We start from the raw sequence: 71,912 nt of genomic DNA on the forward strand, positions 1-71,912 counted from the left end.
GCTGTCTATGGGGTCGCACAGAGTCGGACATGACTGAAGCAACTTAGCAGCAGCAGCAGCATTTGGTCAAGGAAATGGAGACTCAGAGACGTTAAGAAATGTGTCAAAAGTCACACAGCTAAAGCTCAGCAGGGCAGGGTCCAGTTGGACCATCTGCCATTGGAACCAATATTCTCAATCACTGTATCACACTGTCTTGAGGGAGAGGGCAAGGCCACTGGTGTTATGAGGAGAACTGAACACACCTGCAGCACTTTGAGAGCGCCAGCTTGTTATTGTTTAGTTGCTCAGCCAAGTTCGAGTCTTTCTCGATCCCATGGACTGTAACCCGCCAGGGTCCTCTGTCCATGTGATTTCCCAGGCAAGAATACTGGAGCGGGTTGCCATTTCCTTCTCCAGGGCATCTTCCCGACCAAGGGATGGAACCTGCAGAGACACTCCTAAACGGAGAGCTAAAGGTGGTGGTAAGACTCCGGGAGTGCAGGTACTGTTGAGAAAGAAAGGGCCTGATCAAGGAGATGGGAAACCAAGGGAAGGAGCTTGTTGAGGACAGTGGCAGGAGGCCAGCATGTGACTGCAACTGACTCCAACAGCATCTTCTCAAAATTGCTCTGGGGCTGAGATGGTATTCTGAACATAGCAGTCCTTGGCGTGTCTCTTCCCTCCTCGGTCTCTTCTCTTCTAGGTAGTTCTTAATCAGTGCTTCTGAACTGGGGGTGGCTTTGCCCTCCAGGAGACACTTGGCAGTACCTGACTAATGGCATCTAGTGGGCAGAGGCCAGGGATATTGCTACAGAAGCTAGAGTGCACAGGACAGCCCCCCAAACAAGAACGTGCTGTCGACAGTGCCAAGGTTGGGAAACTCTGCTCTGAACTTATCACTCACTCAATCTGTGAGAAAGTTTTGACCGTTCATCCCCTCTGCTTCTTACAGCCCCTCGTCTCTCAAGCCTCCAGAAGCTCTAAATACAAGGACTTGGCCAAGACAGAGTTTGTCCAGAGAAGTCTGAGGGCTGGCTGGGTCTAGGGAGCCTCACACATTGGTGGCATTTCTTTTGATGCTTCATTACCGCTCAGGAGGGGTGCACCATGCTGCTGTCTCACCCTGATACTTGGTCCTAACAATGTGCTGGTTAATGTTTAACAGCTGGCTCTCTGGGAAAACAAGCCATGGTTTGCAGCATTTGACATTTTCCAAGGTGTAAATATTCTAGTCTCCTTTTCCTCCAGCGTCAAGCTACTGATGTGAAGTCGCCTGGCTTGAAAAATTTCCAAAGATGGATCAATGAAGTGAGCTGATAGGAGCCAGCTCTCACACACCACTGCTTAGTCCCACCTTCAACTCTTCCCTGTTCTCTTTTAAGCTCTGCAAACATTGACCTACCGGACCAGTGGCTTAACAAAATAAAAGTTTATTTCTCACTCATACTCCAACATGGGTATTCCTGATACAGCAGCTTGGGACCCAGGTTCCTGCTGTCTCGTGGCTTCCTTTCTTGAGGACAGTGGCTCTAAAACTTCAGTGTTCAGCAGAACCAGATGTAGAGCTGAAAACATGATTCCCCAGAGTTCTGACTCAGCAGGTCTAGGGTGAGGCTGGAGGATGTGCATTTTCTTACACATTTCCAGGTGATGCTGATGCTGTTGGACATGTACATATACTGAGAACCACCCCTCTAGGGCAACACTTCTTCACCTTGGCTGCAAGGAGGAATCAGCAGGAGAACATTGACAACTCCCACTGGCTGGGTTCCACTTCCTGTGCTCCTGATTTAACTGGCCTAGGAAGTAGCCTGGCCATGGAGATCATTAAAGCTCTCCAGCTGATTTCGTTTTGCAACAAAGGATGAGAACCACTGCTTTAGGGCCTTACTATCTCTTCCTATGGCTTCCTAGGTGGCTCAGTGGTAAAGAAATCTGCCTGCCAATACAGGAGACGCAGGTTTAGATCCCTGGGTTGGGAAGATCCCCTGGGGGAGGAAATGGCAATCCACTCCAGTATTCTGGCCTGGAGAAACTCATGAAGCCCAGTGGGCTCCAGTCTGGGGGTTCACGAAGAGTTGAACGTGACTGAGCAAATGAGCATGCACACACCTTTTCCTGTGCTTCCCAGGGGGCCTGGCGGTGAAGAATCTGCCTGCCAGTGTGGGAGATGCGAATTTGACCCTCGGTCAGCAAGATCCATGGAGAAGGAAATGGCAACTCACTCCAGTATTCTTGCCTGGGAAATCGCATGGACAGAGGAGCCTGGAGGCTACAACATCAGTCTCTTCCTGCATTCCACAGGTGGATGTGGAAAGAGAGTGAGGACTCTCTCCGTTGAAGGGTTTATGGGCCAGGCCTGGAGGTGACCTGTAGGAGTGTAGCTGCAGCTTTCAGGGCAGACTGGGAAGTGTGGTCTCACTGGGAGCTCAGGAGGAAAGGGGGCATCGTTTGCTGAAAAACTAGTGAGTTGCTGCCATAACTCCTTGCTTCTTTGGAACAAGCATACCTGGAGGGATGCCCACAAGTGTGGATTCAGGAGTCTCTGTGAGCCAGTGTGAGGGTGCAGGAGTTCAAGGCTTTAGAGTGAGTAAGTCCGGGTAAAAGCTACCAGAGGTAACCTGGGGTGCTTTTATGTCCCTGGAGGAAGGCATCTTGATATAGTTGAAAGATTCACGGCTTATAGACCAGTTCTCCTTCTTCAACCACCTTTTATGAGCTACTAATCTCTCCAGCCCTCAGTTTTCCTTCTCTGTAAAGTGGGAACAATATCTACCTATTTGTTTCATAGGTAGCCCACATTTCCCAGGCAAGAATACTGGAGTGGGTTGCCCTTTCCTTCTCCCAGGGATTGAACCTGTGATTCCTGTAACTGGCAAGCACTGCCAGGCAGATTCTTTACCACTGAGCCACCTGGGAAGCCCCTAATCTCTCCAAACCTCAGTTTCCCTCCTCTGTAAAGTGGGAACAATGTCTACCTATCTGTATCTGCTTCGGAGGATTAAGTGAAATAAACCTAAAGCTCAGAGAGTGCTGAAGGCATGTAGTACATGTTCAGGGAATGTTAGTTCCCTTTCCTTTAGAAAACGCTGCCCGGCTGGCATAAGACATACTTCCTTAGTCGCTCAGTCGTGTCCGACTCTTTGCAACCCCATGGACTGTAGCCCACCTGGGTCCTCTGTCCTGGGATTCTCCAGGCACCAGAGATAAAGGAACTGAAACAGGTGACCTGCCAAGACTCTGGGCTTCTCCCCCCAGCTCACGCATATGCGATGAAACTCTGGCTGGGAGTGATTTGCTCTCTAGTCTTTGGGAGAAAATACCCCACAGAACTCAAGGCTGAAACTCGATTTCTGGGACAATTTCTTTGGCAAGATGTCCTTGTGCGTCTGTAATTTTGGGAAGAAATTAAAAACTTGCAACTAGTTTTGTGTGTGTCAGTCACCCAGCCATGTCCAACTCTTTTCGACCCCATGGACTGTAGCCCACCAGGCTCCTCTGTCCATGGAATTCTCCAGGCAGGAATACTAGAGTGGATTGCCATTCCCTTCTCCAGGGGATCTTCCTGACCCAAGGATCAAACCTGGGTCTCCCAAGTTGCAGGCAGATTCTCTATCATCTGAGCCATCAGGGAAGCCCCTTGCAACTAGTTTTAAAGGGAGTAGTTATTTATACTACAAAATATTCTTTGAGTTAATGAGCAACCTCTTTAAGCAACTTTGCTTTCCTGTGCACAAATTAACTACACTGGGGCAGCCTGGAATGCTAGAAGGGAAGGGATGGATCACTGCTTTCTACAGAAGACAGAGCTGGGAAGGGCAATATGAGCTCCTGATCACTGACAAGCAATCATTAACACAGAACCTGAGAATGTAAGGGACCTGCCATCCTTCCACTCACAGTTCTGCAACATTCTGGGAAGCAGATCCAGCACCAGCCTAACAGGAGAGGCAGCACAGAGCTGGCCTGAGGTTACAACCACCCGCCTTTACGCTCACTGCCCAGTTATGCAAACTGCAGGCTTAGTCACCCAGCAGCTCCTGAGGGCAAATCCATTTGAGTAACTGTTGAACACCATGTGCTTAACTTCCAAGAAACTTTCCATGATCTTATGTTTTAACACCAACTCTAACCTTTGTTTTTCATAAAAACTGCCCTTCTGCAGTTCTTGGCCCCAGCACTAGCTTTCTGCCATGATGCCGACATGTTCTTGCTGCTGCTGCTGCTGCTGCTGCTAAGTCGCTTCAGTCATGTCCGACTCTGTGCGACCTCATAGATGGCAGCCCACCAGGCTCGCCCATCCCTGGGATTCTCCAGGCAAGAACACTGGAGTGGGTTGCCATTCCCTTCTCCAATGCATGAAAGTGAAAAGTGAAAGGGAAGTCGCTCAGTCGTGTCCGACTCTTTGCGACCCCATGGACTGCAGACATGTTCTTAGTGCTAGCTAAATATGGGCCAGGTACAAAGTCTTAGGAGTCTGGGCTTCAAGACAGACTTGCCCATCTCTGTTACTCCTTAGCTGTGTGACTTCAGGCAACTTACTCCCCTTCTCTGAGCCTGTTTCCTCATTTGTAAAATAGTTGTAGTATAGGCCATTGCCTGGCCCAAGTAGCTATTTCTCTTCTGGGAACATCACGTCTGCTCTCCTAGGTTTGTCTTCAGCGGGTACTTGAAGCCCAGTTACTGTGCAGATGTGCTGGAGGGCGAGTGTGGGAAGTGAGCTTCCCTTTAATGAACCCTGATGAAGAGTTGGGGACTCCTCATGTAATCTTCAGTTGCCTCCGTTTTGCAGACAGAAGGAGGTTTGTTTATTTAATCATTTATGGTTTGGGGCTATACTGAGCCATCGTTGCTACGGGGGCTCTTCTCTGGGTATGTGAGGCGGGGCTGCTCTCTTGTTGCGGCGCCCAGGCTTCTTGCAGTCTCCTCTCTTGTTGCAGAGCGCAGGCTCTAGGGTGCTCAGGCTTTAGTAGCTGTGGCCCATGGGCTCAGGAGTTGCACTTCCTGGGCTCTAGAACACAAGCTCAATAGTGTGGCACGTGGGCTTAGTTGCTCTGTGGCACGTGGGGCCTTCTGGTCCCAGGGATTGAATGCGTGTCTCCTGCATTGGCAGGCAGATTCTTCACTGCTAAGCCACCCGGGGAGCCCAGGAGGAGGTTTAGAGAAAGTCCAGATCTTCGTCCAGACCTCCCACACCACTGCTGAGACTGCTTCTCTCTAGGCACACAGGCTGAGAGGGACAAGGAATAAAAAGGAAACCCAGCACCTGAAGCCATCTGAGCCCAGCCAGGAGGCTCTTTGTAGCTCTGCACGCCTGGGTCTGCCTCCAGGAGGACAGACAGTGGGAGACCCACCAGCGAGGCCTTGCCTTTGCTTTCAGCTACATGATGTTATGGACAAGTCTCTGCCTCTTTTAATTATAACGTGTCTTGGTATGAGTCACTTTGGTTCCATCTTATTTGAAACTCTCCGGGCTTCCAGCATCAAGAAGATGTGTTTTTTCTTTTTGGTCTGATTGGGTAGGGTCCACTGTCCCGTTCCTTGCGTTCACAGATCCTTTTTTTCCTCCGTCTAGTCTGCTGTTGAGCTCTTCTAGTGCTTTGCTGTTGTTGTTAGTTCAGTTATCATATTCTTCAGCTCTGTGACTTCTATTTGGTCCTTTCATGTATCTCTTACATCTTATTGACGTTCTCAGTGTGCTCATCCATTTTTCTCCCAATTAGGGTGTTATGATCGTTATTTTTAGTTCTTCAGATAAATCATTTATCTTTATTTCCTTAAGGACCTTTTCTGGGATTTTGTCTTGTTCTTTCATTTGGAACATATTCCCCTATTTCATTTCCCTCGACTCTCTTTTGATTTTTATGCATTAGATAAAACAGCCACCTCTCCAAGTCATGAAACAGTGACATTATGTAAGAGATGAACTTTATTGTTCAACCTTGCCCTAGCTCTTGGTTGCCTCTCAAACCTTTGTGATTGTCTTAGCAGTCTATTTTTAGTGGTTAGGGCAATGCCAAAGAACGTTCAAATTACTGTACAGTTGTGCTCATTTCACATGCTAGCAAAGTAATGCTCAAAATCCTTCAAGCTAGGTTTCAGCAGTACATGAACCAAGAACTTCCAGATGTACAAGCTGGATTTAGAAAAGGTAGGGGAGCCAGAGATCAAATACCAACATCTGTTGGATCATAGAGAAAGCAAAGGAATTCAAGAAAAACATCTGCTTCTGTTTCATTGACTACACTAAAGCCTTTTAGTGTGTGGATCACAACAAATGGTGGAAAATTCTTAAAGAGATGGGAATACCAGACCACCTTACCTGTCTCCTGAGAAAACCTGTATGCAGGTCAAGAAGTAACCATTAGAAATGGACATGGAACAACAGACTGGTTCCAAATTGGGAAAGGAGTACACTGAAGCTGTATATTGTCACCCTGCCTATTTAACTTATATACAGAGTACATCATGCAAAATGCTGGCCTGGATGAATCACATGCTGGAATAAAGGTTGCCAGGAGCAATATCAATAACCTCAGATATGCGACAATAGCATTCTAATGGCAGAAAGTTAAGATGAACTAAAGAGCCACTTGATAAGGGTGAAAGAAGAGACTGAAAAATCTGGCTAAAACTCAGCATTCAACAAAGATCATGGCATCTGGTCCCATCACTTCATGGCAAATAGATGGGGAAAAAGTGGAAACAGTGACAGGCTTTATTTTCTTGGGCTCCAAGATCACTAAAGATGGTGACTGTAGCCATGAAATTAAAAGACGCTTGCTCCTTGGAAGAAAAGCTATGACAAACCTAGACAGTGTATTAAAAAGCGGAGACATCACTTTGTCGACATAAGTCCATATAGTTAAAGCAATGGTTTTTCCAGCAGTCATATACAGATGTAAGAGTTGGACCATAAAGGTGGCTGAGCACTGAAGAATTGATGTTTTTGAACTGTGGTGCCAGAGAAGACCCTTGAGTCCCTTGAACGCAAGGAGATCAAGCCAGTCAATCTTAAAGGAAATTAACCCTGAATATTCACTGAAAGGACTGATGCTGAAGCTGAAGCTCCAATCCTCTGGCCACTTGATGCAAAGAGCCAACTCATTTGAAAAAATCCTGATGCTGGGTAAGACCAAAGATAGAAGAAAAGGGAAACAGAGGATAAGATGGTTGGATGGCATCACCGACTCAATGGATGTGAATTTGAGTAAACTCTGGGAGATGGTGAAGGACAGGGAAGCCTGGCGTGCTGCAGTCCATGGGATGGCAAGGAGTCGGACACAACTGAGCAACTGAACAACAACCACCACCACCCCATAGTTAAGGGTGTGCCAAGACCTGTCAGTGTCTCAGAGGAAAAGACCTCAGCACCTAGATTCAGAGTGACTAGGACCCAGACCCTCAGGCAATAGATTTTAAAGTATGAAAATAATATACAGTCCAATGGGACTGCAAGCATAAGTCCTACAGGCCATTAGAGCCAGATGGTGGCATCTGGTCCCATCACTTCATGGGAAATAGATGGGGAAACAGTGGAAACAGTGTCAGACTATTTTGGGGGGCTCCAAAATCACTGCAGATGGTGACTGCAGCCATGAAGTTAAAAGACGCTTACTCCTTGGAAGGAAAGTTATGACCAACCTAGACAGCATATTAAAAAGCAGAGACATTGCTTTGCCAACAAAGGTCTGTCTAGTCAAGCCTATGGTTTTTCCTGTGGTCATGTATGGATGTGAGGGTTGGACTGTGAAAAAAGCTGAGTGCCGAAGAATTGATGCTTTTGAACTGTGGTGTTGGAGAAGACTCTTGAGAGTCCCTTGGATAGCAAGGAGGTCCAACTAGTCCATCCTAAAGGAGATCAGTCCTGAGTGTTCATTGGAAGGACTGATGCTGAAGCTGAAACTCCAATACTCTGGCCACCTGATGTGAAGAACTCTTTGTTAAAGACTCCAATGCTGGGAAAGATTGAAGGCGGGAGGAGAAGGGGACGACAGAGGATGAGATGGCTAGATGGCATCACTGACTCGATGGACATGAGTTTGAGTAGAGTCCGGGAGTTGGTGATGGACAGGGAGGCTTGGCGTGCTGTGATTCATGGGGTCACAGAGTTGGACATGACTGAGCGACTGAACTGAACTGAACTGAATGTGACTATGTCCTCTGGGTAGCTGCTGAAAAAAAATGGGGTTGCTAGATGATGAAAGTTCCTTTTTGGAAACTTCAAGTTCTGGTTGCAGTTACCTGGAATGAGGGAGAAGGAGCGCACAGAGATGGCTTCCATAATCCCTCAAGTGCACCTTAGTAGAGGCCTAGATGTGTACCAAACCAGTAGGCTGCCCCTCAGCCTAGAGCTTCAGGACAAGAAAGTAGGCCTCTTGCTCAGGAAGACTAGGAGTGTATTTCAGTCTGCTATTTGTGCTTTTCCCTGGGGTGGGATGGTCTATCTGTCACAGGCCTGTGGGACTCAGGGATGCAAGGCCCCCTGGCCAGGAGAGCCAGGCAATCAGTGTCTCCTGGGTGCCAGACTGAAAACCTGAAGCACCAGGCATATGCAAAAACTCCTCTCCAGGAGATGCTGATGCTCTCGAGTACAGAGAGAGAGTACAAAGACAGTACCCATATTCTGAGTCTCTGGAAAGGTTTCCGTAGAACCTTAAATGTGTGTCTGGTTGGAACCCTCAGGTCTCACCTATGAAGATAGCCTATAGGCCTCTTTCATAGAAAGACCGGGCTCCTTGGAAACCATTGCCTTATGTTGTATGCCTTGCGGGTGTGGGGGTTGGCTGTTTAAAAACTCTTTCTCCTTTGGTCACAGTTTTGTGGGACCCTTGAGCATAAAAGCCTTGCTGGGCACCAGAGCCGGATGATCTCAAGGTGTCCCTTGAGTGGCAGCCACAAAAATCAGGATGTCAGAAGGGGGTAGAAGCTCCTTCCTGGGAGGTCCTGACAAGCTGGGGGCAAGGCAGAGGGGGTGGCGCTTGATGGTGTCTGACAGTAGGCTTCATCCCAGGAAAGAACCCTGCAGGCCCTAGATGTGTGTTGAATCAGGTGTCTGCCCCCCGGACTGATGCTATAAGATACGCAAGTAAGCCTGTTTCATGTAAGGTCCGGGCGCCTTTCAACTGGCTCCGTTTGCGCTGGTCTCTGGGATGAGCCCAAACACGGGAGCCCTTTAACAGCTGTTCCTCCATTCACTACAGCCTATGAGCCTTGTGGCCATGAGGCCCATTGGTTTTCAAAGCTAGAAGTCTGCAGGGGAGTGGTGGGGGGTGGTGGGGTAGAGGGGGGTGATAGTGGGGGGGTGTCTCTCAAGTGCAGGTCTTAAAGTAGGGGTGCCCTTGCTCCCCAGGAAGAAACTCTGGTTTTAGATTTCCCCCTGATTGTGGGTCATTGCACAGTGGGTAAAGTCTTCCAAGTGCTTTGCCTGATGTGGAGGAGTTGCTCAGCTAGTTTTTCAGAGGTTTTCGTTTTCAGAGGAAAATGTTCCATGTGTCACTGCAGGTTCGGCACATCCGTGGGAGGAGGTGAATTCAGGATCTTCCTACGTAGTCATCTTGTGCCGGAACCCGCCCTTCTCTTTAAATAGAGAGTGTTGGCCACTGTGCTAAGTGCCAACTTCTCTTTTTAAGGGGCTGAACTGAGCACCAGGGATAAAACAGAAAAGAACAGACCAGCTCCCAGACCTCATGGGGCTTATAGGTTCCCAGGCAAAAATAGATGTTAGATTCATTATTACATAATTGAGTAATACATAGTGAGAACAGTGAGTTCTATGAAGAAGCAGAGTACTAATCAACTACCTAAAAGGAGACTCTAACCTAATCAGGAGTGGGAAGGGTTTCTCGTGAGATTATTTGAGGCCCAGGGATTTGAAAGCTCTGGAACTGAGGCAGGCCGGTCTTGGTGGCTCTGTGTACATCTCCTCCTCTTCTCTATTTTCTTGTGTCACTTGCCATGGTCTGCCAGTCCATTTCTTGCCATCCTAATTCCATCCATGATTCATTTTTAATAATCCCTAATTTCCAGCCTCAGAGTCTTGAGAGATGGGGAGAGGCCCTAACTCATAGATTTCTGGCAAGCCTGGGCATGGATTTCCTTTGGGGACTGTCAGTTCTGATCCAAAAACAGACCCAAGATGAAGGTGAAATGTTAAAAATATGGCTCTTTTGGGCAGCAGGAAAAACATCTGCTAACAAGCATGTGTTCATTCATTCAACAAGCACCGATCCTGTCCAATGTTACGGAGGGTGTGGCCTGGTTCACTGCTCTAGGGAACTCTAATTCCCTGGTGAGGGAATAAACCAATAAACAAAGGTCTGGAGGCTGCAGCAAGGTGTGCACGAGGGAGGGGCCACTGAACCTTTCCGAGGGAGCAAAGGCCTGAAAGGCACCTGGAAAGGTGAGTCGATTAGCCAGGAGGACTGGCTAGGTTAGCAGGTTGATCCAAGGTGGATGATTGGAAGGAAGATGCCAAGGGAACTGCAGACTGACAGAAGCAGTGTAGAGCCCATTAGGACTGCCCAGGAATTTGGATGGCTGAGCAGAGATGGGTTTATGTGCTGAGGTCAAGGGTGAAGACAGGCGTCAGAGGAAATGGAGTAGCTATCATGGTCAACAAGAGTCCGAAATGCAGTACTTGGATGCAATCTCAAAAACAACAGAATGATCCCTGTTCGTTTCCAAGGCAAACCACTCAATATCACAGTTATCCAAGTCTATGCCCCAACCAGTAATGCTGAAGAAGCTGAAGTTGAACGGTTCTATGAAGACCTACAAGACCTTTTAGAACTAACACCCAAAAAAGATGTCCTTTTCATTATAGAGGACTGGAATGCAAAAGTAGGAAGTCAAGAAACACCTGGAGTAACAGGCAAATTTGGCCTTGGAATACGGAATGAAGAAGGGCAAAAGCTAATAGAGTTTTGCCAAGAAAATGCACTGGTCATAGCAAACACCCTCTTCCAACAACACAAGAGAAGACTCTACACATGGACATCACCAGATGGTCAACACCAAAATCAGATTGATTATATTCTTTGCAGCCAAAGATGGAGAAGCTCTATACAGTCAACAAAAACAAGACCAGGAGCTGACTGTGGCTCAGATCATGAACTCCTTATTACCAAATTCAGACTCAAATTGAAGAAAGTAGGGAAAACCGCTAGACCATTCAGGTATGACCTAAATCAAATCCCTTATGATTATACAGTGGAAGTGAGAAATAGATTTAAGGGCCTAGATCTGAGAGATAGAGTGCCTGATGAACGATGGAATGAGGTTCGTGACATTGTACAGGAGACAGGGATCAAGACCATCCCCATGGAAAAGAAATACAAAAAAGCAAAATGGCTGTCTGAGGAGGCCTTACAAATAGCTGTGAAAAGAAGAGAGGCAAAAACCAAAGGAGAAAAGGAAAGATATAAGTATCTGAATGCAGAGTTCCAAAGAATAGCAAGAAGAGATAAGAAAGCCTTCTTTAGCGATCAATGCAAAGAAATAGAGGAAAAGAACAGAATGGGAAAGACTAGAGATCTCTTCAAGAAAATTAGAGATACCAAAGGAATATTTCATGCAAAGATGGGCTCGATAAAGGACAGAAATGGTCTGGACCTAACAGAAGCAGAAGATATTAAGAAGAGGTGGCAAGATTACACAGAACTGTACAAAAAAGATCTACATGACCCAGATAATCACGACGGTGTGATCACTCATCTAGAGCCAGACATCTTGGAATGTGAAGTCAAGTGAGCCTTAGAAAGCATCACTACGAACAAAGCTAGTGGAGGTGATGGCATTCCAGTTGAGCTATTTCAAATCCTGAAAGATGATGCTGTGAAAGTGCAGCACTCAATATGCCAGCAAATTTGGAAAACTCAGCAGTGGCCACAGGACTGGAAAAGGTCACTTTTCATCCCAATCCCAAAGAAAGGCAATGCCAAAGAATGCTCAAACTACCGCACAATTGCACTCATCTCACATGCTAGTAAAGTAATGGTCAAAATTCTCCAAGCCAGGCTTCAGCAATACATGAACCGTGAACTTCCTGATGTTCAAGCTGGTTTTAGAAAAGGCAGAGGGACCAGAGATCAAATTGCCAATATCCGTTATGTCATTGAAAAAGCAAGAGAGTTCCAGAAAAACATCTATTTCTGCTTTATTGATTATGCCAAAGCCTTTGACTATGTGGATCACAATAAACTGTGGAAAATTCTGAAAGAGATGGGCATACCAGACCACCTGACCTGCCTCTTGAGACATCTGTATGCAGGTCAGGAAGCAACAGTTAGAACCGGACATGGAACAGACTGGTTTCAAATAGGAAAAGGAGTACATCAAGGCTGTATATTGTCACCCTGCTTATTTAAGTTATATGCAGAGTACATCATGAGAAACACTGGACTGGAAGAAACACAAGCTGGAATCAAGATTGCTGGGAGAAATATCAATAACCTCAGATATGCAGATGACACCACTCTTATGGCAGAAAGTGAAGAGGAACTAAAAAGCCTCTTGATGAAAGTGAAAGTGGAGAGTGAAAAAGTTGGCTTAAAGCTCAACATTCAGAAAACAAAGATCATGGCATCCGGTCCCATCACTTCATGGGAAATAGATGGGGAAACAGTGGAAACAGTGTCAGGCTTTATTTTGGGGGGCTCCAAAATCACTGCAGATGGTGATTGCAGCCATGGAATCAAAAGACACTTATTCCTTGGAAGGAACGTTATGACCAACCTAGATAGCATATTCAAAAGTAGAGACATTACTTTGCTGACTAAGGTCCGTCTAGTCAAGGCTATGGTTTTTCCTGTGGTCATGTATGGATGTGAGTTGGACTGTGAAGAAGGCTGAGTGCTGAAGAATTGATGCTTTTGAACTGTGGTGTTGGAGAAGACTCTTGAGAGTCCCTTGGACTGCAAGGAGATCCAACCAGTCCATTCTGAAGGAGATCAGCCCTGGGATTTCTTTGGAAGGAATGATGCTAAAGCTGAAACTCCAGTATTTTGGCCACCTCATGTGAAGAGTTAACTCATTGGAAAAGACTCTGATGCTGGGAGGGATTGGGGGCAGGAGGAGAAGGGGACGACCGAGGATGAGATGGCTGGATGGCATCACTGACTCGATGGACGTGAGTCTGAGTGAACTCCGGGAGTTGGTGATGGACAGGGAGCCCTGGCGTGCTGCGATTCATGGGGTCACAAAGAGTCGGACACGACTGAGCGACTGAACTGAACTGAGCAGAGATGGGTTCATGTGCTGAGGTCAAGGGTGAAGACAGGCCTGGTGAGAGGCAGCCAAGTAGAGCTTAGAAGATGGTGTAGAGCAATAGTTCTCAGATTTTGACATGCATCAGAATCACCTGCTTATAAAAGAGACTGCGGTTCTCTTCCCTCTCTCTCCCCACCAGTTTCTGATTCAATAGTTTGAATTAGAATGCACTCTTCTAACAAGCTCCCAGGTGATGCTGGTCTAGAGATGACCCTTTTTGAGAGCCACTGAAATAGAGGCAGAAAGTGGAGACCAGCCAGGACATCCAGATGTCAAGGGCGGTGACAGCAGAGAAAAGGATTTACCGCACTAGCCACTGCGCTAATCTCTTTATGTGTAATCTCACATAATCCTTTTAACAACTCTGAAACGCCACCCTTATTCTAGAGTAAATGAAGCACAAAGACTAAATGCCATGCCCGTGGTCAGTTAGTGACAGGACCACTGTACCCAGGCTGTAGAGACACAGAGCCCCTGCTCTCAGCCACCACACAGGAACCAGCAGTGGGTGGTGACGGGTGGGGTGGTGGGGCCACAGCAAGATCAGGGAGAGAAGCCTCAGGTGACTTCTAGGGTTCTGATGTGGCCACAGGGTGACAGATGTCTTTGCCCAGAGCACGTTCATTGTGAGGGACCTCACTCAGATTCAGTTTTGTCACTGGGGTTAAGACTCCACAGTGTGCTGTGCTCTTTCTGAATAAACGTCAAGAAAGATGGATTTATGGGTCTGGGGCTCAGGCTTCCCTGGTGGCTCAGACGGTAAAGAATCTGCCTGTGATGGAGGATACCTGAGTACAATCCCTGGGTCGCGAAGATCCCCTGGAGAAGGAGATGGCAACCCACTGCAGTATTCTTTTTTTTATTTTTTTTTAAATTTTAAAATCTTTAATTCTTACATGCGTTCCCAAACATGAACCCCCCTCCCACCTCCCTCCCCATAACGTCTCTCTGGGTCATCCCCATGCACCAGCCCCAAGCATGCTGTATCCTGCGTCAGATATAGACTGGCGATTCAATTCTTACATGATAGTATACATGATAGAGTGCCATTCTCCCAAATCATCCCACCCTCTCCCTCTCCCTCTGAGTTCAAAAGTCCGTTATACACATCTGTGTCTTTTTTGCTGTCTTGCATAAAGGGTCGTCACTGCCATCTTTCTAAATTCCATATATATGTGTTAGTATACTGTATTGGTGTTTTTCTTTCTGGCTTACTTCACTCTGTATAATCGGCTCCAGTTTCATCCATCTCATTAGAACTGATTCAAATGAATTCTTTTTAACGGCTGAGTAATACTCCATTGTGTAAATGTACCACAGCTTTCTTATCCATTCATCTGCTGATGGACATCTAGGTTGTTTCCATGTCCTGGCTATTATAAACAGTGCTGCGATGAACATTGGGGTACATGTGTCTCTTTCAATTTTGGTTTCCTCGGTGTGTATGCCCAGCAGTGGGATTGCTGGGTCATAAGTTAGTTCTATTTGCAATTTTTTAAGGAATCTCCACACTGTTCTCCATAGTGGCTGTACTAGTTTGCATTCCCACCAACAGTGTAGGAGGGTTCCCTTTTCTCCACACCCTCTCCAGCATTTATTGCTTGCAGATTTTAGGATCGCAGCCATTCTGACTGGTGTGAAGTGGTACCTCACTCCAGTATTCTTGCCTGGAGGATTCCATGGACAGAGGAGCCTGGCAGGCTAGAGTCCATGGGATTGCAGAGTCTGACACGACTAAGCAACTAACACACACAGGAAGAATATAGGTGGGAAAGGGGGTGGGGACCTCCCCGAGGAACCTAGCAACAGAGGGGCAGGTGGAGATTGGGGTGGAAAGGTAAGGAGAGGGCAGAGGTGATGTCAGAGAGACAAGGCAGCTGGTTCCAGGAGACGTGTGATGGCGTCACAGATGCTGCAGAGATCAAGGGGAGTACCCAGTGGATTTGACACTCAGGTCAGCGGCAGCCTCAACCGGAACAATTCTGGTGGGCCAGAGTTAACGGGAGGAAGTGGGAGGAGGCAGGCGGGATGATGGCAGATGAGCCAGTAGAGGGAAGAAGTGATGGGTACTCTCCTTAGAAGCCTGCCCATGAAAGGAAGGAGGGTGAGAGCTAAAGAGAGGAATCAGTAATGACACCAAAAAATGACTGGCCAGAGCTTGGATATTGATGTGGCCAAAGGGGCACGTGGTCAGAAGTGTCAAGAGGGCATTACCCCAGGGATGTTTGGGAGGCACTGCGGGGGAATATGGCTGGGGGTCAGGAGGGCTCAGTTGCAGATTTGTAGGGGTAGACAGTAGCTGACGTCGGTGTTCAGGAGCCGTTTGTTTTTCTGGAGCAAATCGTAGCTCTTACTAACAGGGCTAAAGTTAATGGGTGAGTGTTGGGTAGGAGTGTTGGTTGGTAGGAGGCCTAGGCTGCCTATAGGAGGCTTGGGAAGATCTGGCCCTTTAGGAGGCCTGGCTTTGATGCCAGCTTTGCCTACCCCCATATCTTAGGTCTCTAGATGAAATGTTTGGCTATAAAACTTTTTATGCAAGGGACTGTCAAACAGAACAAGGGCAGAGAGATTCTGGTGGAAAGAGGGCAGGAGGTTCTGGCCAGCCTTTGTGTTGCTCTGGCCTGGCTCCCCATGCTCCTGGAAGTCCAGGCCTGCATAGAGCGTAAGGAGCCCCGGCAGAAAGCTATCCGTGGTCACCTACAAGTCTACAGTGTCAGGCTGCTTCAAATGCCTCTAAGTCAGGGAATATCCATGACCTTCATCAGGGTTATGTTCACCGGTCAGCTGTCCAGGGGTGCCAGAAAACAGATGGGGATTAGAGACAGCAAGCCTCTGGAAGTCCCTGCCCATGTAAGCACGTGGGCAGCCTCATTCCTGCCCTCAGAGCTGTATATTCTCAGGGAGGACACAGCAATCACTTGCCCTGAGCCTGAGATCTGTTAGTTCTTAGCTTTATCCTAAGTTTCCTTATGTTGGGCTGAACAAGCGGCTCTTTAGCAATGACTTGCCCACAGGCATAGAGATGATCCTGGAGAAAGAAGGGAAGAACTGATGTGTTGGATGAGGGAGGCATAGGTCACCCTGCCCTCCCAGTTCCCCAGTGGGAGAGGCTGCGGACAATGCCCGGTTGTATGTGCGAGTCACTGATTCCCCTCCCTTCTGCGTAGCTTGGAAGTGAGTAGCGCAAGAGGCAGGAGCAATGAATCAAGCTTTTCCGAGAAAAAGCACAAACTTGAACCCAAACTATCATCACCTGGCAGATAATGATCACTAGTGCCAGAGAGAAGGACTCCCCCCTTATAGCGTCTACTTGAAGCAAGGACGGCCTTGAAGTACAGCTAGTAAACAGCACTCAGGATGGATTACTGAGTGATGGGACTTGAAGGGGCCTTTTACACTAACTTGATGAAAGCGGAAGAAATACTTGATCTCGACCCTGCAGTAAACAAATCTTTCCACCTTCTTTCTTAAGTACCTTCTGGCACATAACCCCTCTCTGAAATGGAGCTACTCGATGCTAAATTAGGAACGAGTTATGCGGAAGGGAAGCACTTGGTGATGCGCACATGTATTCCAACCAGCTGTGTAGAGGCAGCTTCCTACTTCTCAGATCTTGGTACAGAGACACTTGAGGCTAGAGTGGTCCTGTGATTAGAGACCACAGCTGCGGCTGCACCCAGGATGGGAAGTGGGGGTGGAGGTGGGCCTTCTCTGAGGGTCTGAAAATCTTTCTCCTGACAGGTGTGTTCATCAAGAAACAGGTGTGGAGGCAGCAGTGGGGGGTTTCAGCCATACCCCTTGCAGTATAGCCCATGGGGAAACCCGTTCGGGTGAGCTTGTCTCCTCAGACTCCAAAAGGGCAGGAAGTTTCCCTCAGCCTGTGGTTCTGAAACTTGAATGTGAATCAGCATCACCTGGAGACTTATTGAACAGATTGCCGGCTAGCGTCTCGTTCCATGGCCGTGGCTTGGCTGTGGTAACCAGTCCCCAGGTGATGCTGATGAGGCTGCCAGCCAGGGATGCATGCGCCGGGAAGCACCGCTCCAGATCAATCTTGCACGGACACCTGGACCACAGAACTGATGAGGGCTGTGAGGCGGACTCCATTATAATAGCCATCTTTATTTGTAAAAATCCAAATATAAAATGTATTCTTTCATACATTCCGAGTTTTCCATTTTACAAAAACAAAAAGGCACATAAAAACCTTCCCCACGGTTGTTTCCACAGACGGATGTTTCTCGGGCAACCCTCCCCCCACCCCCACCCCCCCCACAGAGCTACATGCTTCATTCCGGGACGTCTCGCTTCCCCACATGCTTCGGTGCTTTCCTACCAGGGTGGAATTCTGAATTCCAAGACTGAAGTACACAGAGAGGGGGTGGGTGGTGGGTGCAGAGCTTGTGGCGCGATGCTCCGCGGCGTGCAGGAGGGGCTAGTAGTAGGTCTCCTTCTCCACCCAGCCTGCGGGTAGCAGAGAGACAGAGGGGAGGGACTGTGAGCCTCAGGGAACAGCCGACGGGGCCCTCAACTGCATGTGTTTCTAAGAGTAATGTCTTAGTTAGAGAGACGCTTTAGACTTCGGGCCAAGTTTCTACCACATCCTATTCAGGTTGCATTTGGTCAATTTTGAAACCTCAGTTGAGATCTCCATTCTGAGGATGGGCTGTGACTGGAGTTAGCATCCCGTGGACTTAACCAATCAGGCTGATTGTGGAGGAGCCCAGACACTTCGAAAGAAACAGAGCAAAAGCCAGAACTAGGCAGCCCTCCCCAGCCCCACTCCTAACTGAAAATGCCTGTACTCACCGCCAGGGCGTCGCCTGATGATGAGCTTCCGGACTTCATCATACACGAAGATGAGAAGCGAGTAGGGGAAGGCACAGAACCACCAGGTAGGCCTGCAAGCAGAACCAGGCGGCAATTTACATGTGGACACCACTCAAAGGCAGGCACAGATGGCACGTCAGCAAAGGGACAGCGAAACACATCGGCCCCAAGGGAGAAGCCAGGCACAGTGCCGGGTAACTGCTGAGCACTCACACAGAACCCTAACAACACCCCACTTCCCGGACGCTCAGAGCCTAGAGGCGCAGCAGAAAGCAGACTGCCTCCTTCACCTGGGTTTCCATGAGAACCGGTTGGTACTGTAGGTCAGCTTTTTTGTTGTTGACAATTCCAGAGCCAACAGGATATTTCCTCTTTTCCTTTGCTAAAATATTTAAGAAACTCAAGTGCGTCTGTCTCTGTCCTGGCATTTGAAGATAAAAGAACTGCCAGTGAGGGTCATGACTGGTCTAATCATCCCCTGACTCTGGTCTCTGACAGCAGAGTTTAGGAGAGTCAGGAGTGTGTTGAGTCCCAGAGCTGGGGAGTAAGAGCTGAATCCTGGCAGAGATCCGAGGCCTTTGGGGACCCAGGGGCCACTGCCACAGTCCCCAGCCTGCAGACAGGCACCCTGGGCAGCCTCTAGAGGAGGTTGACACTACGACTCCCAACTTCCCAGGGCAACCACAGGAGGAAGGCTGTCCCAGGGCAGAGCTCTGGCATCTCCCCCTCTTCCTGTCCGGTGTGTCCTCCACAGTTGCTAAAAGACGACTTCGCTTGACTTGGGGACCTTTGTAACTAAGCCACCTTCCACATAAGTCCATACACGTTCTCTCGCAAGTCACAGTAAAAGATGCTCAGAGGCATCAGTTTGTTTTGAGACTTCTCATTTTGGCCTTTTTAGAGAGCTCTGATCCTCTTAGCTTCCTCCTAAAACAATGGCCCAAGATGATAGTATTCAGCTTGGGCAAGGTTTGCCCCTGTCTTGGGCAAGGTTTGCCCCTGTCGTGTGCAAACTCTGTGCAGGGGGCTGGGAATACAAAGCCAAAAAAAGACACTGTGGTCCTTGCTTTGAAGATTATAATCTAAGGCGTGCACAGTAACAATGGCAAAGGAGGGGTGCAGCTGCACGGGCCCGGGAAGCCAAGAGCACAGGGGGGACAAGCCCCAAGGGAAGCAACCTGGAAGAACGGTCAGGGCTGATGAGTGGGAAGGGAACAGCCTCCCAAATATGAAGGAGGAAGAGGAGTGCTCAATTCACCTAAAGTAAGCCTGGATGGGTCCAAGGCTAGAAAGACCGTCTGGCACAGTAACGAGACCCTGGATGCCAGCCTACCCTTACACCGCCAACAGGAAGACAGGGAACCCACGAGGTCTGGTTACTTCTGGGATGAGAACAGGGAAAAGTGCTGAGGGCAACAGGCCACTTGAGCGAGAGTCCAGATGGGTTAGAACAAGGATGGGAGACTGCTGTTCAGATCACAAGTCCCACTTTCTGTAGCTTAGCATATTCTAGTGAGGATGCAGCTGCCTAACCTGAACCAGTTGGCAGATACCACAAACACACTCAATCCTTCAAAACACTCTTGGGAGTTTGTGGCAAATTCTGCATGTGAAAATTCAATCTATCAAAGGTGCTGTCATTCACCATGTTCAAGGCCAAGTCGGGTTCTGACCAAAGACCAGTGGCTGGCTTCCTCTGAATCTCTACCTATGCATGGTCTCCTGACACTACCAGGGCTCGACTATGAAGACCTCAGATTTGCAGTTCCACCCTCCTCTTCTGAGAGCAGAGGAGTCAAGGCCCCAGAGATGAGGGGCTTGCGATGTGATGCACATCACTCACTGGGTGAGCAAACCAAGATTTGGACTTGAGACCCCAACTTCACAGCTGAGGATGTCCCCCGCTGGCCTCAAGACAACCAGGCTTTGGCGCTCAGCTCAGTTGGCTGGTGAGCAAGCCCAAGGGTCAGAGCCTGGGTGGCCCTAGCAACGCCGATTCCTGGTCTGCATCACTGAGTCAGCCTTTGTTTCCCAGTCCAGAGGAATTCTTATACCTATCAGCCGACAGCTCTGAAAAAAAGACAGCTACTAACATGTGCCATGGGAGGAACAAGCCATGCTGGTTATTTCCAACTTTTTGGACCTAAAAGAAGAGGGACTTACTTGAGGGGATACATCCTCAGGGCAACACCCATTCCAGGGCAGTAGGAAAGGAAAGCAGCAAGGGCTGTCTCTTCAAAGAGGCCAAATATTAAGATCTTGTTCCTAAAAACAAGGAGGGGCAAGAGGTTAAAAAACTACAAATAAAAGTATATCTCCTAACGTTTTTTATTATTATTATTTTTAATGTGAACCACTTTTAAAGCCTTTATTAAATTTGTTACAATATTGCTTCTGCTTCATGTTTTGGTCTTTTTTGCCCCTGAGGCATGTAGCTCCCTGACCAGGGTTCGAACCCACGTCCCCTGAATTGGGAGGCGAAATCTTAACCACTGGAGTGCCAGGGGAATCCCTACTATGTTTCACATGGCAGGTTGATGTCTTCTTAGGTCTTTATGTATTTGTACTTAGGAACCTGAGGTCAGATGAAAAAACCCAGAAAATGCCATTTTGCTTCATGAATTAGCTCCCCAAAGAAGATTCTAGAACTTCTGTCCAATGTGTCAGATGCTGGGCTTTTTATTTAGCACAGGGCTTAGACATCCATCACCAGACCCGTCTTTGAGCTGAGACCCCCGACTGTGGCCTACTCACTTCATCCCCTGCTGGAAGACGGAATTCCTCCTGGTCTTGCAGATGACCAAGTCAGCCCACTGCACCACCACGATGCTGACAAAGAAGGCTGTGTGGCAGGTGAACTCCACGATCTTCCTCTGTTCATAGGTCTGAAACGCGCAAGGCAGGCCGATGAGCCTGGCTCTTGGCCCATGTGTCCAGAGCCCGTGAGGCCCTGCCCTCTGGTGCTAGAGGAGCTCTGTCTGGCACTGGCAGGCGGGCAGCCCTCACTCACCCACTGCTGCCCATAGCTGTCCTCCACGTCGTTGATCCAACGGTCATCCCAGGTCACTCGGATGCCCAGCAGGTGATTAGGGAGGAAGCCGTTCTCAGCCATGATCACAAAGTAAGTGAAGAAGCCCCCCAGGGCCTGGATCATACCTGAGAAGTTGAAAAGAACTTGAGTGCCAGGGCCTGGTACAAGGCATCTGCAGGCACACTCTTCACCCACACCTGTTCCCCTGTGAGTCACTTATTAGAGCTTAAAAGAGGGACCCGGCCCTTGTTCTTGAAACACCCACCTCTGTTCTTTGGTCATCTGCTTCTATCAGGACATGACCCTTAGGGGTAAAAATCCACATCCCCATTTTTTAATTCCTGAAAAAACATTATGACTCCTGTCCCATCTCTCAAAATTTTTACCCATGGCCTTTTTGCCAGCCACTGTGGAAATCATGAATGTGGCACTTTCTGACCTGATCCTCCACTTCCCCAGTTCCAGGATCCTTCTCTCTGGGATCAACTCTTTGGGGTGGGATTTCATCCTATACTCTGGACCATTTTCCTACTTCAAAATTAGGCCTTTCTAGCCATCACTTTTCACTTTCATGCATTGGAGAAGGAAATGGCAACCCACTCCAGTGTTCTTGCCTGGAGAATCCCAGGGACGGGGGAGCCTGGTGGGCTGCCGTCTATGGGGTCACACAGAGTTGGACACGACTGAAGTGACTTAGCAGCAGCAGCAGCAGCAGCAGCAACAGCAGCCATCAGCCAATTACTTTGTTGTCAGAAATGGTTAAATCAATCTTTGCCATATTTCCATAACATACTTGATTTGTCTCATTTTTACCCAAGTGTTCACAGTGATGCAATTAGTCTAGAAGAACAAGTTGCTGCTGGTGGCTTTATGAAGTTCTGCTAAAGGCAGTGTTTAGGATCAAAGGGCATTTTCACTGTCCACCATCTAGACTACCTGTTAGCTGGTTCTGCTCCGTGAGTGGAACAGAAATCAAGCACTGGGGGTGAGGAGAGTGAGGGTGCAGAGCTGCCATGTGATGGTGACCAGTCAGCCAAACCTCCAAACTCCACTGGGTGCAGAGTTAAGAGTTTGCCGAGTCCAATCAGTGGTAGTACTTTATTTCCCCAGAAAAGCTGCCTTTGAGTGAATACTGCAGCTCTTAGGAACAGTGCCTGGCATTCAAAAGGCTCCATGAGCAGGGGTGTTTCTCTGTTCTAAAGCAGATGAGCTCAGTTACAACTGCCCAATCTAAAGAACTAAAGTTTCTGGGAAGATGGCAAAAGATGTCTTCTCACATGGAAGGCAATCTAAAAAAAAATCCCCAGCTTTACCCTAGGATCCTGGCTCATCTTAAGATTTGGAAGTTACCCAACTTCTGAAGCCTCAGAACCCTGTCTGAGGCGGACACCACCCCTACAGAAACTCGAAATCTGCCAGCTCACCAATCTGTCCGTAGGCCATGCTGATCAGCCGCTCGTTCACGAGTTTGTCTGTCTGGGGGTTTCTGGGCTGTCTCTTCATGATGTCGCTCTCAGCTTGCTCATAAGCCAGGGAGATAGCAGGGACCTGAAGGAAGGGCGAGAAGTCATCAGAAACCGGCAAGCTCATGCTGTGACCCTTTTGTTTGTTCTCAAATTCTTGCTCTCCCTTAAAAAAAGAAGTTTTTCATAACGAGATATTACAAGTCCCCCTTTTTTCAAAAAAAAAAGGGCAAAATGATACAAAAGGGAAGATTCCTATCTGATAAATAGGTATTGACAGCTGTCTTAAAGAATGATTTAACACTGAATCTTTGATGCTGAGGCTGCCACACATAGGCCAAAAAATTCTCGGTAGTGACATTCCAAAATGCTGGCCACGGGGACCCAGAGAGCACAGTTTAGCACTGTGACGTGTGTAAGGTGTGCCAGTCACTCACCATGTCCGTCCCCAAGTCGATGCAGAGGATGGTGACGGTCCCCAGGGGGAGTGGAATGTTTGCAATAATAAATATCAGGAAGGGGGTAATCTCAGGAATGTTACTGGTGAGGGTATAAGCAATGGATTTCTTCAAGTTATCAAAGATCAGACGACCTGTGAAAACAAGATTGTTTTGACTGTAGAGCTTAATGGAAAGGACCGGAAATCACACACAGAAATGGCTACTGCTCAGCAGCATCTGGGCCAGGTTTCATGCGGCACTCTCACCTTCCTCTACTCCAGTCACAATTGAAGCAAAGTTGTCATCTAGGAGGATCATGTCAGCAGCTTGCTTAGACACGTCTGAGCCTGCAATCCCCATGGCAACCCCAATGTCTGCCTTCTTCAAAGCCGGGGAGTCATTGACACCGTCTCCAGTTACAGCCACGATGGCACCCTGCCAGGAAAAGGAGTGGAATTGCGTGGCTGGGCATAAGTGCGGTGCAGCCTCTATTTGCTTCTCATTACAGACACTGCTCCTTTCCCATTGAGACTCATCTAGACTTAGAACTATCGCAGCCAGGAACGCACACAGCTAATACCAAACAGCAGGATCCAGGAGACACCCCCACCTTGTTCACAAGGTCTACATGAAGCCGTGACTCGGGTGAGTGTCACTCAGGAAAGCCCCGCTCCTTTATGCACATCACCCCCAGGTCTCTCCCAGGTATGGGATGGACCCCTGGGCATTCACATCCCCGGTGTGGACATCAGGACCCTGCACTGCTCCTCTGGTGCTGAGTGCTGAAGCTCTGACTCGGCCACAGCAAAGACCAATACAGTAGAGTATGTGTCTTGGCTAAACCATGATCCAGTCACCATCCTCTACGCCTGGAGCTTCTTACTGGCCCATGTGTACTGAGACAGAGAGGCGCTAGCTGGCTCAGGTTTCCAGCACCGTTGCCTTGCTTTTTGTCTACACTGAGGTCAGCAGCGTCTGAAAGAGCCCGCCCCAGCTGTGTGCCGACCTGTCTCTGGCAGCCTTCCACAATGATGAGCTTCTGCTGCGGAGAGGTCCTGGCGAACACAATCTCCGTGTGGTACTTCAAAATGTCATCCAGTTGCTCGGGAGTCATGTCCTTCAGATCACTTCCATGCACCACGCAGGCCCTGGCATCCCTACGATCAGGACCAAAAAAAAAAAAAAAACCACACCAAAAAACACAAATAAAGGTCACCTGTCTGTCCCCTCTTCACTGAGAACAAAAGTTGTCTCACTACGCAGAGTTGCGTTGCTTGCTCAGTCATATCCGACTCTCTGTGACCCCAGAGGCTGTAGCCCATCAGGCTCCTCTGTCCATGGGATTCTCTAGGCAAGAATACTGGAGTGGATTGCCATTTCCTCCTCCAGGGGATCTTCCCGATCTGGGGACTGAACCCAGGTCTCTGGCATTGCAGGTGGATTCTTTACCGTCTGAGCCACCAGGGAAGCGTAACACCATAAAGCCAGGGGGACCTGTCCCATTAAGTAAAAGGTATTACCTGTGCAGTGTTTTACAAGTTATAAAGCATACTCATGTATATTATCTCATTCAAGATTCACGACCACCATGAGGCAGGCCTGTCTCTCACCTTCCTTACCCCATGTTTACAGGATGCATCAAAACAACATAACTAAGTTTTAGACACTGGCAGAGCTGACGAAAGACCAAACCCAAAGTAGGCCAAAGTAGGCTTCGGTGGGGGGTGGCGCTAAGCCTTAACAAAACATTAAAAAAGCAAACCTAATTTGTCTCAAGTTATCTATTTCACTTTATTGCCAAAATTCTTTCTGGCCTGAGTCGTAGCGCTTTGCCCATTTTGTTAGTGTGGACCTGAAAATGACAAGGTGCTAGGTGCTGGGCACTAAGGAGAGGGGAACAGCATGAACTCAGAAGCCTGACTGCTGAGTGTACTGCAAGATGCGGCCTCAGCTTCCCTGCTCTGCAAGCTGGGAGCACTACCGACCCCTGTGGGCTTCTGTAGCAAATGCTTAGAACAGTAAGCACCATCTAAGTGTTGCTTACAATGATTGCTTTATTGAAAACCCTCCCTGGGGTGTTCAGGGCTGGTGCACTGGGATGACCCTGATGGGGAGGGAGGTGAGAAGGAGGGTCAGGATGGGGAACACATGTACACCCATGGCTGATTCACGTGAATGTAATGCAAAAACCACCTCAATATTGTCAAGTAATTAACCTCCAATTAAATTTAAAAAAAAAGAAAGAAGAAAACTCTCCCTGGGAACAAGGCTGCTTTCTGCCACTGAAGGGGCCTCCCTACCCAGAGTAACCCTAGAAGGAAACCATGTACAACCAAGCTGAAGATGCCCAACCACCAGCATCTGCATATTCAAGGCAGCAGTGCTGACCTTCCCGCCTTACCTGGGATTCACCTGGCTCACTGGGATGTTGAGGCGGGCAGCAATGTCTTCTACAGTCTCATTCCCTTCTGAGATGATGCCCACACCTTTGGCAATGGCTTTGGCAGTGATGGGATGGTCTCCGGTGACCATGATGACCTGTGGCAAAAAAAGAGGACAATCTGCTGAATGCAGCTGCCAAGCAAATGACCTTGAGAAGTCTTACAAGTGGGCAGGAATAAATATCAAGGATGACTCAGCCTGCAGTATCAAAGGGAAAGAAACGCAAAGAGAAAACTGATAAACACGAACTAGCCCAAAACACAAACACAAGTTCACAGAAGACACCAAGCAAAACCCAGATTTTATCTTGGCACACAATCACACAGGATAAACAGCTATCTTTTTCTTTTTACACCATCAAACAAAGATACTCAAATTTACTAAACCCAACAACAACAAAAAAGGATGAAAATCTCATGCTGGTGCGTAATAGGGCCCACACATTGCTGGTCAGCATCCTGAAACTGGCCCAATTTGGAGGGAAAGCAGTAAGTTAACAAGAATTCACATCAGTTGCTGTTCTTTTTGACCCTATGATTACATTAAGAATATAATCAAAGTGGTAGGAGAAGAGTTTTTACAAAGCTTTTCAGAGCAGTATTACTCATGAGAATGAGAAGTTGGAAATAAGCCAAATGGCCGGTAACACTGCAGACTGTACAAACCACACTGAATCGGCGCACCCAAACACTCTGCAACTTAAGACAGACACAGAGTATATACCAAACATTCCCTTCAAAACCAACTATCTGAAAACACAAGACAGGCATTCATTGCATGATAAGTACTAATTTAGAATAAGGCGAATATTTCAAAATTTAAAACCTTACCAAGTCTTCAGCACTTTTTAATTTGCTTAGTTACATTTCTCTTAAAGGTTTTTTCTTTTTTTTTTTTAACTTTTCGATCCCTCATCTGAGCTTACACCAACATTTTAATACCATTTGGCTTTCTCCAGGGGTAACTAAAAAGCTTTGCAGATGAGAAATCGATCCTCCAGGTGAGAAACACCAGTGATCACATGGACCCTGAGGGGCACTAAGGAGGGTGCCCAGAACTGCTAAGAGGTGATGCCACGGTGGGGTGGGGGCAGTACCTTGATTCCAGCACTTCGGCATTTGCCCACAGCATCTGGGACAGCAGCCCGTGGTGGGTCAATCATGGAGATGAGCCCCACGAAGCAGAGATTATCAACAGGGAAGTTCACATCGTCGGTGTCAAACTGGAAGCCTTCAGGAAACTGCTCATCTGGCAGCATCAAGTGGCAGAAACCTGCAGGAGGGCAGGGAGTCTGTGAGGACTTCCGGTGACCGAGGAAGCTGCAGGACACCAGCTTGTTGTGCAGCAGTTTGTTAGTTTGGAAAGCTTTTTTAAAATTCTACTTTTATAACCAAATGAGTTTCACTGAACATTTATGAATGATACAGAGTCCTTGGAAACCACGCAATACAGACAGAATCCATCACCAAGCCTCAGAGGATGAGGCTCTGTTTAATGTGCAGAAATGGGAGTCTGAGCACCGTGGTTTCAGTCCCAAATTGGGAAAGGAGTAGGTCAAGGTTGTATATTGTCAACCTGTTTATTTAACTTACATGCAGAGTATATCATGAGAAATGCCGGGCTGGAGGAAGCACAAACTGGAATTAAGATTGCTGGGAGAAGTACCAATAACGTCAGATACACAGATGGCACTGCCCTTATGGCAGAAAGCGAAGAGGAACTAAAGAGCCTCTTGATGAGTGTGAAAGAGGAAAGTGGAAAAGGTGACTTAAAACTCAACATTCAAAAACTAAGATCATGGCATCCGGTCCCACTACTTCATGACAAATAGATGGGGAAACAATGGAAACAGTGCAAACAGTGACAGACTTTACTTCTGGGGGCTCCAAAATCACTGCAGATGGTGACTGCAGCCATGAAATTAAAACAGCCTTGCTCCTTGGAAGAAAAGCTATGACAAACCTACACAGCATATTAAAAAGCAGAGACATTACTGACAAAGGTCCATACAGTCAAAGCTATGATTTTTCCATCATGCACAGATGTGAGAGCTGGACTATAAAGAAGGCTGAGTGCCAAAGAATTGATGCTTTTGAACTGTGGTGTTGGAGAAGACTCTTGAGAGTCCCCTGGACAGCAAGGAGATCCCACCAGTCCATCCGAAAGGAAATCAGTGCTAAATATTCATTGGAAGAACTGACGCTGAAGCTGAAGCTCGAATACTTTGACTCACTGGAAGAGCCTGATGCTGGGAAAGACGGAAGGCGGGAGGAGAAGGGGACGACAGAGGATGAGATGGTTGGATGGCATGACCGACTCGATGGACAGGAGTTAGAGCAAGCTCCAGGAGTTGGTGATGGGCAGGGAAGCCTAGAGTGCTGCAGTCCATGGGGTCGCAGAGTCAGACATGACTGAGCGATTGAATGGAAGTGAACTGAGACCCGCCCCGTCATTTACTTGGATTTTGGCACATCATGTGATTACTTGTCTCTCCTCTCCTCTCTGGAGAAAAAAACCAAGGCCATGGGTCTACTCACTGTTCATCTAACCAAAACATATACTGCTGAGCAGCTGTGTAGAAGAAAGAGGCCAAGCTTCGAGGATAAATGCAGATCAGACACACTCTGCCCAAGGGGTTCATCATCTAGTATTGTTGTTAATACAAGAATCGTGATACTTAAGACATTTCTTTCGATGTTGTGTGGAGGTTACAATGTCCTTTAAAGTGATATCAGGTGCTTTGTGGACTCATAGGAGAGACTGCTTCTACTGTGGGGTGGTGGAGGTGCAGAAACAGAAAAAAAAACAAACCCACACTTAAGAATGACCTTTCAGTTGAATAGAGACCCAAGACACCTCAAGTTAGACTGAAGAGCAGGTAAGAACAAGAGTACGGGGACCAGGTAATCAGTTCTAAGTTACCCAACTAAGGAGAACAGAGGAATTACATTCATTTTTTTATCTGTACAAAAGATGACAGATGCTACTTTCCCTATGACACACTGGGTGAACGTGCTTCTTGTCCGCAGTGGCTGACACAGAACAGGTGGCATCCGAGGCTCCAAGTTCACCATTCACCTAATCTGTGAGCTGGTAACACAAGTGCCCAGGTAAATTCACAGCCATTCTATGGCAGCCGGGAAGCGGCTTTATCCTAGATACCCTAGGAATGAATGAATTTTCATTTCATGAAGCTTACAGATCACGGACATAGCAACAAAAGCCAGACAACAACTCTCTTCCCCTCCTTTTCTGAGCAAACAGAACCGACCAGCATGAGACCAAAGGGCTAAGTCAGAATCAGAGGCAAACCGGCAGGATTTTGTTGCCCGGTGTCTGCAGTGTTTATGGTTTTCAAAACAAAGGGGGCAAATAAAGGGAAGTTAACGAGAAGCAGAGGTTAACACGGTAACTTGCAATTGTTTCCAGGACTATCAGCGTACCCAGCACACGTTCTCCCAGGCCACCCAGCTCCAGGTAGGCGTTCTGAAAGGCGTCCTTCAGCTCCTCGTCCAGGGGCTGCTCCTTGCCATGGATGAGGATGGAGCTGCAGCGATCCAGGATCCTCTCTGGAGCACCTTTCATCACCAGTAGGTGCCGGGGCTCACCTGCATTGGCATTCTTGTGGATGGATAACTGTAAAGAATGGTAAGCATGCAAACGTTAGACAGCTGGGCCTGACAGCCCAGGGAGGGAGTTTTTTTTTTTTCCTGTGGCTGTGACATGTGGCTTGTGGGATCTTAGTTCCCTGACTAGGGACTGAACCCAGGCCCTTGGCAGTGAAAGTACATCCTAACCAGCGGACCACTAGGTAAGTTCCTAGTAATTGTTCTGAAAAGATACAAGATCCCTTATTTCTGAATTTAGTGTATTACACCCTGTAGCACACTTTGAATGCTACAGAGGAAACGAGTGTGGCAAGGTGCTCATGCATCCCTGATACATGTTCATGTACACAATTTTCCCAAAGAAAATCCAGAACAGGGACTGGCAGACTCATGTGCACCTGCAGCCCTGCCCAGCCCTCTCCCCCATCCCCACACCCACTCCAACCCACAAAGGAGAACTCCAAAGGGCCTGGACAACACGTTAGAAAGAAGAGGCTCCATTTATCCTACTAACGTTCAAATAAATTAGAATTTTCTACACGGACACAGATGTCAAATTCAAGCACTCATAAAGAGTGTGACTAATTCGTTTTTAGAAAGCATTTAAACCTGGAAAATCCCAAAAGGGTGGAGGGATCTTTTTCTAGCCTATGTCGTTCCTTTCTGTGCTCCCTTGCAATGAGGCCCCAGATCCTCAGACCTGGTACTTGTTGGTGGAGTTGAACGGGATCTCGACGATCTTGGCATATCTCTCTCTCATCTCCTTCACAGAACCACAGCACACCTCAATGCACTTCAGGAGCGCAGACTCTGATGCATCACCTGCTACAGCCCGCTGTGAACAGATGTCTCCATTAGTCACCCTGAAAGCGCTTCGCCCTGTAGCACATCAGCACTACACTACCGAAACCCAGGAGAAAGCTTGGACTGTCTTCCCATCTGACAGAAGAGCGGAGGTGGGCGAGGAAGAGCACCATTCTGGGGTGTGACCACCCATCACAGTCCTTTATTCTCAAATTCCAAACTCTTCCTGGCCTGCCCTCCTCACCCTACCCAAACTGGTACAAGGTGTCACTGAGCCCTGGGGGAGGGATGACACACTCTTCCAACCCACTCCAGACTTTTTTTTTTTTTTTAAGCTTCCCTGGGCCTGCTGAGAAGTCTCAAAGACAGTATTATTCCCAACCACCTATTTCTAGTTATGAATCAGAAAATACAGAGTGAGAATGTAAATAGTTATAGTCCCCTTCACAGCCCTGCAATTTAAGAAGAAAACGCCCTGGGTTCTCAGGATGGAGGGCAAATGGTCTGTGTCAAAGACTAAGCAGGACTTTACGCTCTAAACATAATTTAATTGTGCAGGATTATCTGGGCCTGAATGATGCGAACTGAAAGTTATTATTAGTTCCAACACTAATGTCATCAGCTCCCGTTTTAGTTGAAGCCCACACTTCAGGTATCACGCATTTTGTGCGCTATACACTGTGGCACATTTTGACACACTAAAAAGCACTTTCGGCTGCACTCAACTTCCACATAGAAGAGTATTTTACAACTGTGGCACACCAGACCACACGTGCAGATGGGCAAATGAATGCTCCCTTATAGATACAGGAGTTCTTTTTAATAAGAAATGTGGCCAGGTTTCGTAAGAAGCAGGAAGTGGGATCACTCTAATAAAAGGCAATTATCAAAGCAGAATAGGGCTGTAGGTCCCTCTTTTTTTTTGATAATGTCATTAACATAACATGGCCCCAGACCCCTGAAATAACTTAGAAACAGTAGCTCATGCTACCTTTCTGGAACTTTGAAATGAGAAAAGGTTGGATATTTATGAGTCCCCATGTTCAAAGCCTAGAAAGTTCCACTTTGAGGTAAAGAAAACGATGAAGCAGGCCATCTCAAGCTTTATCCCAAGATGAGCCAACATCCCCAAATCAACATCGATTCAATGCCAAGAAACTCCTTTAAAGAATAAAGGAGCCCCATCCTCAAAACAGAGGTCATCTCCGTTCCATCTGAGCCATATTCTCTTGGACAACACAGTTTCTACCCAGATCCACCACAGGCAGCTTCGGGGAGAGTGAGCCACCCCAAGGGGCTCCATGTAGCTCCTCTCGGCCTCAAGGGCCTTGTATAGCTCATGACCTTTCTGGGACCGAGTCTTTACTGGGTCACACCGTAATATCTTAGTCATTGCAAATTTCATGTGAATTCCAGGAGGCTGAGCTTAATTAGCTTATTTTTGCATCATTAGTAAGCAAGCTAAGAACAAATAAGATAAGAGAAATAGCTGGGCTATTTTAAGAAAATAAATGGCTTAAGGGATTGGCTGGAATCTGCTGTATCATAATTTGCAAATACGATTATCAGGTCACAAAAGTAGCCCTCACTGTCCACTAGGTGAGGTGATTAGCATATAAACTCAACAGGAGTCAAGCTGGGTTTTACTAGTTAGGTGGACAGCCTGCCCCTCACTCCCACTTTAGTCAGTTTTTCCCATACATTCCCCCTTTACTGATCTTTATGGACTACAGGGTACTGTAAGTACTTGGGGATCTACAGGCAATACAACTCAGGTTACACACAGCAAAGAGTTACATACCATTCCAAGTGTCTTACAACAGACAACGATTTTATAATACCCAAAGGTCACGTGCTTTTTAAAGCGAACCTTCAGGTGGTGGTTCCAGTGTGGCCTGTGCACAACCTGAAGGCAATCTTAACAGAGCTGCTGAGCATACCTTCAGGATAGGCAGGTTATCCTGGTTAGCCTGAAACACGGCCCTGTTACAAAGACCTGCAATTCTGGACAGAGCGAGCCAGGTGGCCGAAGTCTTGTCAAATGAAACACCTGGTAGAGGCAAAAAGAGACAAGAAGAAACTGCTTAGCTTTGTACTGAAGTCCCATAAAGATGTGAAATGGCACACCTCCTTTCCCCATAAACTAGTCAGGTTTCAGGCATTTTTCCAACCATGCTTGAATTGACATGCAAAAAACCAAAACGAAACCCCCAAACCAGAAACATCGAAAACCCAAGACGTTCTACCAAACGATAAACTTCAGGCAGGGGAGGCTGAGCTGTGGGGGCGGGCCGGCCTTACCGCTCTGATTCTCTGTTGTGTCCGCCTCATGGATTTGGTTGTCGAACCACATGTGGGCCACTGTCATTCGGTTCTGGGTCAGAGTTCCAGTTTTGTCTGAGCAGATGGTGGACGTGGATCCCAAGGTCTCCACAGCCTCCAGGTTCTTCACTAAGCAGTTCTTCCTGGCCATGCGCTTGGCAGTCAGGGTCAGGCACACCTAAAGCATTGGGAAGAGATTATTAATACTTCAAATGGCCAGGCAGCCGTTCTATAGGAACTCTGGCTACCCCGGCCCCCATAGAAGTCTTTCTTAAAACTAAATCTCTCTAACCTTTCTCTGAAGTCAGAAGAAATAATAACGGTCACGTGTATATGGGGCTCCTTCCACCCCCTCCAAAAAGGCTATTAAGCAAAGTGAAAACAGTCAGGATTTACCATATTCTGCTTTTCCCACTTAGCCCTAAGTCCTTCTCCTTTCTGGGCTACACTGTTCTGGATCATGTGATAATTCAAGGGGGAAAAAAAAAAGTATGCTTCTGGGTTACTATCTTCCACATAAAAATGTGCTGAGGTCTTCTCACTGTTTAACCCTATCCAGCTGGCTCCGAAGAAAACCCACATATAAACACATGCAAGAAAAAAAAACCAAAAAACCAAGTCAGCAGCCCCCTAGGAGAGGGTAGTGGATGAACCTCACACTGAGGCAGGCCTTCAGAGTGGGCAAGCATCACCTTTCCCCAGCCTCTTACCGTGACGGTGGCCAGCAAACCCTCTGGCACGTTGGCTACAATGATGCCGATGAGGAAGATGACAGCCTCCAACCAGGTGTACTCAAGGATCAGAGAAAGGATGAAGAAAGACACGCCCAGGAACACAGCCACACCCGTGATGATGTGGATAAAATGTTCAATTTCCGCAGCGATGGGAGTCTGGCCCCCTTCCAGCCCAGAAGCCAGGGTGGCAATTCTGCCCATCACGGTTCGATCCCCGGTGTACACAACAATGCCACGTGCAGTGCCTTAAAAAAAGAGTACGGGGAATTGTACCCGATTTTATCAGTGGAGCTGCAGAATCTGCACAACTACACACCAGGGTTGAAAAAAGAGAAGAAACACCCAGAATTTCAAGGGCCACATCTTTGGTGGTATATGCTGTTTGTTTTAAACTATATGGACTCTGGCAAAGGGATTTCACTCCATTAGCAGGACCATAGCTCCAAACCTTTCTTGAGCTTAGCGTTGCCAACACAAGAGGGACATGTGAGGCAGAGGAAACAGGGGAAAAGCAGCCACGAGGCTTACTGTGTCTTCCTGCCAGCATGTCAACTGCTTCTGCCATGTTTGACTGAAGTGGTCAAAAATGGGACCCATAAAACAAAGAGAAATTGTGGCTGCGGGGTTATTTTTTTTGGTGATTGTCATTAAAGCCCAAGATAAATGCCACGCTGTGCTGAAGAGTGCTTCAAAATGGTCCTACCTTCAACACAGTTGGTTGAAAAAAAGGCAATGTTCCGTGTCTCTAGAGGATTTTCATTGGTGAAATCCGGAGACCTGGTCTGTGGCTCTGATTCTCCCGTGAGTGAGGAGTTATCCACCTGCCCGTGAATAAAGTCAAACATGTCACATGAGCAACACGAGCCTTCTCTGGGGCTGCGGGACCACTCCATTCCCTCTGCCCCAAGCACGGAGGCTGTTTAAACCTACCTTGCAGCCATTCGCGGAAATGATCCTGAGATCAGCAGGAATTCGATCCCCTCCTTTCACTTCCACCAGGTCTCCGACGACAACTTCTTCCGCATTTATGCTCATTTTTTCACCATTTCGAATCACAAGAGCTTGCTTTTGGAAGGGGAGACGTTTAACGCCATTCCATCAAGTAAAAATGGATACCACCGGGAAGGCAGTATCAAAATTACAAAACCAGCTGTAATCTCAACTATCTGCATTACAACCAAGATTTAGCTTTTTATTTATACCAAGTTAAGGAAAGCTTGCTCAGGTTACCTAAGAGGCAGTCTTCATGCTGCCACTGTGTGGTACGCTCAGAGGGGAGACACTCACTTTCCGGGGTATAAGAAAAACAGATGTGGTCTTGGGTCAAGGGAGGTGTCCCTCTCTCTCTGGAGGAGACACTGAATACTCGGAAGGCCGTAAGCTCACACTGGTTCACACTCTTGGTGCTGTCAAGTTACCAGATGGGGAAGGACAAAAAGCAGCAGGTACCTGAGGAACCATGTTTTTGAAGGACTCCATGATCTTGGAGCTTTTAGCTTCTTGATAGTAGGAGAAACACCCGGTTATGATGACGACGGCAGACAGCACCACACCAAGGTACAGCTAGAAAAGAACAGACGAGTTAGGGCAGCAGAGCTCTCGGTAAAGGACTGGGAACGGTCAGTTAACTTTCGACTGAATAAAAAACACTTAAAAAGAGAGAGAGATCAAGGCTTCAGAAATACAAAACTCATGCCTTCATGCTTCTTCCTAGAGACAGTGTCCAAGAAAGTCAGAAATGGAGTCACACTGATACTGGTCACTAGCTTAGGGAAGTGTTCCAGATGAATCAGTTTCTCCTGCTTTGTTAAACGTATTTTCAAGACAACTTGTGACTTGAAGAATGGCTACCAAACATTTCTGGATGCGTGTAATGTTCCAATGTTAAGAACTATGCCCTCCACCAAGTGGCAACAGGACCTGCACAGGGTCTGAGCAGAGCTGCCCATTTAGGGCAGCAGCGTGCAGGGTAGATGCCCAGCTTGGAAGAACATCTCAACACAGGGCAGGAGACAGAGAGAGAACCTGAAGTGAAGAAGGAAGACGTATGGGCCCTGAAGGCAATTGACGCTGATGTTACTTTCCCCAGAGTTTAAAACCATCAAGTAACCCGTAGCGACTGAAAATAAATAGATGGCAGATATTTACGCATACCTAACAATCCACACTAGGAACTATGGTACTCACATTATCATTTTGAGGTTCCTCTTCTGTAGCAGCTTGGATGCCATAGGCCAAGAAGCAAAGAACTGCTCCAATCCACAGTAACATTGAGAACCCCCCAAACAGCTGTCGACAGAACTTGACCCATTCAGGGGTTGTGGGAGGGGGCGTGAGGGCATTGGGTCCATCTCTGGCTAGGATCTCAGCAGCTCGAGCAGTTGTTAAGCCCTGAGAAACAAGAGGGATATAAGACCAAGCGCTTCAGAGCTCACAAGCTAACACAGCTACCTGACAGCTGAGAAGGAAGCAGAGAGAAACTAAATGTCCCAGGCCAATGCAGAAGCTACAAAATCCTAATGATCACCCTATGGTTCAGGCAAACAAGAGCCCAAATGTCCTGAGAAACCTACAACACTCAGACTGAAATACTTTTAAAATTGATCCATGGACAGATTGGAATCTGGTATGGTCTCTTCTGAGTTTTACAGAAGGAATTCACGCCAAACTGCATTTACCAAAAAGATATCCACCTTAACTAATTGATTCAGTTTTGCAAGAGTTTCCTGTGTATTGAATCTGTCAAGGAAGTGGAAAAAGAAAAAAACACTATTAATATCAAAGGAGGAAAAAAAATCTGTCAGAATCCATCCTGTTACTTGGTTAACTGCCAAATTTCAGTATAGAACTTTATTCCTTGGATGGCAATTAAAACACCTGTCTGGTGGGGAAGGGGGTCACACGTGTAATATCTGAAGCTAATAACCCCAGGACACCCATCAGTTGAGAAGTATTCACTGGGGGCCTTCTCTGGTGGTCCAGTGATTAAGACATGGGCTTTCACTGCCAAGGGCCAAGATTTGATCCCTGGTTAGGGAACTAAGATCCTATGAGCCATCTGGGGTGGCCAAAAAATTAACAAATAAAATCCTTAAAAAAAAAAAAAGTATTCACTGAAAGAAAGTGAAAGAGGAGACCGAAAAAGTTGGCTTAAAGCTCAACATTCAGAAAACGAAGATCATGGCATCCGGTCCCATCACTTCATGGCAAATAGATGGGGAAACAGTGAAAACAGTGTCAGACTTTATTTTTTGGGGCTCCAGAATGACTGCAGATGGTGACTGCAGCCATGAAATTAAAAGGTGCTTACTCCTTGGAAGGAAAGTTATGACCAACGTGGACAGTATATTCAAAAGTAGAGACATTACTTTGCCGACTAAGGTCCGTCTAGTCAAGGCTATGGTTTTTCCTGTGGTCATGTATGGATGTGAAAGTTGGACTGTGAAGAAGGCTGAGCACAAAAGAATTGATGCTTTTGAACTGTGGTGTTGGAGAAGACTCTTGAGAGTCCCTTGGACTGCAAGCAGATCCAACCAGTCCATGCTGAAGGAGATCAGCCCTGGGATTTCTTTGGAAGGAATGATGCTAAAGCTGAAGCTCCAGTACTTTGGCCATCTCATGCGAAGAGTTGACTCATTGGAAAAGACTCTGAAGCTGGGAGGGATTGGGGGCAGGAGGAGAAGGGGATGACCGAGGATGAGATGGCTGGATGGCATCACTGACTCGATGGATGTGAATCTGAGCGAACTCCAGGAGATGGTGATGGACAGGGAGGCCTGGCTTGCTGCGATTCATGGGGTCGCAAAGAGTCAGACACGACTGAGCAACTGAACTGAACTGAAGAAGAGTCCACTGTACTGAGGCCCTGCTGTTTCCTAATGGCCTTAAATCCAAGATGCACTGACAGCAGATAAGAGACACATGGCTCCCACCATGAGGGGAAAATGTGGTTACTTTCACAAAAGACATAAAAAACATGTTTGCCTGAAGCATGTATATATATTTTGTTCTCAAGTTATCTTTAATATCAGAATCAAGGAGTGAATATGGGGAAAGGGACAAGAACACCTACAGGGTCCACATGGACTTATTTCAGGACCTTCCTCTGCCTCAAGTTCACGACACAATCCCTGGACAGAATGACCACCACCGACACCAGCCATCTGAGCTGTCTCTGCATATTGGGCACTGAATCCAGTACTTCCAGTTAACTTTAATTCTCACCACAACCTTTACCCAACCCTTTCATTAACCCCATTTTACAAGACAACAGCCCCACAGCATTTGAGTAAGTGACCTAGGTTGCAGAGAACACACGTCATAGGAACCTAGAGTAAACTTCAGTGAGATAACCCACATGAGGTGCTCAGAGAACAACTGCCTGCTGGGTCTTAGCGCCGGGCCTCCTCTCAGAGCCTAAGGCCCCAAACTTCTCAGAGCTTGTTGGTAATTTACTGAAAAAACAGCTCCATCGTAGCTGGCACTCAAGTCATTCCTCAGACTTATTAGTGACTGTCCAGAAAAGAACAAACTCCCCCCTGCCCAGATTTTACTTTTATATTATTTGCAGCAAAGTTAATATCAAAATCCACTAGATAACAAGGATATAAGGTACATATTTTACTGAAGTTTCTTTGAACTGTGTAAAAAAAAGTTCCTAATAAATGACAAAATAAACCAAGGTTCTGACCTACTACCATGAGCTAGCTGATAAAAATACAAAAATCTGAATTGTTCAAGATTCAACTAGTTGAAATTTTCAACTCAGTTTAACAATGTCAAAGAATAAACGGAACATCTGCGCCCACAAGGTCAGGTGGTAAGCATGACCTTGGATCTGTTTGGTTTCAAATCCTAGAGCTCCTACTTGTTGCTTGTCACTTGCTACAAGATGGGGAAAATAATGACTATTTTCAAAAAGTTTCAGGGGAAACAAAATAGTAAAACAGCACATAAGAGCCCAAGCTCTGTGCATGTCACACAGCAGACATGATATGGATGGTGGCTATCACTATTCTGGAGTCGCCAAGGTTAGGCCTGTGATACCAGGGGAAAATGTGATGGGAAAGAGCAGAACTCTACGCAAACAAATAAAAATTATGACATACTCGGTTCAAGTCTGTTCCATATTTGCGATGAAGTTCATCAAGGCTAAGTTTATGATCATCCTAAGGGAAAACAAAAGGAAAAGAATTAAACATTTTATCACTAAAAAAAGAATTAAAAAACCATCAGTGTCATCCCTCACTAGCATTAGGCTCAGAACACAAATTAGTATATATACTCTCACCATTGCCAATGGCTTGGTGACCACACAGCTCCTACTGAGTGGTCTTCAACAGAGAATGGCTCAAGCTGTATGATGGGGGCCTTCACAGCCTGACCAGGCAAATTCTAGACAGGTTGCATCCGTGGAGGCCTCCACCGCCTGAGGAGGCTGGAAGTTCCCTACATTCAGTATGATTCAGAAACACAGAAGCAAAGGCCCATGATATCAACCGCTCCTCTGTGGACCTTTGGTTGAATATTGAGTATTGAATACTGAATACAGAGTATTGAATAACTTGTCCAACCCGCTGACAGCTTTTACAATGAAAAATTTCCCTACCAACCTCTACGATTCAGTAACATTTGTAGGACTGCTATAATCTCTTTACTTTGAAAATGAAGCAAATCTGATTGAAGAATGGCTAGGGGGAGGGGCACCACACACTCAAGGATATAAGATACAATTCATACTTAAGAACAGAAAGCACCCTTCCTGCTGGTACTTACCATAGAAACTTCTTTCTTCAGCTCGTCCATATCCCTCTCTTTCTTGGCCTTTTTTTTGTCGCCATGCTCTGAAACAGCAGCCGGTTCATATTTATCACGTCCAACCTATAGAGGAACGAGGGAAAGGTGTGATTGTGAATTAGGAACAGCATCTCAAAATTCAAGGTTGTGGAGAAAGGATTTTCAGCAGTTTTAGGCGAGCATCTTGAAGAGTCATTGGGCTAATATCCATGGAAATATATGTGCTGATGAGGCATACTCAACAACAATCCAGTATGATCCAGAATACTGCCATCTCTAGCTCAAGACAGGCCATCTGCACCCGAGGGCTAAGACCAGTGGGAAGGCCTTGTCAGGACTCAGAATGGCCCTCCCAGTTGCTTCCATCTGGGGTGGGGGGCGGGAGAGAAGGTTGTGCTGTCAACATTTCCATACCATGGCCCTTCATCCTCCCCACTGAAAGATGAAACTATCTTCACATCACTAACTTAGAGTATAATACACTATACTCATGCACTTGTACTCAGAAAGTGAAGTCACTCAGTCGTGTCCAACTCCTTGCGACCCGTGGACTGTAGCCCACCAAGCTCCTCCGTCCATGGAATTCTCCAGGCAAGAACACTGGAGTGGGTTGCCATTTCCTTCTTCTTGTACTCTGAATCAGACATCAAATCCTGGGCTCCACCACTTAACAACTGTGTGTCCTTGGGCAAATCACTGATTCTGAAATTGCACTATTCTCTTCCCTAGCACAGAGATAATGGTGCCATTCCCTTAGATGTTTGAGAGGACTAAATGATATACACCTAAATGCTAATGACTTGATTATCATGTTTAATTCTTATCTTTGCAAAGAAGTCATTACATACCAACTTTAAAGAAGTCATTACATACCAACTTTAAATATAATACCTTTAGGGCTTGCCTAGGAGTACAAACTTTTTTACCTTATTTAAAAAAAGAAGTCAGCCCAAGAGTCTTTCAAATTCTTTAAGTGAGAAACAAAAAAGGGACTCCCCACCCTAATCTGCAGCCTGAGAATAAAGCCCCCAAATGAAAAGTCCCTGGAAATGTTTTGACAGAGGCAGGATATAGGAGAAGCATGTGTATTATCACACAATTCACAGGATCCACCTACGCCTCTTGAAAACTGGAACAATTTTTAGAGAAAACGTTGATTCCATAGTTTAAATTTAGATTGTTCCACTCCCCCACCTCCTGTTGAAAATGCCTGCGCTCAGCTACACAAGGCCGGAACTTAGTGCTCCTAAGGGCGGTCCCCAGAGCAGAAGAGACCCCCCCGACGCCAGAGGCCCCCAGCCCACAATCTGCTTGCAACCACCACCATCTCCTATGAAGGGAAAAGAAAGGCAGTCTTAGCAATTTTCTTACAATGGGTGCTCTGTGGTGCAATTTCTGTTCATTCACGGCTCTCCCTTATTCATTTCTAATTTTCAGGAGTACACCAGGTACTAAGGCAGTAAGTAGAAACACTGTCTAGATTAAAATGATACTGTGTTGAAAATAAAAAAAAATCAAAACAAATAAATATCTTATAGCAGATATGGTTGTAAATAAATACTATAATCACTTTGTTGCAGGAAGACGGACCCCTTCCAGGGCCCGAAACCGGGTTCTTGTCTAACACTTGGAAATGACTTGTCCGAGTTGAATTTGAAAAATACCCTCTTAAGACTCTAAAGAGATTGTAACTTCAAGTTTGTGCTGCCAAGACATAAGGACATGTACAGTATTCACACTGCTCAACTTGTGTGGTTACACTTACAGTGTTCCCTGCAGATTAATTTTTTCAGAGTGTCCTTTAGCTTCTGTATCTTATCTGTTAAGAATGAAGGAGAGCTAAAGATAGTCAACATTCTCAACATTCTCTCCACTATGGAGCAACCACGCTGGTGAGCGCCTCTCTGGTAGAGCCCTGGTGCCAGAGGTAAAATGGAATATCATCACACACACTGGAAGCAAACAAGACAACACAAACCAAAAAAAAAAAAAAAAGGCCACCCCCTCCGCCCTCCTCGCGCGGACCACTGGATTGCCTTTGTATTTTTAATGAAGAAGCACAACACTGAAACGTTAAACACATTGACTAGGGAGCTCTCAAAGACTCACGTGGCCAGTTTGTATTTATTTTTAAAATCCAGTCCACAAATTCTCTAAGCAAAGTTGAGTATCATTAAAAGATATTTAATTTAAATATATGAAAATCAGAGTTAAAATCCCTCTGCCTCACCATCTGTAGGCTTTGATTATTTTCTGGCTTTCAACATCTTACACTCTGAAAGAGGGGGAGAGAGTTATTAGAGCAGCTAAAACTTGGATATGTTCCAAAGTTCTATCCCCCATTGCAAAAACAGACCCCTTGCCTGAAGCTTCACAGTTCTCAATGCTTAAGGTAGCTGGAAATAGAGCCCCCCTAATAACCCTCCCCCTTTCTCCATCAATTCATGGCATACTAAGAGGGGGTAAGTTTAAAGCAGGAGATTTGTAAAAGAGACAGGGGAAGTACTAACGAGATAATTCTTTTCCTTCAAGATTTTAATTGTTTCACTAGGCACTGTTTGTCCAGAAGACCAGGCTGCTTATGCAATTCAGTTCTTTCCTACAAGTAAAACAATAATACTAGCTCATCTTGATGGGAACCAAACATTACTCCAGTCCCTACCAATCTCAATTACTAGTTTCAAGTTGGGGGGCGGGGGGGATCTGTCTGTGTGGAAGGGTGGAATGCAGGGTGGAACAGGGAACAACTTAATTGGGTAGATAACATTTTATTATTTCTTTGAAAAGCATTTGAGAAAAACAAAGGTCATGGAAAGGGGAATGATAACATGGCCTCCCCAATCTACTCCCATGACCTTCCCACTCCTCCAGGTATACAAGCCATTTTTTCAATTAGGAAATGCCCAGAGGCCAGGCAAGTACCACGCTCTGTGGGCAGCACCCTTGGGGCACCACTGTGCTGTCTCCCTAGCATAAATACAACGGAGGCTCAAGGTTACTGTTACACCCTCCCCAAAAGGGCCATTTGCGAACCTTCCCCCCGACCCCGTTCTAATTTAGGAAGTAGGAGGTCACAACAAGGGCAGGGGCTTGCCCAGTGTGACACAGCCTCAAACCAAAAGTGTTATTACTTCACCCTGTGCTTCCAGGGGATTTCATTTTCTCAAAGGTTCACTATAAGTTCTGCCACCATTTGATCTGGGTAGAGGAAAACGGTGCTCAGGATGTAGGGAGAGAAAATTCCTAACCAAAGGAGCCAAGGCTGAAACCTGGAGCAAGGTTCATTTATTTAGTATTTATTTTAAATTGTTTCAACTTAGTTTATTTAGAGGATTCATTTTCACTTCTCAACAGATTATGTATTTCTCAGTTGCTTCTTCATCCGAATTAGCTCATCTAGTTCTGAATGGTTATTGAGTGTCATCTTGATTAGCCAACCATCTTCACCACAAAATGCGATGACAAGCCCTGGATTTTTGGCAAGAGCTTCATTCGTTTCAGTGATTTCTCCTACTTGCAGCTTTCCCCACAGCCCCAAGCACCAAACCCCTTTCGTTTGTTCAACTCTGTCCCAACTGCAGGCAGACAACAGTAAGTAACATCTTCCAAAGCTTCCTGTACAAAGCTGCTGATTCCTCCTGGGTTCGACCCCTGGGTTGGGAAGATCCCCTGGAGAAGGAAATGGCAACGCACTCCAGTACTCTTGCCTGGAAAATCCCATGGATGAAGGAGCCTGGTAGGCTAGAGTCCATGGGGTCACAAAGAGTCAGACATGACTGAGCGACTTCACTTCGCTGCTCTAATACCATTTTCTGCTGTCATCTATTCATGTTTGTGAATTTATGCACACAGCAGAATGGGGCTGGTATGCAGCACAGGGGAGGTGCCCACCCTCAGCACTCCAGCCCCCAGGCCGAGGCCCCAACCTTCACTTCTTTAAAAGCACAGACTGAATCCTTACAATGAGCATGATCTGTTGGGGCTGACGAGGCACCTTCCTCTTCTTCAGTAATTGACAATTTAAAGAGGGAGGAGTGGGAAACAGATATGACAGGTACAGAGAATTATCCATATGAAAGTGAAAGTCATTCAGTCGTGTCCGTGTGCGACTCTGTGACCCCATGGACTATACAGTCCATAGAATTCTCCAGGCCAGAATACTGGAGTGGGTTGCCATTTCCTTCTCCAGGGGATCTTCCTGACCCAGGGATTGAACCGGAGTCTCCTGCATTGCAGGCAGATTTCTTATCAGCTGAGCCATAAGGGAAGCCAAGAATTATCCTTAATTTTTTTTTAAAGGCACACAAACAAGGTACAAGGAGTTTAGGAGAGACATTTCTATCCCAGAGGTTGAGTCACTGGAGGTCTGCATAAGCTAAAGTTGCCCCGAGGCCCTCAGATCCATCTCTACAAGCCCCCAGGAGGGCAGGCCTTGGAGATGTTCTCAATTGAGCAGAGTGGACATCTGACCACAGTTCCCACCCTATCAGCACAATCCCCTGTGGCCAATAGGGAGGTCAGAGACCTTCAGACTTCAGAAGTTGCTGTTGATGAAGTCTGGAGGGTACTTGGGAGCAAAGACATCTATACCCTTGGGATGGGACTATGGATGGTGCTTTTAAGTCAGCCCCAGGTCATTCTAGCTCTGCCATATGCCAGCAAGACAATCCTGAACAGTCAGCCTCAGTTTCCTCCTCGCCTAAAATGGAAATAACACTTGGGGATAACTACTAAAGACTCTAGATGGCATTCCAATAGTCTGATGAATCAAGGAGCTACCGTCAAATCCAAAACCAAAACACCTAAAGCCAGCACTGTTTCTAAAACTGACAAAGCAAGCTTTGGACTATCAAGAGGGGCCAGAAGAAGAGTAAAAGTAACTGCCCCAAATGCAGCCCGTTTAAAAGCTGGCCAAGAGGGCTGTAGAAAAGGTACCTCTGATTCCAGTTAGGCAGGGAAGTCAAAGGGATGATCTCTCTCTGATCCTGCTGGTTGCCTAGGAATACTGCCTAGAGTAGACTACATCTTTCTTTTATATATAAAGGGACGGTGGCGGGGGGGGGGGGGGGGTAGCCCGTGGATCTTCCTGATGTATTATTACATCATTATCAAACCTAATAGTGTATGTGAAGGTACTGTGCAAAGCACTACATGAAAGTTATTATAACTTGGTTTTAATTGACATATCACTGCCATCCCTCATTGACTATGAAAAGTCATAATCTTAAAAAAAGAAACCTCATTTTGGGCATTTTTTAATTTTATCAACTAAAACAAAGAAAACAGAAATTATTATCACACCAAGTTCATTACAGCTCTGATCACTCCCAAATGACTAAGAAGTTTATGTACAAAGAATGTTCTCTTGCCAGGGATCTGAGGCTGGAGATGGGAGAGGGCAGGCACTGCTGTGATTCTACAGCCAGCAGCCCAGAGCAGCATTTAGGGCAGTGAGGAACAGGAGGTGACCCAAGGGAACACCCTATCTTCACACTCCTCTCCCTTACCTAAACCATGGTGGACCTGGGGAATACCAAGCAGCCAGGCCATAGCAGTGGGTCTCTTTGTGAACTCAGCTCAGTCCCTCCAAACTTGGGCTGCAGTCCATCAGCCAGCAGAGTGCAAAGAAAGCAGCTCCAGCTCTAGCCGGCGGGTTCCCTCAGCCCAAAATGAACAAGGCTTAACCTTCCTCTCCAATCTACCTGCATGTGAAATTTAAGGAGCCTGACAGCCCACCCTACCTGCAATAGTTAGTATACACTTATGATCATTCAAAAAAAAAAAATCTAAAGCATCTAAATAACCAATATACTTTAGATTTACTACCTCTTTAAAAATGTGCTTTTTCAGTTTTAAAAATGGGGTGTTACTTTCTACCTCTACACTAGGTGCCTGGGTTGTAAAGAGTTAAAATATTCTGCTATTCCCCCCATTTGCTGCCCTCCTCATCCCTTTCTCATTTTGTCAGACCACTCTGGCTAGTGCTACTCGAACGAAGTTGTCGGTTTGAGAGACCATGGATTAACAACTGGCACAAGCATTAAAAGCAGACTGAATTAATTTCCAAAGTCCTGATCACTCCCCCTCAATTGGTACCCCGAAGCCTAGGGTGGGAAGTAATATAGCTGTAAGGCTGAAAAGAACAAAGGCAGTGATAACCTAGAGAAATGCCCCTTGGGTTGAAACAAAACCAATATGGCACCATAGAAGCATCATATGGAGGATGAAAGAAAAACACAAGAGGATAACACCCCAAAGTGCATGAGGATCTGCCCTCACCATGCCGACAAACAGGAAAGATAAACTAAGTGCCAAGTCCCCCTGATCCACGAAACCTGAACACCGAAAACAATGCAGGTCCCAAAGATCAAAGCACAGGCATCAAGGATCCACTGTTCAGATCACCAACAGAAAAAAATCTACTAGCTGTTACTACAGAGGGTTTGAATAAAACCAGATACAGAACCAATTAACGTCCAGATATAATTCACTGTAAAGTCAAAACGGAACTAAGGAATGGGGTCTGCTGGCCAAAATTCCCTCGACTCAGGATCCATATGAAACCAGAGAGGAAAACTGCAGGGTGGGTTGGGGGGTAGAGTGGGGTGCTTCTATTCTCACTGACAGAATCTGCTATCTCAAACATTAGTCAAATAGATGAAGAACTTCTTGTGGATTCCTGATGACAGATTTAAGCACAACTAAGAAGGTGACTCATATGCAGAGGAACAGTCTCTCTCCGACTCCAGCCAAAGAATACACTTCCTCTCACACACACACTCGATTCATAGCAACGTGAGAAAGTTCAAGCCTGATTTGGTTACGTCTCCTTTTCCAAAAATACATAAACGAAGATGAGTTTAAGAAAATAGTTAGTGGATTTTAAAAGTCTCTGTCCTTCACATTATCACTTACTGGACATGTAATTTCAGCGGAATCCAGAATTGGACAGCTCTGGCAGGGCCAGGGAAACATTCTGCCCAGTGTTGTGCTGGCCAAAAGCAGCCACTCTGATTACTGTGAGGCCATCTGATCTGACACTCGTGTTTCTTCTTCTGGCCTGCTGGCTGGCAGAGGGCCCTGGGCAGCTAGGAGGAGGCACCACAGCACAGATGCTCGTCCTCCCACCCCTCACAGAGGGCTGAAAAGCCCATTTCATTTCATACGACCTTGACCAAGACTCTGAAAATGTAAAGCCTTTTACCTGAAAAGTGAAAGTAGATGAGAACTTAAAAAGCCGTCATCCCAGCCGAGTCCACTGACACTTTCACTTGGCCTCCCTGGGGTGGGTAATTCATAATACTTTCCATTCTTTCCAACCCTCAGTATTTTTTTTTTTCAGGTGAGAGAAAAACTATTTTCTAGTTTTGAAAAGGCTTAAGACTTAACTGGTGAGCAACACAAACCCATACTTGATACATGCTTGATCTCTCAATGCCAAAAGCCCAACAATAACAGGTGCCACTCTCACTTGCCTTGCACTCTACAAACGTGTGAGTACTCTAGCTAAGGGTCAGATGAGAAACGGACGTTTCGGGGCTTTTATAACCTTTTTTGTTTAAATAAAGAAACTAGTTTTACTTTTCCACACAAACTCCTCTCAAGAAAATTATCTTTAAAGCCACTGTCAGTCTTAAATTTGGATATACTATGTGAAAGAACACAGCCTGACTGAACAGTCACTAATCTATTCATTCGCTGCTAAAATAATAGCCAGCAAACAATGCTCTAAAAGGGTTCTGGGGTGGAGAATGGATGGGCTATGTAACGTTGAATCCACTTTTTTCTTTTTAAAATGCAATTTAAGAATAACACTTGGGCAGGGGGTGGGGGCTGGATATTTTAAGCTTTACTCTTCCCCTGCCTAAACATTTTACTAGGTTTTTAAAAATTCCTCCCCCTCCTTTTGGGGGGAAGGGGGTTGTCAGGCTGAGCCTACTCTCAATCTTCTCAGATTTATGATGCAGACCTCCCCTTTCCTACCCTCCCACCCAAAGGTGAGTCACCAGAGTGTTACAAACTTACTGGCAGAGAAAACTACAAATTAACCAACAGTAAGTTACCCAAAGAGAATACACCCTCAGAGCAGCAGCAGGGTACAGAAAGTGGGGGCGTGGGGGGGGGGGGCAGGGGGAAAAAAAAATCTCACTCAGATACACTGAACACTTGACAGGCAAAGGATGTGATGCAACCCCAACCTTCTCTGTCCCCAGTTCCTCCCGTAACCACTCCACTTGTTCCAGCTGGGCCCAAGCAACTTTCCATCCTGAGCACTCTGCCTTTATGATGTTTTCAGTCTAAAGTCCTGGCTTTACAGCAGCCATAGGAGATTCAGTCACTTTCAAGTTGAGCTCCAAAAGGGCAGCTGACAGTGTTACCCTGCAACCAGGATTTCTGCTGACATGTGTATACCTTGTGTAACCTGCACCTTTTCCCCAGCTCCTCTTTATATCACTACCCATAAGCTAGGAAACTAAGGTAATGTTCTAACAATGGAGAACTGCGGGGAAAGGCCTAGTGACATCCCTCCTCCCCACCCTGGTCTTCTGTAAACTTGAGAAAAATAGTTTCTTGCATATCTTTGGTTGGCTAAAGAATTGTGGGTGGTAGGCCGAGCTGCAGATTTAAGCCAAGTCACTGGCAAAAGCAGCCAGTATGAAAAAAAAAAAAAAAAAAGGACAAAATCCTATTTCATCCAGGAATGATTCAGCAGGAGCTGGTTCTTTCATTTCATTACCCAAAGCTTAGGAGATCGATTTTTTAAGGAGAACTAAAATCACCTGAAATACAGTCAAAACCTGGGCCCCCAACAGTAGTGGGAAGAGGAGGGGAAGAAATGAACAATGACCTTAAAAATTAGCTGCCAGCACAGGCTTCCTGGTTAACCAATTATCAGCAGGGCTTTAGTCACCACTCCACCCACATTTTAATCCCCATGTGGAAAAATCCCAACATTTCAGCATAAAATATCCTTCTGAACATTTGGACTATCAGAGTAAGTCACTAGGGACAAAAGCAGTTATTTTATCCCAGAAGAATTACCACCACCACCACCACAACACAGACACACACACACAGATACACCCTCCCTAATGTTCAATTCATCAGAGTACTCAAAATACTAATGACAACCCCGCAGATAAGCAGCATATCAGCCTGTGTTAACCAGTTACAATTCCAACTTTGGGTTTGCTAGCCCCTAGACATGTTATTAGAATCCATAAGACATCAAGGTTGAACCTCCACAGCCCGGGTACGCTGTTATCTTTACCACTACTGTGCAAGTGTGTGGTTACCCAAGGGACATACAGGTCTACGGACATAATTTACTCAGAGATCGTTCACTAATCCAACAAATACCCCAGTTTCATCTGAAAAATAACTTAAGAGTTCTGCATATAAGTCATTGTTAAGGAGTGAGTGAGTGAGTATTTAGGCTTGGACACTACAGGCTGTTCACGAATCAGGGACATCTGGTGTGTCACGAACCAACCATTTGACCTTGAGCAAATCCCTTCACCTTCCTAGGCCAAGCTTGGATACACATCTACGGGGTTCTACCGTCCTGCTATCAGTAATGTGTGGCTTAAGAAATCAACTATTTTTCGGAGGAGGAAGAGACAAAGAAATAAGCTTTTAAGAGCCTGTTTACTGGAATGACCTAGGGTTTGATGGTGTGTACAAGCATAGGCCACTAACCCAGTTTGCACCCCCGAGGACAGAGGCTGGCACTCAGTTCTCTTCAGCTACTTGACCTGAGCCAGCAGCCCTCCACATTTTATGCTTTTAAAAGATTCAAGCTGTGCATTCCCACTTCTCCTTCCCTTCTCCACCAGGTCCAAACCTTTCAATGACCTCCTTCAAAATCCATCTAGAGTCCCCAAAGAATGAACCCTTCCTCTTCCCCCATCACTCACTCCACACGGAGGAGCCCTCAGACCCTTCAAAGTCCTACTAAGCGCCGGATAGCCTGCAAGCCCTGGACACAATGGAGGGGATTCTCTCCTACTGGTATTCTCACGACCTGGTCATTTTATCCCACCAATTGATACTTCTGATGGTCATTTTGTATAAACTTTTCTCGACTGGACTTTGGCCTTGGGCCTATAGGTTAACTGAGTTACAAAAATGCAGGAACCAGCCGTCGTTCTGGTATTCCCACAGTGCTCGCCTCTCCCGCCCGGGGAGGAGGAGGTTCGTTGCTTCTAGAATCTCTCTTCCGTGCGTAGACACTCCTAACCTGTACTGTCCTCGCTTCCCTTCCTTTTTTCGTATTTATAGTACCCGGGGACTCTGGTGGATCAGCCTGTGCTCTTTCCAGGCTATTCCAAAAAAATCTACATTCACCCTCCCCACCAACAAGATGACCACTCCTGTTGCTCAGGCTGCCCCGAGTGCATCCCGTGTTTATGGAAAGTGGCCCATCAAAGCTCTCAAAAGTATACCTTCAAGGCCATCCTAGAGCGAAGGCACACCCTTTCTGGCACCAGCCCGCCTGACCGGCTCCACGCTAAGGGAAAGCCAGTTGTTTTTTTTTTACCCTTTGGGGGAGGGCGGCCGCCTCTGCGGACAACTGGCTAAACCCTGGCGCCTCCAGGAGGAGCCTAGGACCCCAAAGCCGGCCCCGCATGGCAAGCCCCCCAGGGCCCGGGCCGGAGCGGCGGCGGGAACCGCAGCCCGGGAACCGGCCGGGCAGAGCGCCCACAGGGGAAGGGGAGGAGCACGCCTTTCCTCCCGGCGAGAAGGGCGGAGGGAGAAAGGAAGGCGAGAGACGGGAGGTGAGGGCGGGCGGAAGGAGGGAGGGAAGGAGCGGGCTGGGGATGCCGCCGGCGGCCCGCTCCTGGCCAGGGCCGCCCGGCCGCCGTGCTCCCTCCTTCTCCTCCAGAGCCGGCGGCTCCCAAGCGCCGCCTCCAGGAGCCCCAGACCCCGGGCGCGCTCGGCCCCTCAGGGTCTGCGCACCGCCCGGAGCTGCCGCGCTCCGGCCCCTCGGCGCTCTCTTCCCCCTGTCCGCCCCTCATTACCACACTCCCTCCATTTCCAAAGTGCGTCGCCTTTTAAGCCTCGCCGCTGTGCCAACCCATTCCGCGCTGCGCCGCTTCCTCCTCCTTCGCCTCCCGCCGGCTGCGGTCGCCCTCCAGACTTCCTCCCCTTCCTCCGCCTCCCGACCAGGGCTCCCCGCGCCCCTCCCCTGGCTCGCCCGACACTCACCCCCTTCCCCATAGCGGCGGTGGTCTGCGCCCCGCGCCGGGTCTTTTTTTCAGAGAATGAGAGAGAAAAGAGAGCGGCTCCCGGCCAAGCAAGCGCGGCCGGGGGAGCGAAGAGGAAGGAGCTAGGGCTGCCGCAAGGCGGGAAGGAGGGAAGACGGCAGGCGGCTCGGGCCGATGCCTTCTGCCGCCGCCGCCGCCGCCGGGGCTGCTACTGCTGCTGCTGCCACGTGTCCGCCTCCTCCCGCCGCTGCTCTGAGCCCCAGACCCCGCCGCAGCTCAAGCCCGCGCCTCCTCCTCACTTCCTAAAATATGCAACCTGCGTGCTAGCCCCGCCCACGCCCGGCACGTCACCGTTACCGGAGCAACCTGACACCGACCACGGGCCTGGCTCCGCCCCCGCCCCAACCCCACCCCCAGGCCGGGGCCGTGCCGGCTGCGACCGGCCAGGGCTCCAGGCAGGAGGGCGCCGGGGCCTGGGGCGCGCGTGCCCACGTCCCGGGCGGCCGAGACCGTGTCTCTGGGGGGCGCCCCGGCTGGCTGGGCAGCGGGGGTTCGGCGGCCATGCGGCTCCCGCGTACCTCCTCTCTCCGCCCTGCGTGACCGGCCCGCTTTGGAGCGCGCGCAAGGTCCGCAGTGGGTGCGGGGATGTCCGTGGAACTGAGCCTCCGAATCTCCGCGGACCCGGGACAGAATCGTCGCGCGGAGGGGCCTTCCTGGGAATCAGGGAGCTCTTCTGGTGCTAAAAGAAAAGCCAGCGCTCGCAGGAGGGACTGCGCGTCCCTGCAGACCCCAGGCCCCGAGCCTACCTGCGGATGGCTTCCCTGACCAGGCTCTGGGGCCAGCCTCTCGGTGTTCTCACGAATGCCTCCTATGGTCTTGGGATCCCCGTTATCTATATCTTACAGGGCCTGGGCTGGCGTTGCCAGAGGTCCCAAGCGCCCTCCCCCTTCTTTGCTTCAACACCCCCAAATAATAATCGAGAGGGCCTGCGATTAATTCATTCATGTTGCTGTGTGAATATAAACTGTCCTGTTTGGGGATTCACTTTAACGGGGGAGGAACACCTGAAACCTAAGGGAATGCATATCTTTAGCAAAAGGGACTCCGCGGAGGGGAAGATGTTTGAGGGCCTGTCTCCTGGCCTTCCACGTGGCACAGCAGGGCCTCTCTCACCTCAGCCTTTGGTTCTCTGAGGGATCTGGGCCCAGAGTGTGGTGAGGAGCCCAGAAACCCCCCAGAGGGCCCTGGCCTGGTTGCGCAGTGTGGCATTCCTCCCATTACAGCTTCTGCAGAGGCTGCAATGGCTGAAGGTTTCCTGAAGTTAAAAAGGAAGGTTTTATTAACAATGTTTTCAGGAAGTCAAGCATGCTCTGGGAAAGCACAAGGTTTGCAGGAGAGAGTCACTTCATGTCTCTGGGAATTCTGACAACAAACAGGGAAAACATTAACTTCCTAAGCAAGATAAAACTGGCCCTGTTAATTTCAACTATTAATTTAACATGAAAAAATAAAGAGGTGAAGCCTTGAAAGAAACTGGGAAGAAGGGAAGGAAGAAAGAAAATCGAAGAGGGAAAAAACTAGCAACTGTGTTAGCTGTTAGGCCATTAGAGTAAATCTTGTTTCTTCTTAGAAGAAACTGTTTCTTTCCTCTTGCCCAAGAATGCGTTGTTCAGGACTGGTGCCTCCTCCAGCGACCTTCAGGCTTGGTTAAATCAGCGCAGTCCATGAAGAGCAGAGGAACTGTAAATTCAAATTCATGCCTGCTGGGGCAAGAACCCCCAAATCCAGAACAGAGTTCCCAATGCTGCTAATTCAACAGAAGGAATTAATGAAGTGTTATCAGGGCTCTGCCTCTAAAGGTCTAGAAAATGCTTTATTTTCATGCACTATATCCCCCATTACTGCTAACCTGTAGGAGGATTTTGCTTACTAAAGATCTCTCAGCTTGTTTGAGATTAATTATCCCTTGGGCCCTGCTCTCAGCGGAAAAAGCACAGCAAGAACAACAACAAAATGTAGACAGCAAAAGTCTAAACAATGTAGGTTTCTCCTGCTGGTGGATCACCTTTACCACCCAACTAACTAAAATTATCACTTTTAAAATTTTCATTCAACAACATAACCCTGAAAGATCAGGCATTTATTTCCCTTGGCCTTTTCAGCTGTTTATTTGGCAGCTGAAGATTGCTGAAGGTCCTTTCAAGAGGACCTCAAAGTTCTAGCTATATTCCAGACTGGGGAAAAGGCATAAAAGGAAGAGGTATTAAAATCTGAAATTTACTTTTGCTCCACATAGCACTTTTACATATAAAATCCTCCCTGGGATTCTCACAAGTCTGGAAGGCAAAGGGCTTTAGATGCATTTTACAGAGTGGGAAACGGGAGGTTTGAGGATTTTCTCAAAACAAGGCCACTCAGCTAGTGATGACGGAGCCTGGTCTCAAAATTGCAAGATGGAAACCGTCTTCCTACTTGTAAAATTTGGTCTCTGAGCATGGCACCAGGGAATTTTTGGTGGAAGGATACTAATTGCTTTCAACGGGGCTGTCGTCACAAGTACAAAGGGTTTCCATGTGCTTCTCCTCTTTTATAACCAAGAAGTCCCCAGCGAGAGCCTCTTTTGCCTATTTCTACTCATATCAGTGTACCATGTGAATCACTGAGTCAGAACATTTTATAAAAATGTTTGCTATAGATCAACAAACACTCCCTCACCCCTGTTTTCACCCACCTAATCCCACTTCTCAAGGTGTATCCCATTCCATTTTCAAGTCATTTGATAATCCATTTTTTAATTTCAGTCCTGTTGAAAGACACATAATTCGACGAAAACATTTCAGAGTATCAGACAAGTTATGTGGTTGTTGCTGCTGCTGCTGCTGCTGCTGCTAAGTTGCTTCAGTTGTATCCAACTCTGTGCGACCCTATAGACAGCAGCCCACCAGGCTCCCCCGTCCCTGGGATTCTCCAGGCAAGAACACTGGAGTGGGTTGCCATTTCCTTCTCCAATGCATGAAACTGAAAAGTGAAAGTGAAGTCACTCAGTCGGGTCAAACTCCTAGCGACCCCATGAACTGCAGCCTTCCAGGCTCCTCCGTCCATGGGATTTGCCCAGGAAAGAGGACTGGAGTGGGGTGCCACTGCCTTCTCCATATGTTGTTGTGCTTGCTGCTAAGTCGCTTCAGTCGTGTCCGACTCTGAGCGACCCCATAGATGGCAGCCCACCAGGCTCCTCCGTCCCTGGGATTCTCCAGGCAAGAACACTGGAGTGGGTTGCCATTTCCTTCTCCAATGCATGAAACTGAAAAGTGAAAGTGAAGTCGCTCAGTCGTGTCCGACTCTTACCGACCCCGTGGAATGCAGCCTACCAGGCTCCTCCATCCATGGAATTTTCCAGGCAAGAGTACTGGAGCGGGTTGCCATTGCCTTCTCCTACTGTTCTTCTAATGTTGATGTTTCTATAAGTGCTCAGCCAAGTGTTATGGTCCAGGCACTTCTGGGCAATTCTCAGGAGTGATTTTAGGGATAAAGTTTATCGTCAGGTGTTGAGGACAAATCTTAAGAGGTGAAGGGAAAAAAATATGGTAAGGAAGCTGGAGCTGAAAACTTTTTATGGGAAAGAGTGATGAAAAGAATCCCTGCTGGATTGTACAATGGAGCCCTGAGCATGCCTATAAAATGAAGACAAAGAGATATTGTGGACGAAACTGAGGTGCAAAAGTCACAGATGCCTTGGGACGTGGGTGACCAATGGGGGAAATACCATTTTGGAGGACAGGCCTCTTTCCCCTCTTGGGAGAGCTTTCCGAATGGAACCTTGGAAAGCAAACATTCCTCTCATTTTATGTGAAGAAACTGAGGCTCAGGGAGTGATTGGAACTGGACAGTCCCTGAACATTGACAAAACTATTGGGCATCTTTTCAAACTCCCAGAGCAGTGCTGAGGATAAAGAAACTTCCAGAAGAAAATGTGGGGACAAATTCCATCTCTCTATTCTATCTACCTCTTATACTATCAGTTCTAATTAAGCTCCTAACTTGGGAAACAATTAAACTGATGGAACCAGAGACTCAGCATTTACAGCCCCCAAGGCTTCCAAATGTGGATGGCTGTGAGGAGGATTTGACACAACCACGGAGTGTTGGCCCAGTCATTGTGAGCAGTCAGGAGACGTCTGAAAAACATGATGCAAGTCAGTATTTTGAGCCAAGAGTGCTAGCACTTTGAGTAAGTACTTGCTGAAATGAATAAACATGCCATTGCAATTAAGGGCTTTAGAAAAAGAGTTGGAACCTACAACAAAGTTAGCATTTTCCATTGGAAGCAAACACTTGGGAGATCAGTGAGCTCGGAAACTGGAAAGATAGAAGTCTTTGGTCCAGCTTGCACTAGAGGTACCATGGAAACAATCTTAGGCTTGCATCTTTATTTTTTACCATTTCCTTGGTACTCCAGGAAGCCACTTAGCTGCCACTGTTACTGCATTAAAAGTTACAATATTTACTGCACTGAAGCCAGTTCTTCTCACAATTTCAAAGTTTCTCCTAGCCAATATCTATCCCACCACTGCGTCCAGTGACTAAGTCTCCATGCTCCTAATGTAGAGGGCCTGGGTTTGATCCCTGGTTAGGGAACTAGGAACCAGGCTCCCCTATCCCTGGGATTCCCCAGGCAAGAGTACTGGAGTGGGCTGCCAGTCCCTTCTCCAGGGGATCTTCCCAACCTAGGGATCAAACCCCGGTCTCCTGCGTTGCAGGTAGATTCTTTACCATCTGAGCCACCTGGGAAGCCTTCCTTTATTACAACTGCCACTTAATTTGCTCTTATTAATAGCAGTCTTTGTCAAGAAAACAATTATAAAGGACTCATTAGTTGTCCCCCCCCAAGTGTTTTACACTGTGTTCTCAAATTCAGAGTCAGGCTCGGTCTTCTTTTCTAGCACTTTCCAACACACTGCTACTCCCCTCACCCCAGGGATTATTATTGTGATAATAGTATCAAAACATTATTAAATGTTACAATATCCTGGCATGTAAAAATGCATATTTTGTTCTCTACAAATCAACCACCATGGGACATTGCAAACAAAAATTAAATGGCAACAAACAAAGGGTCTGGAACTAAAAGTATTCTACTGCCAGAGTCCTATCTGCACCCAGGCAGCAGAGACATGGCTTCAGGCAGGCTTACAAGCCGGCACAGGCAAGCTGGAGGCAGAGGAGAGGCAGCAGGAGCAAACTGTCGTGGAACCCTCCTTGTTCTCAGGGGAAAACAGCCATGAGCACTGAGGAAATGAGGGCTGCCATTGGGGTGGATAGATCTGCTATTCTTGGCCTTTAAATCTTCCATGGAAAAACAATTGAGAAGGTTCTGTGAAGGCTGGTTCCACTGAGAACAACACTCTTCCTTAGATCCCTTTGCACTAAAATGGGGTTTCAGGGACTTGGCAGATTTTCCCTTCATTGAAGTGAGAAATCACCATAATAGGAGAGAATACAGAATCATCAAAAAGTTGTTTGGTCCATTTACAAAAGCCTGGGAGTTTTTTAAGAAAGTAACCCCAAAGTAGGTCAGGTACAAAAATAGTAACCAGCTCAATTCATTTTTAACAGCTTAGGTCTTACTCTGGAGGCTGCCATTTGGTTGACGGGTAAACCTCTACATGTGGACTCTTACTGATAAGCCCGCTAGAGAAGTTCCCTCTATTTCATCCCTTCTCCCACCCCTACCTCTGGCACTCTCCATTGTTTAACAGAAGTAAGGGCTAACTCATGCCAAAACAAACAAACAAACAAAAATTAAATTTAACCCCCCCCAACAAACAAACAAACCCCAAAACCCAAAATAGCCTGGGGATCTAGGCTGGGGATCTACTCTGAGCCTAACATCATGCTTGATGCTGGCATATAATGACAACTAAGACACAATTTCTATCCTCCAATAGTTCAGCATCTGGCATAAAGTAAGACATGTAAAGAGATATTAGTAACACAGTGAGAGGTGCTGTATCTATGTAGCATATCATGGGGACATGAAGGAAGAAGTGGTCAGTTCTGCATGTGGAGCTGAAAGGGCTTCCCGGGGTGGATCTTGAAAGATAGATGGGAGTTCATGAAGTGGAGCTTCTTGTGGGCATGCACATGTGTGCTTGTGTACTGTGGGGTGGTTGTAAGCAAAAGCAGCTGCATGAGTAAGACCCCTTGGCACCTAAATAAACTTAATCTATTGGGGAGGACTGGCCAGGCGTTTAAAATCACTAGAGCATAGGCTGTGTGTGTGTGAGAGAGAGAAAGAACGCAGTAGGAGATAAGCCTGGAGAGGTGAGCAGGGTTGATTGTGGAGGACTTTGGTACCATTCTAAGGGCTTGGACTTTATCCTGTAGGCCATAGGGAGACACTGCAGGGTTTTAAGCAGGGAGGTGTCATGATCGGATTTGTGGTTTGGAAAGATTTCTGTGGTGGTATTTGCTTGCTCCTTGGAAGAAAAGCTATGAGAAAGCTAGACAGCATATTAAAAAACATAGACATCATTTTGCTGACAAATGTCCATAAAAAAAACAGTAGTCAAAGCTATGGCTTTTCCAGTAGTCATGTACGGATGGGAGAGTTGGACCACAAAGAAGGCTGAGTACTGAAGAACAGATGCTTTTAAATTGTGGTCGTAGAGAAGACTCTTGAGAGTCCCTTGGACAGTAAGGAGATCAAACCAGTCAATCTTAAAGGAACTCATACCTGAATATTCATTGGAAGGACTAATGTTGAAGCTGAAGCTCCAATACCTTGGCTATCTCATGTGAAGAGCTGATTCATTGTAAAAGACCCTGATGCTGGGAAAGATTCAAGGCAGGAGGAGAAGGGGACGCCAGAGGATGAGATGGTTGGATGGCATCACCAACTCAATGGACATGAGTTTGAGCAAACTCCAGGAGATAGTGAAGGACAGGGAAGCCTTGCATGCTGCAGTCCATGGGGTCATAAAGAGTCAGACAGAAATTAGTAACTTAACAACAACAACCACCAGAGCTGTGGGATAAGCTTTCATAATCTGTGCGTTTACCAAAGCTCTTCTGATCGTATTATTGGATTCAGAATCTCAGGACATCCATGTTTAGCTCTGAGATGGCATGTTAATTTTTTTCTTCCTTTTTTGTGCATTTACATGCATGTCCTGATCCTCATCATGATCCCAATGATCTACTCCTTCCCCCAAACAGAGGCTTTCAAGTTGCTAGATATGGTGGAAAATTGGGATTTGGACGTAATTTTAGCAATCTGTTAGGATACAAATCCCTGACCTTAAAAGGTGGCTCAAATTGAGTCTTCCTTCCTCAAATGTAACTTTTGAGCCTATTTTATCTGTGATCATATCACCAGGGCTGCTGCTGTGAGAATCAATTGACATGGTACTCTTAAGGAAACATTGCCTGTCACATTGTAACTGTTCAAACAGTGTAAGGAATGATCTTGATTTCAGATTCCTCCTCAGCCTGCAAGAAACAAGGTTCAAAGAAAGATGAAGACATCCACAAAAATTTGTCTAGAGGAGAAGGGAGTGAGAACAGAACCTGCTTTGTACTGGTTTTCCTCTTGCCCCAGCAACCTCCTGTATCCAACAGCGGGCCTGTCTAGGGATATGCAGCCAGCTTGTAGCAGAAACCACAGTACAGAATGCAGGAGCTAGGTGAGAAAGTGTTGGGTAATACTCCACCTGTCTGAACTGGTCTAGTCATCACCAAACCGCAGGTGAGGACCAGGGAAATAAACCCTGCACGGAAACACAGCAGCACTGGCCTTACTGAGAAATTGTCACCTTTGGAATAAGAAGCTTGACTATCCATGTTCTGGACTGCAGGGGCTGATACAGGGCAACCTCTCTGTATGGGGTGTGGGCAGGGCATGGGGAGGGAGGGAGAGAGAGCGAGAGAGAGAGAGAAAGCATTGTGTCCAAGTGTAACTTAAAACCATTACAGGTTTGTTTTTTTTTTTCCTTTTTACATCCTCCCTCCCCCTTCACACACAGAAAGAGAGAAAGGAAGAGAAAGAAAAGAAGGAAGATACCACCTGCTAAGGTAGTCTCTAATTGGCAAGCCAGAGTTCTTTCTCTTCCTAAGAATGACCCAAGAGAATGCTGGTTTTCAGGACCATCACTCCCATTCCTGGTAAAAGTCTGCCAGACACCATGCTGCAGGCTAGAGCTGCAAGGAGCTTGGGGCTGGGGAGTGAGGGGCTAGGGAGAGGGGGTGTTGGGAGTGGCGGGGGCAAGAATCCACTTCCCTGTCATGCCTTTAAACTCATCAACCAGAAGTGCTCAAACTCAATGTATTCTCTTCCCCCTTTGGTTTTTTTCATAATGGGGGGCGGGTGGTGGGGGGAAAGGTGATGTTAAAGTTTTGAATTAAGAAACAGCTGCCATCTGGGTAATTGAATTCTGCTTAAACAGGCCACCTGGTTTTCATCAGCAGCTCCTGGCCGGTATGGAAGTGTCAGTCGAGGTCTTGCACTGACTTCTAAATGTAGGTTCGTGGTCCACGCACAGCACAGAAAGCTTAATTTCTGAGTCGCGAAAGCGGTGTTCTATCAGGTTACCTCAAGGCATGGCAGATTTCTCAGACTGCAGACATTTAGAATTAAAGAAGTGTGTTGGTCTCATCCATTCCTGGTCACATGCTGCTTTAAAAAAAACAAAAACTGAAAAGCTGGTTTTCTTTGGCTTCCTGTTTGGACATCCATGTCATGGAAATATGTGTGAGTGAAATCACCTTGCTTTCTTAGAGGTTTCGGGAGGCTGAGTGTTTCCAGTTCCTTGGATGTTGGAAAGAGGGGTGGGCAGCCTGGGAGGAATATCATGTGTCTATGGGCTGGATGCCATGCTCTGCCTTTCTTAGCAGCCTTCTCAGCTGCCACCCCTGTGCCTCAAAGGGAGGCACCATCAAGCAGCATGAATGGGGTTACAGTCTTGTTTCCTGATCTGAGACACCCACACACCAGGAAAAGTCAGTACCTTTTATGCAACTCGTAACCCCGCCTCCTGTTTACATGCACAGCAGAGCTTGTCAAGCAGGAGGACTGGTGAGGACAGAGATATACCCGTGGCGGATTCATGTTGATGTATGGCAAAACCAACACAATATTGTAAAGTAATTGCCTCCAATTAAAATAAATTTATATTAAAAAAAGAAATATAGTCTAATCGAAAAACAAACATAAAAAAGGAACAGAATGCTGGGAACTTGGGTGGTCTTGAGCAAGTCCTTACACTTTTCTTCAAATCTGTTTCCCTGTATCTGAAATGTCTATAACAGAACTGAGTACAGTTAGGAGCCGTGTTCAGGCAACATGGGATACTAGAGCTGGGAGTAGAGTTCTGCACTGGACAGAATCTTGCTCACAGGCAGTTGTGTTTTACAAGGGACACTGAGCTTATGGAATGAGACTTCTACACCACAGATAACCTGGTATGCTCTCCTCCTTTACAGAGGAATCAAGTCTGCATATGCTTTTCCTGGTATGACCGACCACCTGCTTAATGTCAAAATGAAACCCCAGTCACTTATCTTTCCAGCACGCTACGCTGTTTCCTTTGCTTTAGGACCACTTGAAAACATCTACGCAAGGACAGAGCTGTTTTGCTTCCAAACCAAAAACTGAGGGTTATCCAAAACATGCAATTTAAAGAAGCTTTTTGAAAATAGAATTTTCCATGATGCACTGGGTACTCATATAGGTTCATCTTAAAAATCTTGACCTCTTTTCACATCAAGGAAGGTGTATCTGAATGCACACACACACAAAGATACATACACATAGACAAAACACATACTATTATTTTTAATTTGAGAGAATTCAAGGAAGTCTTGGGCTTCCCTGGTGGCTCAGATAGTAAAGCGTCCGCCCGCAATGCGGGAGACCTGGGTTCGATCCCTGGGTTGGGAAGATCGCCTGGAGAAGGAAATGGCAACCCACTCCAATACTCTTGCCTGGAGAGTCCCATGGACAGAGGAGCCTGATAGGCTACAGTTCATGGGGTCACAAAGAGTCAGACACGACTGAGCGACTTCATTTCAAGGAAGCCTTGGATGGTGTCAGTGTAAAATTCAATTAAAATCTCTTGCAGGGGTCCCAGGCTTTGGACGAGGCTCCTGCACTTCTTTCCTGGGAAGCCTGCTCTCTGTTCAGTGACAGTCTCCTGGGCCTGGCATCACACCTGCATGGGGTCTCCTCAAGCTGCTGGGTGACAATGCCCAGCTCCATTCCATGGATGTCTTGGCTGGAACATCCTCAAGTTTCTCTTCCTTCTGCCAGCTGATGGAGGAACATTCGAAAAAGAACACAGAGGGCGGTAGCACGGGGGCCGGGGACTGGAAGCAGAGCTGGGGTAAGGCTTGGGCAGACAACGGGGGCCAGGGGAGGGGGAAGTCTGAGGCATTTGGAGTAGCCTCCAGTTGCCTGGTCCAACTCCCAGCAGGCTCTCTTCTGCTCTCTCAACCTGGCTCAGATCTTGTTTCTTAATCCAATAAAGGGGCACTTGCCTAAATTTGAAAAGGTGCCATAAAATTTTTTTATCCACCATATCCTGTCTTGAAGCAGTTAAGTTCCAATTTCCTCTTCAAAACTAGTTTCTGTCTGATAGGGCTCTTTCAATATTGATCTACGATCAGTAATGTATTATAGCCTCTGAAGCATTACTGTCTCATTACTCTCCTCTTTCTTGCCAAATGGACAGTGTCTCAAATCTCCTTGTTCCTTCGCCCACTCTTGTTTCTCTCTCTACTGCCACAACATCCATCTATCCACAGCCATGCCTTAACACAGAGCAGCCTTTCATGGCTCCTCTGAAAATTCTAATCAGAAAAACTCCATCTGCTCGAATCTGGATCATGTTTAATGTACAGAAAATCAGATCCCCGCGCTTTGGAATAGTGGTGGTAGGTGGTGTAGTACTGATTCTAGATCCTTTTGCTGGGGAGATGGGGGGACCGATAAGCCCCAGTGCCCTCGAGGTAAGAGCTTCTGGGTTAGTGGCAAAATTCCTACTTTTTTCAACACGGGGATCAGAGATTTCTTTGGTAACCTCATTTTCCTTTTTAAGGCTGCCCCTCTTACCATAGATCATACCCGACTGGTAATAAAATGTTGCCTTTTTGGGGGAAAACTACATTGTGATTTTCCCTGGGTGTTGCCTACAGCCCCTGAAAACATGAAGAAAACAAATCTGGTGAAATATTGAACATTTTCACCCTAAAGTTGGGAATGAGTGATTGTTACCCATTACCACCACTTCTACACCGTAACAGAAGTCCTGAGACCAGCTGTTCAGCCCATGCCTCTAGCAACTTCTTCCTCCTTCCTACAACTCAACTGTGGTCCACACCCTCCTGTTTCTCCATCACTAGTGGACTGCATGTTTCTATGGCAGCCACACCTCCAAAGAAGTCTGAATCTCCATTCCCTTTCAGTGGGTTCTTCAAAGTTTCCATGCATCTGGGTCCAGTGGTTAAGAATCAGCCTGCCAGTGCAGGGGACTCAAGCTCAATCTCTGGTCCAGGATGACACGGGGCAACTAAACCTGTGCACAACTGCTGAGCCCATGTGTCACAACTGCTGAAGCGTATGCACCCTGGAGCATATGCTCTTCAACAGGAGAAGCCACTGCCACGAGACGCCCACACCCCACAGCTAGAGGGTGAGCCACCACTCTCCGCAACTAGAGGAAGCTTGCATGCAGCAACAAAGACCCAGCCCAGCCAAAAATAAACAAATAAATAAAATAAAATTTTCCAAGTATCTTCACATTTACTATTCCTCTGCCCCCAGAGGTCATAGGTCCCTTCTACAGAGGCTCCTTCTGTACCCCTTAGAGGCATATCCAAGGTTCTGAATATTCACCTTTTTACTCGTTGTAAAAAAAATTTTTATATTAGAATTTTTCTGTTCAAAGCCTGGTCTGGTTTTTATCTCTCCATTGAACCCTGACTGATACCAGACCTAAATAAATGCAAGAATAAATAATGTTCATGGACTGGGAAGACTCACTATTGCAAAGAAGTCATTCTCTCTAAACTCAGCTATAGATTTAAGAAAACAGGCCTCTCCTAAGTGGCATTAGACAACTATAAAATATCCAAAAATAGTTGATTGTTGCTGCAGTATGTTTCTGGAAACCATGTGGAAAATCCTAAATCTAATTTTACCCATGGGATCTGTGTTTTAATTGGATGTTGCCTTTTTTAAAGTATTTTTATTTAATTTTTTTTTTTTTATTAGCCACACAGTGTGCCTGAGGGATCTTAGTTCTCCAACCAGGGATCAAACCCATCCCCCTGCAATGGAAACAGAGTCTCAGCAACTGGACCACCAAGGAAGTCCTGGATGTTGGATTCTTGACCGAAGACTTGGCCTCAGATAAATCAGAGATGCTAAATATGTCATAGAGCAAAGATTCAGAGATTAAATTAGTTGCTGTCAACCCTGGCTGAGCATTAGAATTAGCAAACAAGATTAAAAAAAAAAATTAGCAAATCAGTGCCTGGGTCTCACTGGTAACCAGTTAAAGCCAAATATATATATATTTATATACATTAAAAAAATAAATGTATTTACGGCTGCACTGGGTCTTCGTTATTGGGCTTTCTCTGGTCGTGGAGGCCGGCTTCTCATTGCAGTGGCTTCGCCTGTTGCAGAGCATGGGCCCCACGGCTTGGGCTTCAGGAGTTGCAGCGCTCAGGCTCTAGAGCATGTGGGGCTTCATTCCTTACAGTGCGTGGGCTCAGTAGTTGTGGCCCAAGGACTCTAGAGCGCAGGCTCAGTAGCTGTGGCTCATAGGCTTCGTTGCCCCTTGGCATGTGGAATCTTCCCTGACCAGGGATAGAACCTGTTTCCCCTGCATTGGCAGGTGGATTCTTAACCACTGGACTACCAGGTAAGTCCAAAGCCAAGTCTTCATAGGTGAGCTCAGATAATTATCATTATTATTTTTTAATCAAGAGCTATGACAAAAAGAAAGAAATAGCTGTCATTTGGGACTTAAAAAAAAAATTGAAAAGAACCAAGAACCACTTGAAAAGCAAATCAGAAGATTTATTGCTTGTCCAGGTGGAAATTTAGAGATCCCACAGGGATGAATGAGTCATTTCACGTGGTAATAAGACAATGTTGCATCTACTTTCCACAATGTCTGAATATGAACTAGTGCCCTCAAGGTTCAATATCCTAAGGCAGATGGTTGATGAGTTAATGAGCATTATATCTCCAGATGAGGAATTTGCCTTGGAGCCTCTGGAAAAGAATTTACACAGTACCTGTTCTTAAGAGGTGTTCAAGGTAAAAAGAGCACAATGATTCTAAAATTAGACATCCAGTAATTTAAAACATGGAATATTGGCCTTTGCTGATGTATAGCATTTGTATCTAAGGTGATCTCAACCAGAAGATCCAGTTATTTGGAAATTGTGGTAATCCAGAGATACATTTAAGGATACATTTAATCCAGAGATACATTTAAGGATTTTTCCCTTCCCTTGGTAAAAGGCTGGTGAGGGCTGTGACGCAGGGAGGGGAAGCCTTGCCTTGGCCTCAAGGTCTCCTCCAGGTGCCGTGAGGAAGCTGGTCCCCGAGATACAGCCACCCAGAGGCTCCCAGGAGAGACCAGCCCCAGAGCTTATACAACTCCAAGAGGGTGGCTTCTCTTTTAGATTCCAATTCTCTATCATGAGTTATGAGATTAGAAGCAGGCACTTTATGACACCTCGCAGTTTATCCATTTTAAAATAGAAAAATTATATCTATTCCCTATCTACCTCTAAAGATACTTAAGAGACAAATTAAATTATACTGAAAAGATATCTGACCATTTTAATATTTTTTCTGATTATAAGAGTGACATTTATTGAACTGAATATGGAAATTACAGAGATAGTTATATAATAAAGAAAATAAAACTCAACCATAATATCACTTATAACCTCACAATCATTTTAAACAAAACACAAATAAAGAACATTCTCTGTATGCAGTTTTCTATCCTTTTTTAAAAAAGATTTCATAATGAACAGTATCATTTTATCTTTAAGTTTCCTTAAAAAATACTATTTAATGGCTATATAGTATTCCATTCTATGGCAATTGCATGATTTGTTTATTCATGGTGAGATATACAATATGAAATTTTTAAAATATAAGGAAAAATTAATAATCCAATAAATTTGGGGTATTATTGTTTATAACAGTATATTTCGAGATTTAAAAAATATACATGGAGAAGGAAATGGCAACTCACTCTTATATTCTTGCCTGGGAAATCCCATGGACAGAGGAGCCTGGCAGGCTACAGTCCATGGACCTGCAGAGTAGGACATGACCAAGCAATTAATACTTTCACTTTAACACATAAAAAACATACAGACAACAATTGGAAACAATCTCAGAATCATGGAAAACAAGATTTAGAAAATACAGTTGAGAACAATTTTATTTTTAAAGGTCACCTCGCTCACAAAGGACAAAGAGAACACGCAATAATTGCCTCTAACTACATTTCCATTGACTTCTGAGTGGTAATTTTATCTTTAATAGCCCCTACTTGTTTGACTTAAGGTTTCAGTGTTATCATTTCCTTTTAGAAAAAAAAAAAAAAGTGATTTAATTAGAAAGCTGCCACCTTTCCAGTCCTATCCTCTTCATTCTTTTTCTTGAAAAATAAAGTGAGAGGGGTAGGAGCAAAGGAAAAACAGAACAACTGATTATTATTTTATATTAACCCTCCTCCCTCCCCAGTGTTACCCACCATATGCAATGAATAGAAGCTGGAAAAGCCCAAAAGAATAAGGAAATATCCTCAAACTTTCTTTTAAGAGCTTTGTAACTTCTTGCATTATTCATTTATTCAAGACCATTGCCACGGGCTCTATATCTCAGATTACTTAGTTCATCTGAAAGATAAACTCAGGAATGTGTGGATTCACTGGAACTAAGGGGTTAAGTCAGGTCAGGCCCAACCATTGTGTTCATCCTTCTTAACACTGGAATTCCAGGCAGATCAATTCAAAGTGCTCTTTGAGATAGCACTTAACTGAGTAGTTGCTTATTATAGCAAGTTCCATCTAGCAAGTCCACTTCCGCCACAAAGGTCAGCTGATGCCCAAGTGTGATGCGAGGATCTGGGCTCCCTTCACTCACTCAAAAAGTGTTCATTGAGAGTCCGCTCTGCGCATAGCACTGGTCTAAGCACACAAACGAGATAGGTCAAGTCCCAGCTCTTGTGCAGTTTCTAGCCTAATGGAAAAGATGAACAATAGCAAAGCAAAAGAGGGATTCTTATCCATTTCAACTATGCTTCAAACACATGTTAACATCTCCCTGGTAGCTCAGGCAGTAAAGAATCTGCCTACAATGCAAGAGACCCCAGTTCAATTCCTGGGTGGGGAAGATTCTCTGGAGGAGGGCATGGCAACCCACTCCAATATTCTTACTTGGGGAATCCCCATGGACAGAGGGGCCTGGAGGGCTACAGTCCATGGGGTTGCAAAGAACTGGACATGACTGAGTGACTAAGCACAGTACACACAGCACAACTCCAGGCATTCGGGACTCTGCTCAAACTATCTCTTTCAGAAGAGTATCTCATCACCCACAGCAGCTTCCTCCTAGACTCCGAAGACCAGATGTTCAGAATTAATGTTTCCTGGACTGCTTTTGAAAGCCCAGGGTCAGTGGCGGTCTTCATGGGGTGGGAGCTTCTCCTTTTAGCCACAGATTTTAAAACCTTTGATGAAAGCATTTGGTTTCTGGAGGCATGATTATAAATCATGTCTCTGATGTCCTCGTCTGGCATAAATGTGGGAGGAATTTTTAATCACTGGTAAAGTTTTTAGAGTTTGTAATTCTTTCCTATCATGGCTCTTCTTTCAGCTACAGCTGATGAAGTATTTTTGCCTTCAGATTCAAAGAGTAGGGATTGTCTCTACGTACTCTATGCAAGATACATCTATTTCCTCTTTGAATTTTTGTAATAACTTCATTAGTTCTGTGCTAGGAATGAGAAGGAAGAGGCTCAGAGGGATTAGGGACTAGTTCAAAGTCAGAGAGAGAGGAGGGACTTCAGTGAAGCTTTTGGATTCCAAGCCCACAATGTGCCCCTGAGACTGAGAATGTGTCGTTCTGTCTAGATGCATATACACAGCACTGAGCTGAATCTTGAGGAAAGTAATGTGAAGTGTGATGAGCAAGTAGCCATCTTAATGAAGATTATGATCTCACTGGGGCCACGAGTTACCAATGAAGCAGGGGGTCGAAAGTGAAAGTGCTTGCTGCTCAGTAGCGTCCGACTCTTTGCGACCCCATGGACTACAGACTTCCAGGCTCTTCTGTCCTTAGGATTTCCCAGGCAAGAATACTGGAGTGGATTGCCATTCCCTTCTTCAGGGGATCTTCCCAAACCAGGGATTGAACCCAGGTCTCTGGCATTGCAGGCAGATTCTTTAACACCTGAGCCACCCCTCAGCTATTGGCTGCATCTCCTCAAATACAACCTTGAAGAGATCACAGGAGTATAAATAGAAAATACAGTATTAATTTATAAAATTATATCTATGATATAATCTATAAAAGCAAAAAAAGTATTCAGTATTACCCTAATAAAGAATTTAAAGGACCTTACTGAAAAAAAAATTGAGCTGTATTAAAGGTCCAAGTGTTTGGAGGCAACCTGAGGGTCTATCATGAAGAATACAGGTAAGTACACTTTGTATGTGCATTTGATAGAATAGTGTGCAACAGACAGGAGTGTTATACTGGGTTTCCGTGTAACACATGGATATATCTCAAAAATATGTTGAAGGATTAAAGTCAGAACTAAAATAAGATTTATAGCACTATATGGGGACTTCCCCGGTACAGTCGGTAAGGTTTCACCTTCCAATGCAGGGGGTATGGGTTAGATCCCTGGTCCAGGAGGTGAGATTCCCACATGCCTCACAGCCAAAAAGCCAAAATATAAAACAGAATCAATACTGTAACAGTTTCAATAAAGACTTTAAGAATAGTCCGCATTTTAAAAAATCTTTAAAAAAAGATTTGTAGTATGCTATTATTTATGTAATTTAGAGATACAGACATATAAACAGCATTTTATGGATATACATTAATCTAGACATACATATGCAGGTTCGACCGGAAGGGCACACACTAAATACACCAGAGTGGATACTGGAGAAGGGAAGGAAGTGAGAATTGAAGAAGAGCGTGAAACAGAGAAAATAAAGCAAAAATAATCCGTGGGGGATAAACTTTGGACTGAGGAGAGGGAGGAATTTAGTTCTGCATAGGAAGTGCAGAGAAGTCAAATATCAGAGTGGTTTGGGAAGACCCAAAAGACTTTTCAAAAAAAAACGTGGGATGTGAATAAATCGTGGGTAATAGTGCATAAAGTGACAATGAATTACTTACAGTGTTAAAAAAAAAATTCCCACTAGAAGTAAAACCAGAGAGACTCAAAATATAATAGAATACCCTATATATGAAATGCTTGCATGTCAGTGACATTGTATATCTTTCTTTTCTCATCAATCTTATTTTTAAAAACATAAATTCATTAAAAGTGGCTGTTACTGTGAAGCAAAGGTGAACGTCAGTGCTTACTTTTAACAACTTTTCATATGTTAGAGATATTTCCTTGTATTGATTATAAAAAACAAAAATGTAGACTTATTAATCTCCTACATTAGTTTTATTTTTGGGGTACTTATTTTTTTAAACAAATTTCATGCACTGTAACTGAGTCTTTGTATTGCTTATGGAAGGTTCTGAAAGACAAAAATGTAATGATTTCTTAAATTCCCCCTTTTAAATATTTTGACATAAAAAATGAAGTTGCCAGGTAAGTAAAGTAAGATGACAGACTTAAGATAAATTATGTTTACAGATGGCAACGTTGGATCTACAGTGACAAGATAAAATTCAATAGCGATAAATGTTAGCTCTAGCATTTAAACTCAGTAAAATCAATTACTCAAACAGAGAGTGGGGAAAGATCTAGCTCTACCGTAATCAGTGAGAACAAGATCTGGGGTATTTCATTAACCGCAGGCTTTCTCTAAGGCTATAATATGATGTGTCTTCTACACAAGTTACCCAACATTTTGCCTGTGTTAGTCAAAGTGCAGCTGGTAAGCCATAGGCATCCACACTTACGGTACTCTATGCTGGTCAGATATTATCTGGATGATTATGTCCAGTGCTAGATACCAAAATCTTTTTAAGGATTTGTTTTGCTGTAAAGATAATACATACTGAAAAAAATGTCCAATAAGCACAGAGAAGACTCCATATCATTAGTCATTAAGAAATGCAAATCAAAGTAATGATGAAATACTACTTCAAACCATTAGAATGGGTGTAATAAAAATGATGGACAATTAAAAGTGTTGCTAAGAATATGGAGAAAATTAAACATTTATAAATTGCTGGTGGAAGTGTAAAAAAGTATACTTACTTTGAGAAAACATTTTGACAGTTTCTTAAAATAGACTTATATAACCCAGCAATTTTACTCTTAAGTGTTTATCCAAGAAAAATAAAAAATATCTGTTCACACAAAAAATAATTTATAAAGATACATGTAGCAACAATACTCAAAAAATGGAAACATTCTAATATCCATCAACCGATGAAGGGATTTTTTTTTAAAAAGGCAATTATGTGAGATGATGAATGTATTAATTAACCTGACTGTGATCATCATTTTGTGAACTATATATGTATATTAAATCATCATATTGTACATTTTTAATATATATTATTTTATTTGCCAAGTATACCTCATTAAATCTGAAATATTAATTAAAAAAACTTGTGAACAGAGAAATAGTATAGTATCTATCCATACAATGAAGTACTATTTGGAAATAAAAAAGATCAAAGTACCAATACACACTACATACATAAATGAATCTCAAAAACATGTTCAGTGGAAGAAGATACATACGAAATACTACATACTGTATGATTTCACTTACATGAGACGTCCAAAAACAAAAATATGTAAAGACAGAAAGTAGATTGGTGTTTGCACAGAGTGGAATGGGGAAATTGGGAGTTACTATAAATGGGCTCGAGATTTCTTTTTAGAATGATGGAAATGTTCTAAAGTTAGATTGTGATAGTTTACAGTTCTGTCAATAGGCTAAAATGCTTTGAAGTATATACTTGAAATGAGTGAACTTTATGGTATATAATTATATCTCAGTAAGTTCACTGAAAAAGACAAAAAACATACAAACTCTAGGAACATAAAACATTAAAAGAATAAAATAAAAAACAATAACAAATAAAACATAGACAAAAATCTCCCAAATTCCATCATCTATAATAACCATGATCAACACTTGGGGAATATCATTCTAAATATCTATGCACATTGACAACTAGAGGAAGAGAGTGTTAGGCAATGGGAGAAAAATAATTTTGCACATGGCACCATAAAATTTTTGGTTAAATTTAAGTAGGATATTTTGCACTCATCTCACATGCTAGTAAAGTAATGCTCAAAATTCTCCAAGCCAGGCTTTAGCAATACATGAACCACGAACTTCCAAATGTTCAAGCTGGTTTTAGAAAAGGCAGAGGAACCAGAGATCAAATTGCCAACATTCGCTGGATCATGGGAAAAGCAAGAGAGTTCCAGAAAAACATCTACTTCTGCTTTATTGACTATGCCAAAGCCTTTGACTGTGTGGACCACAACAAACTGTGGAAAATTCTTCAAGAGATGGGAATACCAGACCACCTGACCTGCCTCTTGAGAAACCTGTATGCAGGTCAGGAAGCAACAGTTAGAACTGGACATGGAACAATAGACTGGTTCCAAATAGGAAAAGGAGTACGTCAAGGTTATATATTGTCACCCTGCTTATTTAATTTCTATGCAGAGTACATCATGTGAAACACTGGGCTGGATGAAGCATGAGGTGGAATCAAGATTGCCGGGAGAAATATCAATAACCTCAGATATGCAGATGACACCACCCTTATGGCAAAAAGTGAAGAGGAACTAAAAAGCCTCTTGATGAAAGTGAAGGAGGAGAGTGAAAAAGTTGGCTTAAAGCTCAACATTCAGAAAATAAAGATCATGGCATCTGGTCCCATCACTTCATGGGAAATAGATGGGGAAACAGTGGAAACAGTGTCAGACTTTATTTTGGGGGGCTCCAAAATCACTGCAGATGGTGATTGCAGCCATGAAATTAAAAGACGCTTACTCCTTGGAAGGAAAGTTATGACCGACCTAGATAGTATGTTCAAAAGCAGAGGCATTACTTTGCCAACAAAGGTCCATCTAGTCAAGGCTGTGGTTTTTCCTGTGGTCATGTATGGATGTGAGAGTTGGTCTGTGAAGAAGGCTGAGTGCCAAGGAATTGATGCTTTTGAACTGTGGTGTTGGAGAAGACTCTTGAGAGTCCCTTGGACTGCAAGGAGATCCAACCAGTCCATTCTGAAGGAGATCAGTCCTGGGTGTTCATTGGAAGGAATGATGCTGAAGCTGAAACTCCAGTACTTTGGCCACCTCATGTGAAGAGTTGACTCATTGGAAAAGACCCTGATGCTGGGAGGGATTGGGGGCAGGAGGAGAAGGGGATGATCGAGGATGAGATGGCTGGATGGCATCACCGACTCGATGGACATGAGTTTGAGTGAACTCCGGGAATTGGTGATGGACAGGGAGGCCTGGCGTGCTGTGATACATTGGCTCCCCAAGAGTCGGACACGACTGAGTGACTGAACTGAACTGAACTAAAGTAGGATATTGTTTGAATTTTATGGAATTAGTGCAAGTCAGAAATAAAAAGATGAAAAAAAGGGCAATGGATATGCATGTGTCCCATAAGGGGAATCCTGAGTCACTAACAACAATATGAGGAGATAAATGTTCAACCTGACCAGCAATCAGAGAAGAATCAGATATATAGAGCATCAGTGAGATGTTACTTCACATCATCAGACTGGCAAAAACTCTAAAGTCTGACAGTACCAAGTGGTGTTAAATTTGAAACAAATTTAACAGATTTCTAAAGAGCACACCATCCAACAAAACACAGAATACATATTCTTCCCAAGTGCACATGGAATATTTTCCATGATAACCATATGCTAAGCCATAAGACAAGCCACAGTAAATTTAGAAGGACTGACATTATACAAAGTATGTGCTCTATCCACAATAGAATGAAATTAGCAGTAAACAGCAATTGGGGAAATTCTCAAATATGTGGAGATTAAACAACAAACTCCTAAATAAACACTAGGTCAAAGGTGGGGAGGGAGGTGGGATAAGGGTTCAGGATGAGGGGAGACACATGTATATCCATGGCCGATTCATGTTGATGTATGACAAAAACCATCACAATATTGTAAAGTAATTTTCCTCCACTTAAAATAAATTAACTAATTTTTAAAAAAAGAAGTTACCAAGGAATTTAAAAATACTTTGAGGTGAATGAAAATAAAAACACAGCATACCAAAACTAAAGGATGTGACCACGGTAGTATTTAGAGGGAAATTAATAAATGTAAAAATGAAGATCTCAAATCAGTACCCTATGTTGCTGCTGCTGTTGTTCAGTTGCTAAGTTGTGTCCAACTCTTTGCAACCTCAGACTGTAGCCCTCCAGGCTCCTCTGTCCATGGGATTTCCTAGGCAAGAATACTGGAGTGGGTTGCTATTTCCCTCTCTAGGGGATCTCCTGGATTCAGGAATCAAACCCATGTTTCCTGCAATGGCAGGCAAATTTCTTACCACTGAGCCACAAGGGAAGCTCTATCTTTTCACTTTGGAAACTAGAAAAAGAAGAGAAAACTAAACCCAAAGGAAACAAAAGGAGGAGGGAAAAAAAGGATGCAGAGAAAAGAAAGAAAGAGATAGAGTGGACAATAATAACATAGAAAAGGATTACAGAAAATAAAACCAAAAAGAAATTTTTTTTTTAGAGCAA

At 45.7% G+C, this 71,912-nt stretch overlaps 1 protein-coding gene across 1 annotated transcript; it reads right to left on the reverse strand.

Moving 5' to 3' along the window:
- Positions 1-17,508: 17,508 nt before the first annotated feature.
- On the reverse strand, positions 17,509-50,161 carry ATP1A1 (ATPase Na+/K+ transporting subunit alpha 1). Its single transcript, XM_052637315.1, has 23 exons — positions 49,930-50,161; positions 38,701-38,805; positions 38,034-38,093; positions 35,113-35,316; positions 34,375-34,488; positions 33,856-33,990; positions 33,629-33,746; positions 32,902-33,170; positions 32,171-32,369; positions 31,810-31,919; positions 29,766-29,900; positions 28,901-29,093; positions 26,554-26,729; positions 25,417-25,553; positions 24,022-24,172; positions 23,282-23,450; positions 23,013-23,167; positions 22,537-22,660; positions 21,092-21,237; positions 20,836-20,966; positions 20,245-20,346; positions 18,061-18,152; positions 17,509-17,715 (listed from the first exon to the last, which is right to left on the reverse strand). The coding sequence occupies exons 1-23, from the start codon at positions 49,939-49,941 to the stop codon at positions 17,687-17,689; spliced, it is 3,066 nt and encodes a 1,021-aa protein (XP_052493275.1). The 5' UTR covers positions 49,942-50,161; the 3' UTR covers positions 17,509-17,686.
- Positions 50,162-71,912: the final 21,751 nt, after the last annotated feature.

The sequence above is a fragment of the Budorcas taxicolor genome, chromosome 3, assembly GCF_023091745.1.
Source record: "Budorcas taxicolor isolate Tak-1 chromosome 3, Takin1.1, whole genome shotgun sequence".
Lineage (NCBI taxonomy): Eukaryota > Metazoa > Chordata > Mammalia > Artiodactyla > Bovidae > Budorcas > Budorcas taxicolor.

Excerpts from the sequence above, each read along its gene's own strand:
- ATP1A1 (XM_052637315.1), bottom strand. Across the intron at positions 38,094-38,700 it reads TGAAGAAAGAAGTTTCTATG|GATGATCATAAACTTAGCCT; the intron begins GTAAGTACCAGC and ends GTTTTCCCTTAG. Across the intron at positions 23,168-23,281 it reads TGTGACTGGAGTAGAGGAAG|GTCGTCTGATCTTTGATAAC; the intron begins GTGAGAGTGCCG and ends TTGTTTTCACAG.